We start from the raw sequence: 55,062 nt of genomic DNA, 5'->3' as shown, positions 1-55,062 counted from the left end.
CAGGAGGGGAGGTGGATGGGTCCAACAAACACAGGACTTTGAACAAGGAGACCGGTGTTTTGTTTTGTAAGTTACGTTAGTACATTGTGACCTGTTTTCTGTACTTATGTTACGTTGTTTCTGTACCTATTTTACTTAGTTTACATACTTATTTTAAGCCCAATCATGACGTTTTTCCAAAACCTAACTAAGTGGTTTTGTTGCCTAAACCTAACTGCGGACGTCACTGTAGTTTTGTTGCGTTGCATACAAATGAGACGCTAAAATGTGTCCTCATGACACGCGGAATGACCATGTAATGTCGCACTATTTATATGCCTTCCTGTGAGACCAGGTTGATATTCCATACCTCCAGGATGCACTTCCTTATCAAGCCCTTTTCTTTTTTTGGCTGGACTGCAGAGGGTCGGCCCTACAAACGCAAAAGTGCGTCACTGAGTCATGAAGTTGCACGATTGATTAATGAACCCGTCCAGCGTGATGCGTCCGGCTCACGAAACTTGGACCAAGCTGTGAAACTACGCGATCTAGTTCTAAAATGAAGCGAGATTCAGCAGTGGCATCGCCTACTTGGTGGATTGTTTAGACGGAATAACAGAAAGTTTACGATCAGGCTTCCGTGTTGTTTCCTGTTTGAAACGGCGAGCAGAAAACCAGGGACCAATCAGGTGCCTTCCACGATAGGGTACGTCACCACGTGAGCGACCAGCGCGTCCCCTAGTGTCTTCACCGGACCTGGTGGACATGTACCACTGGATTTAACATTATAGACATGACCACTGACTATTTGTATAACAATTCAGCCACAAATTCACAGACTGACCGTACACGGTGCAGACATATACTCAGTTTTGAGTCTTGTTTTGATAAATAAACATCTCCACCAAAGCCCAAATAATATGTTATGACATTCTTTGACTTGTGAAACAGCCTCTGGACATTCTGTGGTCCTCTTCATTGTCAATAGCCTGCAGTTTCAGCTGTCCCTCAGGCCCCATTGTTACTGATATAAGGCCAGGACACTCCAAACACATTGTGTGAGTGAGTGGGAATCTGACAGATGGAGGCTGGATAACCTACTTCAGTCGTTTCTATAGGGCTCAAGGAGCCTGCAGATTAAGCTTTCAGTCAGTCACATCCATATTTATAAGAGCCATATTTTAGATTTATCACGGCATCAGATGTCAAACATGTTTGATTGCATCTGAAACAGAATATAAAATCATGAATTCATGAATGAAAAACGTCTGTATTTGCCACCCATGCTTGGTTCGGATTCCTCCAGATGGGCATCAGGTTGCTCGGAGGAGTGCGGACGCCATGATTCTGATGTTCTTGTTTTTAAGACATTGACCTCCTGACCCCCACAGAAGGTCACCTCTGACATGCCATGGGGAGGGTTCATGCTGTGGGTCAAACTCTCACCTCCTTGGCTTTATTACCTCGGAGGGTTTAGGGAGGGGGCACTGACATGGCTGTCACAGCGAGGCCAATCATTCATCTGTGATCGGCGGGACTCCCATTTTGAGCACTGAAAATGAAAGCCCTGAGGATGGCAGCTGATGAATATAGACATGTTGGACATCGTAAAGTTGTTGCGTTCAAATGTAAATTAAGTAGTAGCAAGAAGAAGTGTGTATACATCACACATCCAACCAGGGGTACTTGTACTCCAGCTACTACAGATGCAGGGGGGTACAAACTAAGATTGTAGAGTAGCTCAACTAATTTGGCAAAACAGAAATTACGATTTTATAAAAAGAAAATGTATATACACATATGGAGTTGTAACACCGGAAAACATATTCATGTGTGTGAAAACTAGCTATAGCCTAGCAGGTGAGCAGAGAAGTCTAAACAGCTAAAATTAGTCGAAAAATGGTTCATAGTTAACTAAAAGTAACAGATAAATAGATGAAACAGTTAACTTAAAGTATTGGATAAATGGTTACCTAAAAGTGCCATACATGGTTGAAATAAAAGTAATGGATAAACCTTAGACTGTATATAAGAAGTGGGCGTAGTCACCGTGACGTTGTCCATTGGTTTGTGGACTGCCGTTTTGAAGCCTCGAGTTCGGCATTTTGGCCGCCGCCATCTAGCCTATGTCGTCTCTGCCACTCCAAGTAGAAAGCTAGTAGTACGAACTTGACCTAAACATTGAGAGCTCGACTGCATGAAAAACACAATTGTATAATGTTCACTTGTGTCATCACTAAGCGTCTTTGAGTCCCTGAAAAGCGTTATATAAGTTGAATTTATTATCACTAGTGTATAATATCCAGTTAACCCTCTGAGACCCGCAAGAGTCTCACCGAGTTTTACAGATATAACTAATCACATGAATTGAAAATGGAAAACCTAAAGAATACATTGGTACCAAATCACAGCATGGCTTTTTCTACGGTGTTCCTCAAGGTCTTGGTGTCTTAATGTGGTATTTTGGAGGGATTATTGATCATTTTCATCAATTCTCCAGTGGTAAAATAATTGTTAACTTTAGCAACAAATCTGTGTAACAAATGCTATCCCCAAAAATTGCTGCAACATTTTATGAGACAAAATAGAGCATGGGGATGACCATCATATACTTCAATCATAATGTTCTAAACACATACACTTTTACAATTGATTTTAATTATTAAATTAATTAATGTTTATTTCTGATTTATGACTAGAACAACTTGACACACAGTGCTGAGCTGCATCTCAAATTAATCTTCAGGTTCTCAGCTTTCAGATGATGTACACCACTTCTATGTGACATCTACTGTTGATCTGCTATCTGCATCTAAAGACCCCCTGTAATCCCTAAGAAATAAAAAAAAATGGTCTTTTGTGGGTCTCAGAGGGTTAAAAAGTTTAAAATTAAAATGAACACATGGAGGATGGTGTCGATACTTGAGTTAAATCTGATAGAGCTGCGGTCCAGTCAGACGAAAAAAGGTTCTCTCTTGACATGCACAAAAAAAGCTTGCATGTGTACACCCACACACCGGATAAAGATATTAACACAGAAGCAGTCAAACACATTGCCCACCCGTTTTAACAACCCCCAAGTTGAGACATGTCTGTGATTAAAATCTGCGTCCCTGTGTGTTTGTGTATATGGGAAAACCTGCTGTCCAGACAGCGGAAGAGAGCAGTCTGCTCCCTCATTACCCTTGAAGGAGGCTCATATGGCGAGTGGGTGATATTAAAGTGGAGGAGGTTTAAAAATGGCTCGGAGCCAGTGTGTGTGTGTGTACTCCGTCGTCTCTGACCGCTGAGAGTGCGGCGCGTTTGGGAGCATGCTGACCTGAAACTTGCCCGGTTTCAACAAACATCCGGCAAATTATATGATAACAAATCATATCTGATTACAGGACAAACCAGTTAAAAAAAGGAGGCTCATCACTTGAAATATTAACTCATTGAACCTCTTTTTATGTAAGCGTTAAATGTTGCTTTCCCCAGATTTAAAGCAGAAGTATTCCCCTCTGTGTGAGTTCAGTTGCGTCTAATGATGAACATTAGACCACTGTCTGATCCCCTCGTGTGATATTAATTTGACCTCTGGCCTGAGGTCAGTCATAAACACACTTTAATCTGTTGAGTAAATCACACAGACGTATCGGGGTCTCTGCTGTCGGCTCGGGTCCCATTACAGTGTCTCTATCCGGCTCCCTCGCTGCTCATAATTATGTTGTTAGCCTGCCATTAACCTAGATCAGTGATTATTAATTGAACGGGTCAGCACCGCAGACGGGGAAGCAATTGAAATAACCGCGGTCAAACTCAGTTCATGATTCCCCCTCGCCCGATGACAAAAGCTAGAGCAACCGGAAACGACTTTGTCCCTGTTCAGACCTGGTATTAACATGTATTAAATACGACTATTCTCTCCTGGCATTAAAATGCATCTCCACATGCGTCCTGAGTGACCACTTGTGATCCGATCTCACTTCCCCGCCCTATATGCTAATAAACACGCAGTAAACACTGTCTAATACAGCAGACGTTGTGACGTAATATTACATGAATGTCAGTAGTAATATCCTACATATTCGTGTATTCTGGTACATTGTATAAACATCAAAATATAAAGTTATTGTACCGGCGGTCCCCGGGGACCTTCGTGCTGCCTGCAACGCCGCCTTTGCCAGGCAACAGTTGGTACAGAGCTCCAGAGTACCGGGGATGAGAGAAAGCGAGCAGGTGGGCGGGTGTCAGCTCAGCGCAAAGCGCCAGATCAAAAACGTCGACACATCTCCGATAGTATGATAATAATGCACTTCCTGTCTGATAGTCTGTAGATTATGTATGTATATAATAAAATACAGTTGTACTGACAGAATAAAGTAGAGCACAGAGGCTGTTTCCATGCCGCGAGGCGTCTGTCTGTCTATTCACATGAGGAGCGCATAGACCCCGCGGATCCCAGCGGGACGTCAGATGAGTAGGCGGTCCTTAATGTGGCCCAGGACGCATTTGCGTACACACTGCTAAAAGAATGTGTCCATATGTGGCTCAGACCACCTCTGAATGGGGTCTGAAAGATCCGATCTCAATGCGTCTTGAGTGCATTCACACCTGTACTTAGAGCTGTCCAATGTGATCCGATCACTGAGGACGCATGTTAATACCAGGTCTGAACAGGGCCTTTGAGCGTTGATAAAACAGGTAGACATTACTCCTCTATATCTTTACATAGACAATAGATGTTTGCTGCTATATTAATGCTCTGAATGTCGTATAGAGAAGCTTTAAGAAAGCTTATCAGAATTAAGACATCAGAGCTGCAAGATGCTCAGGAAGGTGGAAAGCTGCTCCTAATGCATCCATTAGGTTAAGTGTGTTGATTCATTATAGATTTTGTTGAGCTCGGCCTTTTCCTCACAAAAAAGTCTGACACTTGTCCAAGTTAGAGAGCTCGTGATGCACTCACTGATTACACCGGGTGTCTAAATGGAGCATTTCATTGATCTTGATTGATTGAATTTTATTTGATAATTAAATAATGCACTATAACTCTGCTCAACATACACACAACAAAGAACACCTGATAAGGATATACACAATCAAAGGCGGAGTGGCTTGGCTTTAATATTTAAGCTCTCTTCATAATATAACTCATATTAATATTAATAATATTACTTGGGGTCCTCAGAGACTTTGTTTCCTGCATTCTGGTGACTTTTAAAGAATGAAAATAACAAAATAATAAATAATAAGTAGTAGTAAGCTGCGTCGAGAAAAGCCCAACTCGGGCGCTGCACGCTGTGATGTGCGGCGAGCGCAGCTCAAACTGCGTTGTGTCGGTCGTGAGCAGCTCTCTTCGGCCAGGAAACGACATAGGTGTAGCTCTACAGAGCGACTTTCTTGACTTGCAAAATTATCTTTTAAAGGGACTCTATGTAAGAATCAGAAATGTCTTGTTAACAGCGACTCCTGTGGCCGTTAAGTCAACGAAAGTCAGCGTCCTGTTGCTCGCACTCGCGCTTGTGCTCACTCTACATAGACGTGAACGAGCATCGCTCAAAACAGTGAGGCAACACACGTCAGCTAAAACCACAATATCACTCTATATTTCAGCTGCTTGGCAGTAATGTTAGCTGACCAGACAAAGGTCTCTCCATGAATCAATGCTGATCCTAGTGTTGGCTTTTCCTGCTTCAGCCTCCCGACCGCGGCCGGAGGGAACAGGGGAGACACTGGAGTTTTGGTCGGAGACGATAACGTTTCTCTCTGCGGAGCCCCGTCACTTCACAAGACACGGAAAACCTCTGTTGGTCTGGAGGAGCTGCAGCATTTATTTCTGCACAAACGTCCACTGTACATTCACTAGATATTCTCAGAGCTAAACTAACTCTTCTGCAGTGTGTAGTGAGCGCGTATGCACGTGAGGTGGAGCGAAACAGCGAGAACGCGCGCGGTGTGTGAGTGAAGGCAAGCAGGCAGATGAGCAGAGTACAGCAGAGACTCCGGCCCTGGAGACCGCGGCCAACACTGTTTAACAGACGGGCTTCACTAGATACTATAACTGAGGTTTTGGTGCGTCCGTGTAGTTTGTGTTGGAGTCTGAGTCTGAACAGCGTAGCCACATGCGAGCGCGCATGGGACACCGACCCGGATTGATTTATACGTGTAAGAAGTTACAAACAGTCCCTTTAAATTGACAAACATCATATGTGTGATTCATGGCGCAATTCAAACAGGATCAAAAAAACTATTTGTCTCTTGTCGTTGACTACCGTTCATATTTTTCCGAAATAAGGTCCCATGGTGGTCCACCAGAAGGGGCGGGACTTTGCCTCTCTTTAGCATCCAAACAAACACAAACTTGGCACTGGTAAATGGCGCTTATAATCAATATTTTTATTAAAACATGCATGCGCTGTAATCGGCCGTGTTGGGACGGCTGAAAAGAAACTAGTTAGCTACGCTTGGGTCTTTAACACGGTGGTCGAGTGGCTGCTCCAAGCCCAGCACGTCGTTGGTCGACGAGAGTCCGACTCTAGGTGCCATACATCTTCCCTGCCAAAATGTTTAAAATCATTAATTCACAATCATAATAATTTTTTATTAATAATTTTGTGCACCTTTCTAAAAGCTCTGTGGATGAATATTTTTTTGAATATTCTTCTACATAAAAATGTTTTCGATAAAGATACCTATAAATAAGGTCTCCATCAGTATGTACGCGCTGACTACCACAGTGTTTGTTTAATATAATGCATGTGTAAGCACACTACACTATGTATTATTCAGCAATTACAGTACATCGCTGGCACATGGAGCTCAGAAGTAATTATGTATATACAGTATAGTATGAGTGCATTTATAAAGCAGGATGGAAGTTTTGCATGAATAAATCCCATGGTGCATCGGTGCCGGCATCCCCTGTGACCTCACGTGATGAAGAAGCAGGAGATTTTAGCTGCATGCTAACGGAGGATTAAGGTATTATTAAGTTAAAAGACCTCGGTCTCTCTCTCCCTCTCCCTCTCTCTCTCTCTCCCTCTCTCTCTCTCTATCTCCCTCTCTCTCTCTCTCTCTCTCCCTCTCTCTCTCCACATGACCTTTTAATTATTGATTTTCAACTCGCTGGGCCTCATCTCTCCTCTCATCTCTCTCCTCACTGCCACTCCCCGTCTTTTTTATCTTTCTGCCTCTTTTTCCTCCAACACAAAATCACTCCCAACAGCTGCACACACACACACACACACACACACACACACACTATACATTTATGAACACGCACACACATCTTCTCGTCTTTTTTCCCCTTACTTGCTTATCCTTCCCGTTTCTCCCTGACTTGTCTCCATATTAAAATGCTGGCCGCTAGCTGCAGTGTCAGCATGGGGTGGGGGGGATAGGGAAGGTAATTCATACCCGGCTGTCACCCAGGCTGGAGGTGAGTGAGCACACCTCCTCCCTGAGGAGACGAACAGAAATGAGCCCAGAGGCATCAATAATCCAGCGCCTCTTCCTGCACTAACGACCGCCTCACATAGGCTCATTAAACACCGCACGCTACTCGTGCTTCCATATTTGTACAGTTGGGAGCCCAGATTGAGATGAATGGGAACGTCTCCCTTATAAAGAGCCCCCCTGCAATTATAGGTGTGAATGAATAATATCATTTGGTCAAGACTGCGTATTTCACCGTGGAGATAATGCAACAGCCCTCCTGATGAGATGCGGTTCCTGCTGTCAGTTTGTGAAAAAGCCCCCCAACGTGTTTACACCCACGAGAGGTGTTTGGGTATATTTTCCATAGAGCAGCAGCCCGGCCCTGTGGGATGCTACTGTAAATAGGCTGTCACTGGGGCTCTGTTAGGAAACCAATGAGCAACCACACACACACACACACACACACACACACAGACACACACACACACAGAAAAATACAGCTACACTCCCAGTGACAAGTGACCAAGTGACTCTCTCAAAAACCTCTTTAGGGACTCAGAAAAATAAACTATATTTTGGCTTGCCGGCTTAAGTTTTTTTTGTTTTTTTAAATTCTTAAAGTGTAAAATGTTTATATAAACCTCAAATCTGTAATTGTTTTTCAACCCTCAGAGGAGCTTGCAACTGTAATTAAAAACATCAAAATTGGAGTGAAAAGGTTTAACACCATTTCACAGTGACAACATGTTGATGCACAAAAGGAAATACATAACCAGACAATATCCGACATAACTTTGCAATCCATTCAGAGTGAAATACCAAATACGGAAGTGTGCATGTAGTGCGAGCCCAAACGCGAGCAACAGGACGCTGACTATCGTTGACTCAACGCTCACAGGTGTCCCTGTTAACAAGCAATTCCTGAGGCTCACATCTTGCCCCTTTAACCTCTAACCCCTGATTTAAGCCTTACAAAAATTAATTATAACCTTAACCCTAAAAAAAGAGGCGTTGAGAGAGGAGGTCGAGTACAATGCCCTCACTTTGGCAGATTCATATACAAACTAACAAGCGTTCATGCCTGCTGCCAGGCCGCCGCCAGGACACTGACACAGTTCAAAATAGTCATTTACGTACAACGACACCCCCCAAAATGGCTCCCAGCTCCTCTGCGTCGCCCTCAGGTTAATTCTGTCCAGGGTATTCTAGGAATCCGTCTCAGGATAAGATAATCCAGGGACAGCTGCTCTCTAATTTTAAGTGTAGGGCCCGTGGATACGGGTGTCATGGAGAGAGCTGGGAGCCGGTGCATGTTTAAAAAAAAAAAAGAAGCTGCATGTTGCACGTGCATGGGCAGAATCTCATTTCACATTATTCTCAGGGGGCGCCCCCAGAGGAGGTCAGGACCTGATCTCAGGGCGGAGGGTTGAACCGACAGTGAACTCATGATTCACTGCCAGAATTTCCATCCATTGTTGCCATGGCAACGGCACCTGCAGACAGATGAAAGCGCCCGCAGTGACACCTCAGAACCGCCTCCTCTTGTGTTTGTGAGAGCATGATTGAAGGGTGTGTGTATGTGTGTGTGTGTGTGTGTGTGTGTGTGTGTGAGAGAAAATTAGAAAATACATACAGGTTATACAGTATGTCAATAAAGAAATACTTGTATATAATCAGCTGGTAAAAACAGTCATCAGTCACTAATATCTGCATCATCATCATCTGATGATACCAGGTGCTGCTGGTTAGAGCTGCTGCTGTGTCATTCATCAATTACCCTGTTGCATAAGGATCCAGCGGGTTCATCATCAGCGTATTGATGCTCTGAAATGCTTTGGCAGTGCTGGCTCTCCTCCGTTCATGCCAATAAAGCTTTCGGGGATTGGTATTGGCATATGCATTTGCAGATTCTTACATGGAGCTCATAGAGGGCGTCACAATGAGCAGCTCCAGAGGTGTGCAGGCCCCCGTGTTCCCCGTGTCAGTCCTGTCTAAAGATGCTAACTTTGATATCCAGAGCATTAATATAGCAGCAAACAACTGTTTGCTATGTAAAGATATAGAGGAGTAATGTCTACCTGAGTAGAGAATGAAGTCTCCCTTTGTGTGTGTTGTAATCAGAGCTTCTCCGTGCTTTGTTGACATAGCCGGGCCGGTGTGCAAGATTAAGTGGTGTTTAAAAATAATCTAGTAGTGAGACAGGTCTCAAATCAACAAGAACATTTTGTAAAGGATTTACTGAGTGTTTTGAACAAGCATCGACACCGACCACCTACTTTACTCTTGTCCTCGCTGCAAGCATCCTGAGATCAGCATCTTTCAAAAGATACCGACACATGAATGTGATATAAAGAGAGATGAAGCGATCAAAATGTTTATTTTTATTTCCTGTTTAGTCGACAATGGGTCCTGAAAGGACACTCTTACGACACGGGTATATATCACCAGTTAATTCAAACACCAGTTAATCTTGCACACCGGCCGCTTTGTGCTTTCATATGATGGTTACAGCTGATAACGCCGTCCTGACTGACGGCATCATCGTGGAAGCGTAGCACCCATCCTTCGGTTCCCCCCTCAGGTAAACACTACTAGCTCTGTCAGCACTTTCGCCATTGTTTGCACTGTTAGCTAGCAGCCACCAGCTCACCATCATCATGTTGAGAGCCGTTGAGAGCCGATAAAAATGCACCCAATCCCGTATTTAGCACAAGAAATGGTAGTGTGCGTTTGCAGGAGGTTGACACACAACACTTGTGAAATGTTATTGATGCTATTTGACAGAGCGGCTGTAGTTTTTGGTGTTGTCCTTATTGGATTGCTTTAATTTATAGGCTAGATGTGTTCCTGTTATTTTGTCCATCCTCTGCATGTGTCGTAGGATAGAGAGGAGGCGGTAGCCATAGCTACAGACAGTCGCAGTGACAGCATCCCCACAGATTTCTCTCTCTCTTTATTAATGGATTTCTCTCGTTAATTACTCGCCATCTGGAAAGAAGAGCTTGTTTGTGGTCTCATGAGATACAAAAAAACAAAAACATCTCAATGTGATGTGGCATCTTAAGGTGTAATTTTCCTTTAATCTATTTGCTGGTGCTGCAGACACCAACATGGTAATGAGGCTGGAGGGAAATCCAGTCAGTGTTGATTCAGACATAATCATGATTTCAGTTTTGGCTAATTCCACTAATAACTCCTTCCTTCAGATGGGTTCGACCCCCCCGGGGCTGAACAAGGTTAGTAATACTCCCTCAGCAGTCAGCAGCGTCTGCACAGTGAGCCAATAGTGGGAGCAGGCATTAGGTTCCTATAGGCTACCAACAGACCGTAGTGGTGGTGTGATGGATGTCCACTCTGCCAACTCCCCGCCGAGAACGCTGAGTCATTCTACGCATTCCCAGCATTCAGCGGGATGCTGCGCCGGCTTCACTGCTCCCAATTATTTATCTGGGGTCAAAGTCCACAAATAGCTCAGCGAGTCACAGTGTGCTTTATCCTGCTTTCGATTTGATGCTTCATCGTGTGCGAGGCTCTTAAATCGACAGATCATCCCAACATGTTAGAATACTAGTCACACAAACACACTAAGATTTATCTGCCTCTGAAAACATATCTATCGGTTTACAGACTCCATCATGTGCTGAAAAGAAAACAGAGTAATAAATACAGCTTTGAACTTTAAGAGCTCGGAGTCTGTTTCATTAATCAATGCCAGGGCTGCTGCTGCTGCTGCTGCTGGCTGTGCATCTTCCCCTCCCCGACCTCCTCGGGGAGGAATTTTATCACATTCCTCCTGCGTCGGGTGAATTAAAATGAGAAAGGAAGTTTGGAGAATTTTATCAGGTGGCTTTAATCTCAACTCACTCACTGTCGCTCAAATAAAGCTGGAAGAAAAGAAGCTTTCAGTGATGGAAAAGGACACAACTTCCCTAAAAATGACACATCAGACAAAGACGCTGAATTATTATTGTGGATTCCTCTCGTTGCAGTTGGCTTCGGCACTTGTGTTATTGTTGTAGTTGGATCTTCTCTGTCTATAAGTATATTCTGCTCCCGCAGCAGCAACAGCAGTCACTCATGCTTATTTCAGTCGACATGATGCATACTTCAGGCCTGATGGCACAGCCAGAGTCTGTTTGTTATGACAGCCAGTTACAGGCCTGTCTAGTTACTGTTAGGCCTGAGCTGGAACGTGTGCATATATTAATAAATATTTATTACATTTATAACATTTGGTGAGCTTATATTTGCACAAAGAGTAGATTTGTGATGTCCAGAACACGCGGATAAGCCTTTTCAGCACCTATAGGAGCTTTAAAGGTGCTCAATACGACATCCAGAGCATTAATATAGCAGCAAATAACTATTTGCTATGTAAAGATATATAGAGGAGTAATGTCTACCTGAGCAGAGAAGGAAGTCACTCTCCCTCTCTGTGTGTTGTAATCAGAACGTTGCCTTTGTTTTTAACTGTTAGCACTGTTAGCTACGATCCGCTGGCTCAGCTGTCACCATGTTGAGAGCTGTGCGGAGGCAATGAAATGCTCCCAATGTCGCATTTAGCACCTTTAAGATGAAAAATATAACAATTACAAATTTTTAGGGCTGTCAAAGTTTAGCGCAAATTCGTTTTAACGCCATTAATTTCTTTAACGCATTAACGCAACTGATCTTTCATTCTGGCTTGTCGCGATGGAGGCTAAATAACGCTCCAAACGTACGCTAAATTTTGGCGAGGAAAAACTGTCATGACCATTTCCAAAGGGTTCCCTTGACCTCTGACCTCAAGATATGTGAATGTAAATGGGTTCTATGGGTACCCACGAGTCTCCCCTTTACAGACATGCCCACTTTATGATAATCACATGCAGTTTGGGGTAAGTCATAGTCAAGTCAGCACACTGACACACTGACAGCTGTTGTTGCCTGTTGGGCTGCAGTTTGCCATGTTATGATTTGAGCATATTCTTTTTATGCTAAATGCAGTACCTGTGAGGGTTTCTGGACAATATCTGTCATTGTTTTGTGTTGTTAATTGATTTCTAATAATAAATATATACATACATTTGCATAAAGCAGCATATTTGTCGACTCCCATGTTGATAAGAGGATTAAATACTTGACAAATCTTCCTTTAAGGTACATTCTGAACAGATAGAAAATGAGCGATTAATTATGAACAATCATGCGATTAATCGCTATTAAATATTTTAATCGATTGACAGCCCTAGAAATTTTCAAATATCTCAAGAGTCAAATGTTGGACACATGCAATATGTCTTCACCAACAAAAGACAGAAATGCTTTTGAATTCTTCCCACAATGCTCTCCTCTTCTTCATGTGTCATATGCAAAAACCAGAGATGACATCTCCATACATTTTGCCTACACACTGTATCACATACCTACAGGAAATGAGCCTCACACAGTGAATTGGAGTGGGAATCCTGGAGGTGGACAGGTATGTTGATCCTGAGAGTATATACTGTATTGTGGAAATAAGCTTCTGTCAAAGAAATATCACAGCTAGAAAGAGCTCGAGCAGATGGCTGGAGTCCGTATACGCCTTCAGGGGAGCAGCGTGCCATAACAGTCAGGAGGGAAACAGAGCGGAAGCTGTAAAAAAGCTTTGCTGCAACAAGTCTCTTATGGCCGGTGGTTGATGGGTTTGAAATGGGATGTTTTTAATCACAAAGTGAGATGTAACACAGGTGGTCCACAGGAGCTCACTGACCCCACAGCAGCTAAACCAACATATGGTCCACATTCAGAGCGACCAGGTGCAGGAGGAGGAATTGAAAAAGTGCTTCTCATAAGTAGGTTTCAATGCAACAAGTACCAAAACTTGGGTGGCAAAATGCAGCACTGTGTGGGCAGCATCAAAAGGAGTTTCAAACCCAGTGCATTGCCAAAATATGGAAAGTGTTTGTGGTTGAAACAGATAGAAATATTAGTGAGAATTCCTCCCTCTAAATATACAGTGAGAAGGCCATTTCTTCTTGTTGACCTCTTGACCTCCACTGACCTGCCAGGGTCAACCGGAACAATCTCACGCTGTGCAGCCAAACACTATTCACACTCACACAGCCTTAATTTGAATTCTAGTGGAGATCCCAGAGTTTCCAAAGACACCAAAACATGTCAGGTTGACTTTTGAGGAAATGTGTTCAAAATCACATTTAGAATATTTAAATTTGATGGAATGGTGCTGCCAAAAAAACAAAACAACACAACACATGAAAACCTGTATTGGTTTTAATGTGTCAGTGCAAACATATAACTTCAATTAAAAGCTGAACAAGTTGATACAGAATATAACCTACATGATAGAGTCTGACAGCGAGCAACCTTTAAAGGGACTGTTTGTAACTTCTTACACGCATAAATCAATCCGGGTCGATGTCCCAATGCACGCTCGCATGTGGCTACGCTGTTCAGACTCAGACTCCAACACAAACTACACGGAAGCACCAAAACCGCAAAGTTATATCTAGTGATGCCCGTCTGTTAAACAGTGTTGGCCGCGGTCGTAGTACGCGGGGGAGACCGCAGCTTTGGTCTCCAGGACCAGAGTCTCTGCTCCTTTGCCTGCTTTCACTCAACTCGCTCCACTCTCACGTGCATGCACACTGCAGAAGACTTCGTAGCTCTGAGAATATCTAGAGAGAGTTTGTAATAAGATAAAAACAAGACTGAAACACAAAGTGCAGCTGTGGTTGATGGGAATATCTATAGTTTTGCAGGTGTTAGTCATAAACCAAAGTGTTGGATTGAAAAATGTGTTTAATGTGTTTGCATTTAAGACACCCCATCGCTGTATAACTGAGGCCAACTGCCGAGCTTTGTCTTTAATTAGTGTGTGGTAGCCTACAGTGTTAATGAGCTAGCATGAGGCTATAAGCTAAACTATACAGGATCTGGGGCTATAATCACTCATCTGTCAATAGACTTCTGTATTTTCTTTATAAATTCCTGTATATAACTGTTATATTGTGCACAAGCAGAAGACAGTAACGATCAGAGACGGATACAAATAAACAGAACGGGCTGAGCGTCTGAGGGAGACGGCTTTAGATGCTGCCAGTTGAATGAACTGAGAGTAAATCTCATATATATACAGTCTAGTCATGAGGTTTAAGGGTGGTGTCTGTCTGCAGAGCTTTGTGTGTGTTGCTGTGAGTGATTGTGCAGCGCTGCATTACTCCACAGCATGTGTGCCCTTTCTCTCCCTCCCTCTTCTCTGGATCCCTGCCGGCTTTTTTGTTTAATAAATGTTGAGTCATAAGGTGGGAGGAAGAGTCACCTCCTTCGCTCCTGCAGCTGCCGCACGCTTTGAAGATGAAAGGTGGAGCTGATCACATTCATTTTGGGCTGGAAACTTTTATCCTTCCTCTCAAATTTATGGGGGGGGAGTTATATTTTTTAGCGCCGGGCCGGGTTAGGAGAGAGTCATGTGGCTTCAAACTTTCTTTCTAAAATAAAGGCCTCCCTTCCAATTATGTTGATTTTTAGAAATACTGAGGTCGGCAGTCCATCAGTAGATATCCTACCTGAAATAAAGTATGAAAATGTTTTAATTATTACAGTTATATTTAAATAATTTTTTCTGCAAACATGAGGAAAATCTTGTGAAAATCATGCATCTCTAAGACAGGGGTCAGCAACCTTTACTATCAAAAGAGCTATTTTAGGCAAAAAAAAAAAAAAATGTCTGGAGCCGCAAAACATTGAGCATTGTGATGAAGGTAACACAGCTTATAGTCTATCGTCTATAGTATACTGTATAAGTCTAATGCAGTGAGGGCCAAAGAGCAAATGTACTACAGAGTATTACGGTCACATTGAGGGAAATAAATAGGAGATTTCCACAATAAAGTCAGAATTTTATGAGAAAAAACTTTGTAATATTACGAGAATAAAGTCATAACTTAACATGAAAGAAAAAAAATAATACGTAAAATTACTACTTTATAATATTATTACTTTATTCTCATGATACTCCGACTTTTTTCTCATAAACCTTTGACTTTATTTTCATAATATTACGACTTTATTCTCGTCATATTATGACTTTATTCTCGAAATCTCAGGTTTATTTATTTTCCCTCAATGTGGCCCTAATACTCTGTTGTACCATCGTACATTAGACCTACAACAATGATAAATAAAAATGAAAATGATAACAAAAAACAGTTATTCATTTCCATTTTAAAAAATCCACAGGGAGCCACTGGAGAGGAGCTAAAGAGCCACAGGTTGCAGACCCCTGCACTAAGAAAAACGTTTTTCATTAGCTTAGAAAGACAGTCCTATTTTCAGCTTTTTGTCAATGCATTTACCACATAATGCAGTAGGTTTTAAATTTAGCCTAAGAAATAAAAGAGAAAAAAAAATTAAAAATCACCAAATTTGGAGATACATATTATTATTACTACTTAACTCCTTCTATAGAGCTATTCTCTTCTGAATTGGCAAATTTTTTCTGTCCCTAAATGATAAGTTTTTGACAATGAATCTCCAATAAGTGTATAATTTCCTTCCAGTCATGTTTACACGAGTGCTGCATGTTAAGCACATCGAAGAGACAAACTACCTGGTTCCATACGCTCTTGCAAACAGAAGGGAAAAAACCTGAATAAATGAGCGGAGAGAAAAATTTTGTTGGATTTTATAAATATGAATGATGCATAAACTGAGTGAGTTGGCTATATACAGACAAAACATTTAAATTAAAGCCTCGGAGATGAGAAAAAAAACACCCTTAATCAGGATAAAGTTTAAGGTTGGAGCTTTTTTCTTTTATTTTGGGTACAATTTGTGTTTTGTTTGGCATGACAATGAAATAAAAGTAACTTCTGGCAGCTCCTTTAAGACCCATCTGCAGAGGGATAGACTGGTTTATCTTCACTGAGACATCAGAGATCACGGAGGACTTACTGTACTGTTTGTTTTCTAACTGCTGTGCGACGTGCTGCTCTCATTATTCCTGTCAGATTGTATGTGTGAATTGTTTCAGATGGCTTAACAGCAGCTTACGTGCTCTTTTTGTGCATTCAGCTTTGGTCTTCACTTGTATTATATGATCGCTTTCTTTTTTGTTTGTTTGGGTTTCATTTAATCAACATTTCAGGGGAATTGGAGACTGTAAATTGCTTTTATTTAGACTCCATCCCTCATGACCCACAATTTAAAGTGGCTAAAAGCAATAAATGAATAAGTTATTTTCCTTCTATTTCAATTTTTTCAAATTGAATTTTATAGTATCACAATATCCTCAAACCACTCAGAATAATCAGAATAATCACTTCTCTGTAATTCATCCATATTATACCCAAATATATCTAAACTCCATCCATAATTATGGAATACCCTACCAAAAGGTATAAGACATGTAGGCTCTGTGAACATTTTTAAACAAATTTATTTAATCTATCTTATAATTAATGTCATTCTAATTTATATTAATTAATTTTATATTAATATACTATATTAATAATGTTTATTTTATAAAATATTTTTTAAATTTAATATTTTTCATTAATTCTCTCTCTCTTTTTTATTATTCTTAATGGTCTCTGTTCTTAATTTCACTTATATATTTTAGCATCTACTGTCCTTTTATTGCTTAATTTTTTTAAAGAGGGTGGGTGCTTCGCTTCGGCCGCGAGGTAGCCAGTGGGGCACGCTCACGTGTACGAACATGCACTGAAATGAACGCGCGGCTGGCCTGGCGACGTCAACAAAGGACTGAGAAGCTCTGATTACAACACACACAGAGGGAGGGAAACTTCATTCTCTGCTCAGGTAGACATTACTCCTCTGTATCTTTACATAGCAAACAGTAGTTTGCTGCTATATTAATGCTCTGGTTATCACATATAGAACCTTTAATTCAAGCATACACTGTTCTCTGTAAAGGAGCTTTTTATTGTCACCTTTCCAGCCGACATGAGTCAGTGTTTGATACTAAAAAGATATAATTTGGATGAAGAACCACTTAAAGTTTCATTCACACTGAGTACATGTTAAACAGCAAAACATGACTTCCCAAAACACTTATTAAAAGTGAACATAAGTCACCCTGTTCTTAAACAGCTGTCGCCAGTCAGCACTCAAAGCAACTACAGTATGCTCTCCAGGCACACACACACACACACACACACACACACACACACACACACTGTTGCATAACGTGATGTGATAGTGGTGGTGGTGGCAGCTATCAGCTGGCTGCTGCTGTGTGCCGAGCTCTGGGTCTGATCTGTCTGACATCAGATAAACACGACGTCCAGGCTCACGTGTACAGAGAGAGCGAGAGAGAGAGAGAGAGAGAGAGAGGGAGCTTATGTGGAGGGAAGGAGGGATGTGCTGCCATCACATGCTGCCCTTAAATCTACATGTCAGCCAGCAGAAGACAATGTAATGATGACCGGACACCATCGTTGCTCCATATGTCTTATACAACGGAGTATTGAGGTCACATTGAGGAAAGAAAATAAATCAGAGATTATGAGAATAAAGTCATAAATTTAAGAGAAAAAAGTCATAATATTACAAGAATAAAGTCACAAGTTTAAGAGAATAAAGTCATAATATTATGAGAATAAAGTCATATTACGACTTTTTTTCTCGTAATAGTATGACTTTATTCTCGAAATCTCTGATGTTTTTTTCCCTCAAAGTGGCCCTAATACTGCGTCGTAGTCTTAGACGTTTGAGTTAAAATAAAAATGTTAACAAGCTCAGCATATCTTTCAACATGTTGAAAAGCCTGTGTTTTGTGACAAGGAACACAATTTCAACTAAACGAAGCTTCGATACATAGTCGTCATAACATTACAAGGGTTAGTTTGAATACTAAGCAGCAGCAACTTGTTCTGGTGAGAAACAGAAGTTCTACTGTCAGTAAATGACAGCTACATTGTAAAGTGCTGCATGAAAATTGAAAAATGTGCCAACAGCTGGCGTGTTATTCCCAGAACGAGCTGCCTCTAAATTGCATGATTTTTTATGCATCTGTGAGAAGAAGGCATGGGAACGGTGAACAGATGTTCATCATTAGCACAGGAGAAACATGGAGGCCTGTGTCCCAACGTGATGACCAGACAGCAATTTAAACATCTGCCTCAACACCTGACAGGAAAATGCACACGAGGCTTTGGGTGGTTACTGGTAGTTAACGAGGTAAACGGTGTGTTTTTACATGACGAGCAGATTTACAGTATCATCACTGCTGTTACAGTCTTTGTGCAGCTGAAAGGACAAGAATATTGTTTTTTAACGTAACGTGCGAGAACTAACATGTTAATATGATAATTACATGACAGAAAAATTATTAAACCTCTTTTTTAAAAAAATTCAAAATATTGATTTAGCAACGCCCCTCAAGGTCCTCTTACTCGCTTAATCTGGAGCTTTTGACCTAAACAGCAAAATTTAAATTTGTAAGCTCAGAACAAGCAAGTAAGAGGGCCTTGAGCTGCAGAATAATGGAAAGTTTGAACTTTTACAGTTAAAGGTGCTAAATGAGAGATTGGGAGCATTTCTATTGCCTCCGTATGGCTCTCAACATGGCGACGGCTGAGCCGGCAGCTCGTAACGGTTAACGGTGCTAACAGTGAAAACTATAGCAACAGTGCTGACAGAGCTAACAGTGTTAACCTGAAGAGTGGGCGCTACACTTCCGTCTATTTGTGCACTTGCGGCCGGCCCGGCTATGTCAACAAAGCACGGAGAAGCTCTGATTACAACACACAGAGGGAGAGTGCCTTCATTCTCTGCTCAGGTAGACATTACTCTATATCTTTACTTAGACAATAGTTGTTTGCTGCTATATTAATGCTCTGGATGTCGAATAGTGCATAGGTTCTCAAACTTTTGAAACTTGAGGCCCACTTCTGATCAGACAAACTGAGCTATAAACGTGCTGTCAGCTGTAATGACCCACATAAAAATGTAGCTTAGCCTCACCCATCACTGCCTTTTACTGGAGCAGGGTTTGTCTCCAACATCACTTTTTCGCTTAAAAAAACACTCTAATTTGTGTCACTGCAGTGTTAGCTATATGTCTGTAAAGGGGAGACTTGTGGGTACCCATAGAACCCATTTACATTCACATATCTTGAGGTCAGAGGTCAACGGACCCCTTTGAAAATGGCCATTCCAATTTTTCCTCGCCAAAATTTAGTGTTAATTTGGAGCCTTATTTAGCGTTCTTCATGACAAGCTAGCATGACATGGTTGGTACCGATGGATTCCAATGTTTTCCTAGTTACATGTGATACCAGTATCTTCACTCTAGCTTTAAAACTGAGCCCGCTACAACCTCTGAAAGACAGAACAGTGTCGGTCGGATTTTGAAGGAGTTAACCTAACCATTTGGAAGTACCTCCACGGCCCACTAGGTGGCGCTCTGAGGCCCACCAGTGGTTGAGAATAGCTGGTATAGAGTACTGTTAAAAGACAAATAAGAGATATGTTCAAAGGCCCAGTAAAAGGCAAGTAAATGGACTTTTGAGTAGATTGTTTTGTCATCTGCGGCTCTGGAGGACTTAAGATTTCAGATTTGATCAAATATACAGACATGTCTTTGTATACGAACTGCATTTTTCACTTATCAGACTGAACAAAAGAATCATTTTCTTCTGCACGTACAGTCGATAAGAGGAACAAAGAAGCCATGATTTTACCCTCATTATGACTTCAATGAACACTTTCTCCCCCCACCAGCCCCCTCCAGGATGCCCAGCGTGAGGCCTTATCTGAAGACAAGCCGCCAGTCTGGGCCGTTTCTCATCTCCGAGCTTCAACTTAATTATGGAGGAAAAAGAAGGAAAACTTTTCACTGTTTAAAATATCTTTAATGGTTCAGTTGGTATAGGATTTTGGAAGCATTAAGTCAAGACATGGTCAGCAGCCATACAAAACGAAAACCAACTAATCAATGTCGACTGAGAGGAAAATAAAATACAAAAGCAACACAAAAAAAAAAAGGACAATTAGGCAACGTCAGGTCATCACAGTAAAAAGATACATCGATCGTAGTCGAACTCAACAGCATGCTGAAAATCAAAACCGGTAGTTCAATGATCATACACACACACACGCACACTCAAACACACATTCATCCACAACTTGAACGAAGGCTGCAGAACAACCCTGATAGGTAAAATGTACAGTAAGACGCCTTTTAGAGAGAGAGAGAGAGAAAACAATGCATAGACAAATAAAGAATGTTTTAAAACAAAAGTAAACATAAAAAAGACAAATGTCTTCGTCATAGGCGGACAGCGTGATAGATCTGTTGGCTGATTACATCGCAATGATTGCTGAGGACATTCAAATAGAAGTTATTGCCAACAACAAATAATGGATAATAACACTTTACCCATACAAAAAGAAAAAACGATTTTTTTTTTCTGAAACATTTCTTTAAACGTCAAGAATGTACAAACGATGGTCAATGTTGCCGAGGCGTCGAAGATCCTCGGCCGAATGAACATTATAAACCACGAGGCGGACATGCTTGGCTTCAAAACATTACGTTACAGTCATTTTAAAGTTATACAAGTTAACAAACTGTACTTAAAACACATTAAATATTGAGCATGTCACTAGAAAAACATGTCGGTTGTTAACAAATATCCATTTGAGCTATTCCAGTCCAGTCAATTAACACAGATACTTTTTGAAGGAATAAAAACGTGGTTACAAAGTTGTTTTTTTATCCATTAAACCAAACATAAAATCTCTGCCCTAAATATCAAAATGTATTTTTTTTTTGTTGAAAATATCCCATTGATAATAGTGCAAGAGATACAGTACAGTCAGAAACAGCACACAGCTCTTACGTTTGGCTTCGTACAGGTAGTTAGAAATTAGAGTTTGTGTGATTTTTAGTGTGAACAAAAGAGCCACTGCGGATGAAACTATCTACTGGTTCTCCATCTTTAACGATGCGTTCGAGGACGTCAATTCAGTAAACAATAAATTACAACTACAGCTCGTCTCTTATCAATTTAAATCATTATGTTAATGTTATCTTACAGATAAAAAAAACAAAACAAAAAATACAATTGGCACAATCGATTCATTATTGTATTTTCCCCAACTATCTGTACAATAAAAAAAAAAGGTTTTACATGTCACAAGAACCCAAAACCAGTGTTTGTTTGGGGGAGAATGTGTACACCTGTGTTTCGTGTGATTACATCTGCTAGTGTCTTTAATTCGTACACCTTCCCTCGAGAGGAAAAGCGTTGTTGCACTCTCAACAGCCTATTGTTCAAAATAAAGCAGCAGAAGAACAAGAGGGGCCTCATTTAGAAAACGCTGCGTAGATTTCGTCGAGGAGAAAACTGCAAAAATACCCTCGCGGTCGGGTCACCGGCCTCGCCGTCCTGCCCGGTTAACTCCCATAATTAAACATGACGTGATTAATGACAGGCCTGTTGTGAGTGTCAACACACACATCAATCAGCCTGTCACTCTAATATTTGGATGTGGACAAAAGAGATCTTGAGTCAGATTTAACCGTTTGGTGTTTGTTAGTATTTCTGGTTTGACCAATAACAGACAATCAGCGAGTCGCGGCAGCAGTGAGCGCTGCATCATCAGAAAGTCAAATTATTCTAATTAATAAAAAGTAGAGGTAAAGAAAAAGCCAGAGGTCAGAGGTCACCGGAGCTCACTGGACTTGATGAGCGTCTACAACTGACTTCCTGCTGCAAGGAGGTGATAAATAAACAGCCCAGAATTTGATATGAAATGAAATCAAAAGGAACAGTGTGGAACATTTAGGAGGATCTGTTGGCAGAAATGTAATATAATATTAATAACTATGTTTTCTTTTAGTTTATCACCACCTGAAAATAAAAAACTGTTGTGTTTTCGTTACCTTAGAATGAGCCGTTTATTGGTGCCTTCAAATTGCTTGTGTTTACAACGTGGGAAGTCAGGTACACAAGTGGTTAAGTCGTGAAGAGCGCCGCTGCTGAGCAACAGAAATATTAGCGTTACTGTCGGCGTCTCGAAGCCACAGAGGCCAACAATTTGGTAAGCTAGCAAGTGGGCAACATAATTCAATAAATGCATGACAGAGGAAAAAGATGGGGCCGTTGGGAATATCAACATTTTCCTCAGACATATTATAAAATTATGAAGAAAATAATATACGACTAAAATTACAATATATTCACTTATTATGCGCCGAAAAATTAACTTCCATGGCCTCCGCCATTTCTGACAACGTCAACAAACACGTCACAACTTCCACTTACGATGTCGTGAATACATTAAGAGAGGGAGGTTGGGGGCGGGGGTTTCGTTCATATGGACTCAAATCGTGAACACGGTAAACACGACCGCATTTGAAGGCACCAAAAATCGACATACGGAGCGGGCGCTGCCATGTTTCTACAGTAGCCCAGAACGGACAAACCGAAGACGCCTCCAGATCCGACGCACTGCACCTTTTAATTGTCTGAGAAGAGTTATAAATATCTTATTTGACTACTTTGCCTTCAGCATGCAGATTCTAGCAGATGTGTCGACGCTCTCCAGAATCATCTGCGTGGGAGATGGCCATCTTTCACGCCTCTTTTTATACACACCATGTGTTTATAAATGAGGCCCCTTGTGTGACAGAATACAAAAGCCTTTATAACACAACAGCTAAATCAAAAACAAATTTCAGCCCCATTAGGGTAAGCAGAAATAATTAAAAAATCTCTCCCCTAACATGATCAATCATCACACTCGCTGCTTGACCAAAACTATATTTCTCTTTGCTTCAATCAGCTGCTGACTGGTCACTTCCTCCGGTAGCCACAGCAGATATAACACGTAACACTGCCTAACGTCTCAACACAGACAAAATAATACAAAATAAACCCACCCACAAAAAAAAAAAGAAAACTACATTTGATATTCATCCACACAATCTGCGAGTGTTTTCACCGACTGCCTTGTTGCCGAGGCTTCAGCCCACAGTGAAGCACTGGAGTGCATCTCAGGTAATGGTGTGCCAGCTGGTACGAGGAGGAGTCGGGGATGGAAGAGGCTGGGAGGGGGGGGGGAGAGCGAGGCAGCCACCTCCTGGTGTCTCTTCCCCTCCTCTTCTGTCCCTCCCGGGCGCCCCCTCCTCTCCTGAGCTCATCAGTGTCGCGTTTGTGGAGTCGCTGTGGATCACGTGCGGGGCGGGACGGGGGGCGGGGAGGGATGCAGTGGGAGCGGGGCCCAGGGTCACTGTCTCCGATCCTCCGTCTCTGACCGTGAGAACGCCATCACCACGTCCTCTGCACCTGAGAAACCAACAGCAGAACGTCAGGCAAGTCCTCCAAACAAGTGCAAGTTGTATTTAAATAACACACAGACAGTGATATGAACCCAACAGGCTCTTCTGAAACAGAAAGCAACGTGACAAAAACATCAGAAATGGGCATAATTAGAAACCTAATATACTGTAACTATTGTAGATGTTGGGAAGGAAGGTTTTTAAATGGATAGATCGGGTGTTTTGAAGTGGGGTTGTATGACGTACTTATCCATAGTCAGTGTATTACCTACAGTAGATGACAGTCGGCAAGCAGTTACCACACAGAAGCAAAGCAATATACTGCTGTGGACGAGGTCGGAAAACCTCTTTTAGACACCTAAAAGAAAGGCCCACCTAATCAATATCAGTTTAAGTGTACGCTATATTTAGAATATTTTCACCGGTTTTCCTTGCAGTCAAACAGCCCAACGGGGAACTGAAGCCGTTGTATCCATCTCTGCTCTCGCCAAAGCCACCAGACTGGAAACCATGACTGTATAGCCGTCTCATGGCAAGAAAAAACGGCGAAAATATTCTAAATATAGCCTGCACTTAAACTGATATTCATTTTTTTTTTGGTGGGCCTTTCTTTTAGGTGGCTAAAATACATTTTGTTGCCCCCGTCCACAGCAGTACATTGCTTTGCTTCCATGCGCTAACTCCTGTCTGTTTCTCCAAACTGGGAGCGTGCCGACCGTCATCTACTGTAGGTAATACACTGACTATGGATAAGTACCTCATATAACCCCACTTCAAAACTAACTAGAACTATCACTTTAACTATTAGGACTTTTAAGAAATTTAAACATGCACTATCTGGCGCACTTTACACTCACTTTACACTATACATCCTATATACCACTTTATTGCTGACTGCACATATGTACATATTACATTTATTTATTTATTTATTTATTGTACATACTACATTTATTTATTGACGGACTGTACACACTATGTTCACCCATTCACTCTGTATCTTTTATATCTCTATTATTGTCTTTAGAATTTTTGTATACCTTTACCTCTCCTGTGATTCACTCTGTTTGCTGATGTTGCTGCTTTGACACCTGAATTTCCCTCCGGGGATTAATAAAGGTCCATCTTATCTTATCTTATCTTATCTTAAGGAGAATTAAGTGTTATTAGAGGCCAAAATCTGATTCATATAAACCAAACATCCGGAAATGACGAATGTGTGTGTTCTTATCGACTTTTAATTTCAATGTGTCAAAGAGGATAAATCAAGACATAAGGTGACTTTTTATTCACTAAATGTGTTTGGTGAGTTCATTAGTTTGAGATTGTGACAAATGACGTGTTAATATCTAGCACAGAAGACATATATTTACTTCTGTGACTAACTGGAAATGTCTCATCTCTTTGCTTTACATCGATACCAGGTGTGACCGGTAATGGGCGGTTGAACAAACACTCACATTGACAGAAACACACAGAAGAGATCTGCATTCAGACGTATCCGTAAGAGTCATCAGGTGATATGAAATGTGTCGCAAGTAATCAACTGGGATCAGCATTCGGTCCCGTACAACCAGGCTCAGGGACAGCTTCATCCCTCAGGCCATAAGACTGCTGAACTCCTGAGCTCATCACTTGTCACTTTACCATTATATACTTTACATACTATTTACTTCTCTATACATACTACATTCCTCTCTACACCTCTCTAGAAATATTTTTAGTACTCATTATTACATACTGCATTCCTGTTTACACCTTTGTGTACATACTGTGTATTACTTCTCTTCATGCATATACATATTACATATGCGTGTGCTTGTGTTTGGGGCGAGGGCCCAAGACAAAAATTGCACTGGGGCCAATCACAATTATGCTACGTTGCTGCCCTAGACAGTGTCTTTAGCCCACTAACGTTAGCTAACGCTAGCTAAGCAGTGTTCATTTAGCTGACGGTACTTGTTTCACCATGTCAGGTTAACGTTAGGCAGCTGAGAACTGCTCAGGATCTTCCTGAACTGCTCAGGATCTTCCTGAACTGCTAGACATCGTTGTCAAAAGTAACATTACATAGAAAGTAAAGGTAAAAGTAGAAAATTGTACACTTCTTATGACAGCTTGCATTCAAACATGCGTGCGTATTGTAGTGAGATGCCACTGCAGTAATGAAGACTTCTAGTATATTAAGCCAGATTTGTTTATAGCCACCTGTTGTGGAAAGCCGCCGCCTGCCATCACGGCGCCCTGACGGGAGATACTGTAACTAATGGAGTGACCCCCGCTGACAGCAGCATCCTGTTTGGCCATGATAACACTTAGATCTGAGGCTTCAATGCCATTCAATCTCCTCTGCTGTTGCAGCTCAGGCTGCGAGGCACAAGATCGTCGGCGAGTAAACAACACTAGATCCCGGCTGATGATATTAACCTCGCTAAGCTGTGGGGAAAAAGAATCAATGGGCCCACAGAAAAAGAGACTGGAATGATCTACAGCACACAGGGTCGGATTTCCTTCTTCTCCTTTTGTGCCTCTTTCACTTTTTACCAAGTTAATGAGGACAAACCGATAATTACTGCCTCGTATGGGTTGAGTCAACTAATGGGTCCTGCCAGCTATACAATGAGACTTTGTCAGCTGGCTTCTGTTTAACAAGGAATCACTCATTAGTCCGTTGCCAACTGCGATTCATCAAGTCATTTGGGCCTGCCTACACCTGCTGAGACTCTCTGATAAATGAATATACATTTTCCAATTCTGTTTAAGTAAGAATGAATAAAATACAAAAACAGTTTTCATATTAGGCCTCATTTTTTTGGCAAGGACTGAAGTTTCAATTTGAGCAATTCAGTGGAGTAGACCGTCTGAAAAGAGAGAGGGAAACGCTTCTGCCAGATGAAGCAGAATCCCTCTTGCACTGTCATGCTCGGCAGCCTGGTGAAATGCATTTGCTTCTTGGTAATGGTACAAAATTGATTGAGACTCCAAAGTACATACAGCAACATCTCGAGTCTACTCAAACCCCTTAATTAAAAACTCTTAAAGCTGACGGGGCAAATAGGTGCCACAGCGTACAAGCACTGAAATAAAAACATTTGACAAGCTACGATCACATAAATATCATCAACACCGAGTCCCACACCTTTTGGATTTCATACACCTCGTGCGTGTCTGCTATAACCAACCCTCTTCACCACAGCCCTCAAGTGCTTGTTAGATTTAATTATTGTGGAGATGTGAAAGTAGGCCAGGGAGGGACTGTGAGCTTCCACATGTATTTGGCACAAAGGGCGGACCCTCCTCATCAGACGGCGCAGGATTTTGTGTTTTGTTTGGGGAGGATGATGATTAGCATGTTTCTGTGCTGCATTCAGGTCATCCTGATCTCAGTAACATCCAGATTTTTGGGGGAGGTTGCCTTTTGATATGAAGTTTCTCTTGAAAGCTCATTGGCCAACCAAATGAGGTTACGGCAAAGAAAAAGCCGAAAGCAGCACCAGGAGAGGGAACTAGAGACAGACTGATGAAAAAATACTGGCACAGACCACAGACTGTATATAAGAAGTGGACGTAGTCACCGTGACGTCACTCATTGGTTTGTGGACTGCCGTTTTGAAGCCTCGAGTTTGGCATTTTGGTCGTCGTCATCTCGTTTTTTTTTTTTAACCAGAAGTGACACGAGAGGGTGGAGCTAAGTACAGATTGAAAACCGAGACGCGTCACCAGCAAAACCATTGTTTTCCTATGGTACTGCGTGGGTTTTAGACACAAAAGTTCAAATATTCTCAGCTTTTCGGCGCCAGACAAGGAGTCACACCGCTCATCAATGTCACACTTGACCCAGGCAGCCAATCAAATTAAGGAAGAGACAGACTTTACCACTTCCTGACAGTCTGAATCATGCTGTGGTTGTGTGAAGGAGTTCACCCTCGTGTAACGGACAGTTCAGAGGAAGGACATGTTGTCAGACGCTGTGCAACTTGAGCCCAATGACCAACAGAAATGCTCTCAAAATACATCCACAGAGCCGGCTGGGCTATATCTGTTTTTACTTTGCCTGAGAGTCATGTGCGGGCCTCGCCCTGCCACAAACACACACAAACAAGCTCTAGCCAACACAATGGAGACGTCAGGTCCCTCAAAGCTGTTGCCTAGCGACAGATAAAAATCAGACCGCATCAGTGGATGGCAGGCCGCTGCTGCCGATGAGCAAACGGCTTTGAGTTGGTTGGGATGCGGCTCCGTGTCCGGCCCGTCCCTCCACCGTGCACTGATCCCCTCCTCAGCCAGCCTGGTGGGGGCGAACAGAGCGGCTCCGGACGGTGGATTATATAAATAACAGCAGCACCAGGCATGTCATCCGATTTGTTCGCCATAAATACTGAGTGGAAGAAAATCCCCCTCAAATGGTATTTACAGGAAAAACAACATGGAGGTAAAAGTAGAACTGTTTCAATATAAAGTCAAAGAGTGTTTCAAATAAAAGAAATCTGTTTCCAGTGCTAAAACAATTATTCTGTAGGTTGAACGACTGAACCTGGTTCTGGTCAGAAATGTCTGAAAGACTATATTTGGGTTTTGTCCTGTTGGCCAGAAAAAAACAAGCAATTTGGGAGGAAGGGCACTTTTTAATATTTTCTGATATGTAATAGACAAAACAATAAATCGATTAATGGAAATAAACACCAGAGTAATGAATAAATAATCATTAGTTGCATCTAAGGCTGTGTAAAGCTCATGATACGGGGGTTACAATTCAATATATTGCAATATATTACGATACCTATTATATCTTCTCATGCACTGATTTGTTTAAACTGAACATCCAATCAGAGCGGTTTCTCTCACCGACGAGCCCCGCCGCCGATTCAACATGCTGAATCGGTCGAATAAACTCCAACATGGGCAGACTAGAGCCGACGATGCGGGACACACCGATGGTCCCAAACTGTCCGACGGCCGACTGTCGGCTTGTTTATGTGAGGGGCTTAACATCCAACATCATAGGCCTACTTTGAGAGGGCACATACACTGAGAGGGCGTATCTCTTAGCAAATGAAATAAAGTACTGACTGAGTTAATCTTTGTAAACTATTAATTAAAAATGAATAGTGTTTTTGAGACAACGTCTATTCACCTGAACTAATTCACAAGCAAACAGTCTTTCTTCACACTTCTGAGAGACTATAAATCAATATATGGTTGAGAAAAGGTAGCCTGAAATTAACTAAAAACACACACTGAAGCCTCTATGGATAAGAAAGCTGTGAAATTAACCCAACGGGAGTTTGTTTGAAGTTAAAGGCGCCGTGCTGCTTCACTCCAGTCCCTCCAGTCTGAATAAGCAGAGAGAAGCAGCAGCCATAATGATGATGACTCCAGTGTTGCAGTGATGAAGCAGCGAGTTATTAGTCGGAGCAGCAACATCATTTGAGGTCACGATCTGTGCAGGGTCAGCTGACATGGGATTCCCTCCACCCCCACATTGAAAATGACAGCAGGGGTGGGTTAAGAAGCACGACACACACAACAGGAGAGTGTGTGTGGTCCGGCTCAACATGTTGACATCAACACACACAGTGATCTGCTATTACAGAGTCACATCACTGAACAAGTCCCTTCACTTGTCTCTTTCTTTTTAACGCAGCATACATCTAATTTTATTTTCCTTTTACATTACTTTCTTACGACGGAGTATTAGGGCCATATTGAGGGGGGAAAAAATCTGATATTTTGAGAATAAAGTCATAATATTACGAGAAAAATGTTGGAATTTAATGAGAATTAAGTCATACTATTTCAAGAAAAAAAAGTCGTAATATGAGGATAAAGTCATAACTTTATGAGAAAAAAAGTCGTAGTATTGCGAGAATAAAGTCATAAGTTTACGAGACTCGTGGGTACCCATTGAACCCATTTTCATTCTCATGTCTTGAGGTCAGAGGTCAAGGGACCCCTCGCTAAAATTTAGCTTACATTGGAGCAACATTTACGACAAGCTAGTATGACATGGTTGGTACTAATGGATTCCTTAGATTTTGTATATGCGTTAAAGAAATGAATGGCGTTAATATGAATTTGCGTTGAAGAGTTATTATCGCGGTAACTTTGACAGCCCTAGTATTAACACATTTAGGATAGAGATGAGAGCGTATTTAAGGAGAAACGCCTCTGTGTTTCATGAGTTGAGTCAGGTAGACGTGGCATTTCATAAATCTGAGCCTCTGATTCATGCTGCGGTGACGAACGAGATAAAGAAAGAATTGATCTGCCCTGGCCCGAGTCACCAAACAAAGGCGGGACCTTATTCAGCTTTCACATGAAAAGGTGAGTTTACGTCATACCAGGATTGTAACACCGGAAAAAAGGATTGTGTATTGACGGTGCACGGCTGCAGTAACATTTGAAACAAGAGCAGAGACCAACAGACAGAGTGAGAGATTAGAATATCACACTCTGACTGTGTAATTAGCACTCCAGCTTGCCTCCAGGCCCCCTAATGACACCTGCTCCAATCTACCGAAGCAGCACGTTGCGGCAACACCGAAGCCCACAGGGAACCTTAGCTTTCCTGGGACAACGGACGTTGCTATGGCAACCCCATCCTCATCTATCCTCTTTTGTTGAGGTCCTCAGACGTCCTTCTGGGTAGGAGGAGGAGGAGTAAACTTTCCTTGTCAAATCAGACAAGATAACAAGTCCTGAGATGGCTGGCTTTATGTGTGGCTCTGACAAACTGTATTGTTTAAAGTGACATGATTTCAAGGCTTGAATACGAGAGTTAAAGGGGGAAGAAACAACTACTGTACTCCAGGGCTGCACGATATGAGGAAAATATGCAAATAACATTGTTGAATATCACGATAACTACATCACTTGCGATAAATAAGCAGATATTAAAGTGTACTCAGTTCCATACAAAGGCCCTTAAGGGTCACAGCGAGAATTTTTTGAGGACTACTTTTGCGTTCCCTCGCAATATGTTTTACGTTCCCTCGCAATATTTTGCGTTCCCTCACAATATGTCTGTCAGAAAATGGTGAAAAATGTTGATCAGCGTTTCCCAAAACCCAAAATGACGTCCTCAAATGTCTTGTTTTGTCCACAACTCAAAGATATTCAGTTTACTGTCATAGAGGAGGAAAGAAACCAGAAAATATTCACATTTAAGAGGCTGGAATGAGAGAATGTTGACTTAATCGATGGTCAAAATAGTTACCGATTAATTTAATCGTTGACAACTCAACTAATTGATTAATGGATGCAGTTCTTCATTTAGGCTATTAGCACTGGAGCCACCATTAGAGGTCAGATGGCTCCAGTCGAAGTGATTTTTCAACCACAACATCCCGCGGTGTGCAACAGAGGATGGTTTGAGCATGCTGATACAAGATGCTCCGATACCGGCGTCCAAGGGGTCTAGTGTCACGTATCAGACATGGCCTCATCGATCGAGTGGCGGCATGCTTAGAGGCCGTTGAGGGCACTACGCTGTTGTGGAGACGCACTCAGATATGGATTACTCTAAGTCAAGGCCAGGCTGTATTCAGGAAATGTTAAATAGAAGTGTAGGTGTGAGAGCAGACAAAAGCTAATGTGACAAATGGCTCACATCATCGCTGTTGTCAGCTTTAGCATATTCTGATAAGAAAACAAATCTGTAGGTGTTACAGTCTCCATCCAGAGATCTTGTCATCTGATTGGAAATGTTTCTCAAACCCTGAATAAATTATTCCCTCAAACTCTGCTCAGCTGTCAAATGTTATTCTGGTTCCTCCTTGTAAGAAACAAGAGGAAACCAACTCGGGGGTTGCCGCTTATATTTCTTTTAAGTCTACGGGTCACAAAATTTGCATTTCAGATAGTTTTAATTGGCTGATTACCATACATGCAAATACATAATTTTGTTTTGCAATTTTAATCAGGCCAAAGAGGAATTCTCTGCCAAAGGCTCCGCAGCTTTTTTCTCATTCAGCTTTTTTTTTAGCTGAAATACCTTGATGTAGCTGAATTTTGGTGGAGCGGAGGGCGAGCAAGAGTTCGTTTGCATGATATGTTTAAACGCTGTTGTTGTGATTGAAAATTAAGTGTGGACTCATTAAGTGAGGCCTGGGTTTTGGGGGGCTCTGTTTCAGTGCTCTTTTTTGGGGTCATACTGAATAATAACTCTGTGGTGCAGACAGTTTTTACATCATAATATGGGGAGTACAGTAGGGCTGCACAATATATCGTTATTTTATCGCCATTGCGATGTCAACTCGTACAATAAACACACCGCGGCAGACTGCGATATTGTACTCAGGGATTTTTTTGTGTTCCCTCGCAATATTTTGAGTCCCCTCGCAATATGTGTTATGTTCCCTCGCAGTACTTTTTTCTTCTTCCATTCCTTCTGAGCGATGTCTATTTCTATATGTGAGGTAACAAGTAACATATTGCAAGGGAACGCAAAACATATAGCAAGGGAACGCAAAAGTAGTCGTCAAAAAAACTCTTGCCGTGACCCCTAAAGGGTTACGTAATTCTGCCTTTCTCCTGATTTTAGTATTCTGCTAAAATACAACAAAATGCTTATTGAATAAAAAATTGTTGATGAACAAACTGTACATTAAACTGAAGACAAAAATGCACCAGTGAAAAAAAGAATGATAGTTACATTTAATTTTTTTTTCAACTTACTTTTAAGGCAATTTACGAACCGAGAGTTTTGTAAATACATTGGCGATCACGGAGAAATTAATGAAAAACAACGGTTGAATCGCATACGTAGACAGAGCTATGTATTTCACTTTAACGTTACAATCAGCTGATCGTTCGTGTCCCGTGTTCACAACTTTAAGTCTCATTTTCACGTTAAACTGCGACCGAAAAGTGATGCCACGGAGTCAGTATGTGACGAGTTGGGATGAGAACGTGTTTAGAACAGTGTGCGTTTTATTAGCAAACCAATATTCGGCTATTTCTATCATAAGCCTGTACAGGTGGGGGGAGATTAGCTTTTAAAAACAGCTCTGTCAAATGGTATCAAAAAGCAGGAAGTGGATTTGATGCCATCAGCTCAAAGTGGATAATATTATTCTTTGTCTTTCTCATACTTTTGCTCAAGCTAACCTGTGCAGAAAAAATAAAATGAATTGAAGCTACTCGACCGGACGGGTGTGAGGTCTGAAGGTGGAACTGCTGCGAGCAGATACATCAATGATACCAGATCAGACACAGACAAACAACCTTTGTGTGGAAATCTGCTGGCTGGTCACAGAAGGTGTTTGTCTGGCTGCTGCAGAGTGTGATGGGGTCAACTGGGACAGACAGTACTAATGCTGCATACAGACGGATGAGGGAAAAGGCCTTCTGTCATTATAATAAAGTGAGGAGGACACACTGAACCACATGAATACAACCTGATTTACAGTCATGTCCAGTACAATTAAAATTGAAATTCAATCAAATGTTGAACAGGTAGCAAATAAAATCTTACTTTGTAATATTTCACACTTTTTGTTTTCTGTAAAATTACATTTTAAGAGGCACAATGACAAGTTGCTAGGCAATAAAATGCTTTCTTTCATCTATTCCCCTCCCCCTATTACCAAGTCTAAATGAGATGATCAAATAGTGGACTTCACACCACCTCAAAGGATCCCGAATGTGCTGATGATACCTACAAACTGCTGTCCTTCAGCGCTGGATATTTAAAAGTGATTCACTCTAGTCTCCATCTATCTCCTAATCACGGTACTTTGGATAAGACGCAGACCACAAATAATTTATTGGCACACCGAGGAGGTGGCAGGCTGCCAAATCACACTAAATGTGCCTATTTTTGTGATGTATAATGCATACTCGGAGCACATTTCACCAGTCATGTTCATCCATAATTAATGAGGCTCTTCTTAGCAGTATTGACAGCACAGAGACACGGAGTCCTGCATCTACTAAAGGATGTGAAGACAGAGGCCGATGATATGAAGCACAAACTGACAGCTGGTCTGTAGGTGTTTAAAAATTAATTAGGGCTGCAACTAATGATTACTTTCATTGTTGATTAATGTGTTGATTATTTTCTTGATTAATGGATTAGTTGTTTGGTCTATAAAATGGTGAAAAATGTAGATCAGTGTTTCCCAAAGCCTAAGATGACGTCCTCAAATGTCTTGTTTTGTCCACAACTCAAAGATATTCAGTTTACTGTAATAGAGGAGTAAAGAAACCAGAAAATATTCACATTTAAGAAGCTGGAATCAGAGAACTTTCGCCTTTTCTTTCTTAAAAAATTACTCAATCGATTATCAAATTAGTTGGCGATTAATTTAATAGTTGACAACTAATCGATTGATCGTTGCAGCTCTAAAATGAATGACTTTAAATCAGCGCTGATCTCACTTTTGGTGCTGCACTTTTTAAAGACGTGATACCACCACCCCTTCCCGTCTGATGCAATGCTTAATGTTCCTGCTGCTTGATGAAGAAACACGCTGTAATAATGCAATCTACACTGCGTGCCCCATGATGCAACGATCCACATTAAAATTCTAATGATGCATCACATTTATTGCAGAAAGAGGCTGAATTTGACAAAATGTTACGACGCAGTTTTAATACCCCGCAGGTTAAAACAGCAGAGAAGGACAAAAAAAAGACAAAGTCACTGCGTCTCCTTTAATACCCTGTATAATCAAAATCATTCTCCAACACAGAGAATCACATATTTATCAATTCAAACACCGCTGATGTTTTTTCCGTGCAGAGAAAGGACACGGGCAAGGAGACATAACTCTTCACTGTAGGTAGAGTGTCGCAGACAATTTTCCTGACTTAAAGCTCCCTTAGGGACCAATGTAATAAGCGACAAAGCGAGGCCTGGTGCCCCAGCAGGTTTACCACAGGAAGACAGCGGGGCTCCTATCTATCAGCCCCGTGTTTGGTCTGAGCCTGTGGAGCAGCTGATAAGTCTACTAACAGAGAATATAACAAAACGAATAATAATCTGAAACAATTTGCTGCTGCTTTCTCAGGTAACTGCAGTGCCTCTCCACACATACACACACTGTTTTGTTTCATCCAGCACCCTCTTGTGGTTTGAAAAATGTAAAAACTGTGGAGACAGAGAAAGCTCAACAGCGCCCTCTGGTGCCCTGAAAAGGCATGACCATCAGGTCAAATTACAGGTCTTGTAACAACCATAATGAACAGTGATTTGCTTTATCATATAAACACGTCAATATCTGAACTATGTGAAGGCCACTGGTGAGGTGAAAGCAGCAATACACTGAGGGTGAGTCACTGGGTTCCAGTCAGCCTCGCTGTTTGCTGTGTGAGTAATCTCACGGTGCTGCTGGTGGGCTGCTGAGTCAGCCTCAGAGCACACACACAGTCAGGGAACCCGTTAGGCCTGCTGGGGTTAAGAGGAGCGACGTGTGTGGAGGGATTTTCCCTTGTATTTCTATCTGGGCAACACTGTGACACATGTGAAGGTGGTGAGCTGTTTCGTAAACGCCTTCAAACATCTAAAACTATATAACTACTGTCCTGTGTAGAAAAAGGTAACTAACACTTTGTAACACTTGATCAACTAGTCTGTAGTTGTTTAAACAGACAGAAAACATCCTTCATCAATGAATTAGGGCTGAAACTAATAATTATTGTCATTGTCGATTAATCTGTTGATTATTTTCTTGATTAATCGATTAGTTGTTTGGTCTATAAAATGTCCAAAAATGTTGTAAAATGTCGATCAGTGTTTCCCAAAGCCCAAGATGAAGGCCTCAAATGTCTTGTTTTGTCCAAAGATATTCAGTTTACTGTCATAGAGGAGTAAAGAAACCGGAAAATATACACATTTAAGTAGCTGGAATATTGTTTTGTTTTAGTTTTTTTACCTTGAATTGCGTATCGAGAATCGTGAAATTTCACTGGTATCGCTATCGTCTACAAAATTTCTGTTATCGTGGACATCTCTACTTATGAGTGAACCGTTCAAACCGAATTGAAATATGTTAGTTGTTATGTGCATCTTTTGTACATTTCCCCCTCATTGATCCAACATATGTCGTATCTAAAAAAGCTTGTAATCACACTTGACACTGAAATAAAATTCAGGACAAATGTAGAATGAAAAACAAATGAAAACTCCCAGCAACTATGATAACACTGGCTGGATTACGGCATTTTAAATGTGTGTGTGTGTGTGTGTGTGTGTGTGTGTATGTGCTTGCGTGCGTGCGTCAGACTTACCCTGGTCTATGTTGTGCTGTGGTAGCTGACTCATCTGACTGTGGACCACACCTGCGTAATTCCGGAGAAAAGCCTCTTCACTGGGCGTAAGCTGAAGAGGAGCACACAAAGTGACAATGTCAAGTTATCAAACAAGAAAACTAAATTTGATCTTGAGCATAGACTGTATATGAAGATGGACGACATGACGGCTCCCCAAAAGTGAAGCCAAAACATCTGGATTGCCCCCTCCATGTTAATGGATGGGACATGAGCCAAACTAAAAAGTCAAAGTATACTGTACGTCAAATAATGATTCCCAAATATGGTTTCTGACATTTTAGGTAGTTCTTATCATGCTGATAAGTTTGATTTTAATTAGTTATTTGATGCTATAAAAAGGGAATGAGACGTCATGATTGGAAGCTGTGCGTCTCTCTCGCTGACAAACTGCGTCCGTGCTCGGCTCGCGACTGGTTCGTGTGGGTGACCTTGATACAACCCGGCTCCGAAACCCGATCACTACTGCGCAGACTCTGGCTCCAAATGACATAAAAATCTCAAGATGGCAGCTCCTGTATCCAGGATATTTTGGCTTCACTTCTGTACAGTGGGAGGAAGTAGAAACGTGTCGTCCATCTTTAGACACAGTTTATGACCTTGAGGGAGAGCACGGGTATGCTTTTCTCATGCCGATTGCTTATATCAAATTTCAATCAACATAAATCGACGACGGAGTATTAAAAAATCGTAAATTTCGAGAATTAAGTCATAATATTATGAGAATAAAGTCATAACTTTACGAGAAAAAAAGTCATTTCCTCCTCCACAAAAGAGTCAATTTCCCCATCAGGTCTGTGTGGTTCTTTCTTCGGAATAAACGCAGTTTCTTGTACGATCTCTTCAAGGTCCTGATACTGATGATAATGTGGTGCTGATATACCAAAAGATGAAGTATTTGGTTATTTGTGAAACTTAAACTAAAGTATAACTTCAGAAGATGCTCCACGTTCCTCATTTTCACACAGCTGCTCTATTTCCCCTCTAAAATAACATGTAAAATTACTACTCTATAATATTATGACTTTATTCTCATAATACTACGACTTTTTTCTCGTAAACTTATGACTTTATTCTTGTAATATCAGATTAATTTTTTTATTTCTCAATGTGGCCCTAATACTCCGTCGTATAATTCTCCCACATGAGTTTTTACATGAAATAGTTAATAGAAATAATTGATTTATGTTTTCGCTCTCCTTTTGTGTTTTGGTAAACATCTCTGTCTGCAATCATTTCAGGGTCACAGGAATATTTGACAGTTTCTGCCCATTTAGAAAGTGAAAGATGTTTTTAAGACTGATCGGAGAAAATGTTATTCAACTGCAGTGATGGTAGAAAATGTTGTTGCTGTTGTATTCTACTGCAGTGAGAACAATCACACAATCGGTCTTTCAATCAGTGAAAGTAGAGCATCTCATCATGTTGTCTCTCAGTAACTAGTGTTTCAACTTTGTGGTTTGAAGCTTTGGGAAACAAACTTGTTTGTTGCCTGGAAACCGACATCTAATTGTAGAAAAAATCTATTATAGCAACAAACCTACAAAAATACTTCTGTTGGGAATGGATTCACATTTGACCTAGACAGACAATAGTGACTGGGCTATTCTCCCACCAGCGTTTAGCCGTGTAATTACAGTATCAGAACAGAAGGCATCTTAATTAAGATATTTTTGACTATCACATAACACTTGTGCAACAGCATCCAAAGAACTGCACACTCTCGAGCTTATGTCCACACAGATGGAGCACTTACAGCATCAAAGTAGCACACAAGAGGCAATGATGACCCATTTCATGCTCTCAATTCAGCCAGCAGCTGTAGATGTTTTTGTTGCATGAAATGACAGGCAGCACAAACTGATTTTATCAGTCGCAGCAATTACCCTTTTAGAAAATGCTTATTATTCAATAACAAATAACAATACTGTAGAATATATAATATGTAATAAATGAATGCCTTTAATTAAACCGGAAGACTTGTGTTGCAGCACTAAGTCGTCCATTAAAACACGTTTAATGAAATCTTACGTAGAGGTAAATATTAAACACCAAAGTATGGTTTACATTTTGTACTACCTTGTCATTTGCAAGTGCCTTCATCATTTCAAGTGTTTATTGTAAAAAGAAATGTTTTGCCCTTTCCCTGAGTCATGTCATGGAGACGAGCCAAGCCAGAGCCCTCACTGGCGTTGCCTATGTCGGAGCGTTCTCTGATGCAACCGATGGCGGGCTCAGGGCACCGCCAGAGAGGCGGTGTGTAATGTGCAGAGAAATCTGCCTAAAAACACCGCCGTTTAGGGAGAGAGGGCCCGCAAACGTGACTTTGAGGTACGTCTACACTCTTGCACACAGAGGAATGAGGGCAGGAGACGCTGAGCGCAGACAGACACGTGTGTGCACCTTCCACACGAAGGATAAAAACAGCACTTGGCCAAAGCTTTGTATATTCGCTGTTGATTACTACCGAAGCTCAAAAAATGGTATTCGGGACAACCCCGCTGCATATACACACATTTTTCACCTTTAAATCTGTTTATCTTTTAAAAAGAAAGGTTTGAAGGACGTTTACATAATATACTCGCTTCTGTAAGCTTGTAATCATTTTGAAGTACGAGCTTTAGCAGGTTTTTTTGTTCTCCAGAGGCTGCAAATTAGTTTGTCTCTGCTCAGTTCCTCCACGCTGTCACACTGCTCACTACCTGAACAGAAAACACATCTGCGGAGCTGCTATCTGCTCTGACTAATGCAGACATACAAAATTGGGCGCATATATTTGCTGAGTTAAGTAAGATTTGACAACAAGAAATGACAAACTGACTGCCATGTCAATTTGAATTTCACGTTTAGCATAGGCTTCAGTCTGCCTCTCCACCAGAATAGACACACTGGTGCCACACTACTCTACACTTAAGCATAAACAACTCAGATGGAGGTCTTTATTTATTTATTGTGAATCTATTTTGTGCATTTTTTTCATAACAGATCTATAAAGCTTCTCCTTTTGCTTCCATCTAGCCAACGACACAAATATTTTGACATGGTAATGATGGTTTCTGAGCACGACCTGGACAAAAGGCAGCGCTAAAACTCAATTAATGCTGTTTTTTTTTAATCTATAAAATGTGGACAAATACCCAAATTTAAAATGCCACATGACCATAGTTTGCGTTAAGTCAAGACACTGCACTTACATTTGATCCCATTTTCTTTAGCATGAGCAGGACCCGCACTTTCTGTTGGATGTACATGTCTTCAGGAGACTTCCCCGGGGCCTCCTCGCGGTTCATCCCCCCTGCTCCTGTGGCTCTGGACAAAAAAACAAAAATCCACGTTACACAAGACCTGCGAAAAAAAATTACAGCTACGCAAACACTCACAGTGTTATTAGAGGTTAAAAACACTTAAAACACCAGGTTGTTTCACCATCTAACAGGCCATAAATTGACACTGACTATTAAAATCTTTTGATTATGAACACCTGCAGACTTGAAAAGCGACAGCTAAATTGCAATTTTACTTGTTTTCTTCTGCTCCTTTTGAGTTTGTATTCTTCTGTATATAAAGCTTCTTAAAAAGAACATTTATTGGATAAGTCATATAATCCGTGGCAGTATTCTTTAGCAGATATTACAACATATAACTGCATTATCAGATGTTTTTCTAACCAGACTTCTCGGGCGTACAGCAGCACCAGGCTGGAACTAGAGGTCCTACTATTAGGGTAAATAACACAGACTGTAGTCTGTGTGATAAGCACTTCATTCATACAATATCATAACAAACAGTGGTGATATTAGAAGTCAGAGGCCTTGTCTCGGTGCAGTCATAGTGCAAGTTCACAGTGTGAATGTCTGTCATTAATATTGCATGGTAGTTTTCACACAGATCTCGCCCCTGCCTGCTCCTTCCATCTCATATTCTCCATCTAACTAATGACCTATTTTCTCTGTCAGTCTGCGTAGATGCAAAATATAGGCAAAGGGGTAGAAAAAGGGAGGGGGGGAAGAAGGCGATAAAAGGAGCTGCCAGAGCTAATGCGGATGACAGAAAAGGGATAGGTTCCGCTGTGATAGCACACACACATCAAGGTCGGCTGTTGTCGCATTAGATCTCCGTTATATCGCACCAACAAGACGAGGCACGCGGCGTGGCGTGATATCCAACCTAAATGTGCTAATTGAAATCGTGAAAAGAAGACAGAAAAGAAAAGAAATCTTTAAAAAGGATAAATCTGGTTTAATAAATCAGATTTAATGGAGAGAATATCAGTATGCAAGTCAGGATTTGTCCTCCCCTGAGAATCTTTCATAAAAAAGCCAGAGGGAGCCGCAGTGACTATGATAGTTCTGGCAATTTATTTTGGCCTCTTATCTATACAAAGGACCACTAATGCATGTTGACAGGCCGTTTGATGTGGGGTTATATTTAATTGAGGAGCTGGCTCGCCGTCCCCACTTCCCCGAGCCCGAAGGGGGGAGAAGGATGAATGGGGCACCGTCGGCCATTGGCTGGCGTTCGGGTGCCACTGTGAGCGTGTGGATTCATCCAGATTAGAGCAGCTGGAGACCAAGCTTCTGGCAATAGTCCTTATAATTATAGCAACCTTTGGTGGCTGTTTACTGCAAGCAAATAGCCCAACGCTTGACTTTGTCTTCCTGTCTGTTTTCAGCCACAGGACACTGAGGAGGACATTAGTTATTCACTTCCGCCTGAGCGTCAGCCGTGGTTTAATTGGGAGAGTCTCAAAGCAAGACAGCCATGAAAAGATGGAGACTCGCTGGTGTCAGTACACCTTCAGGGAGGATGTTGGTGGCGAGGGTGAAGGGGGGTGGCAGTGTGTCTTCTTATCAGCAGCAGCGACTCGTTTGATCGCGTCTCCGAGGCTCCTCGCGCAGGACAAATGGACGAGCTAAGACTGCAGGCAGAGGGACCCACCAGTGAGACGACATACAGAGTGAAGCATGATGTAGAAACTAAGGAGCGCCCGTCGGCGTGCATCAGAAGCTCGCTGGGAATAAAACGGTCATTGCGTACGAGTGGAGAGAGTGACTGAAGAGAGCAGGATTACTCTAATTTAGGGATATCATGAGAACCGATACTTCGGTACCAAGTCGATGCCAAAATTCTGAAAACGTGATGTACTCGTTTTTCTACAGTGCCGCAGGTACCGTCCATGGATGTATAAAGAGAACTGGATACAGCGTTGGAGGCGGGCCCCGTTCACTCCCCTTTACAGACATGCCCACTTTATGATAATCACATGGAGTTTGGGGCAAGTCATAGTCAAGTCAGCACACTGACAGCTGTTGTTGCCTGTTGGGCTGCAGTTTGCCATGTAATGATTTGAGCATATTTTTTTATGCTTAATGCAGTACCTGTGAGGGTTTCTGGACAATATCTGTCATTGTTTAGTGTTAGTAACTGATTTCCAATAATAAATATATACATAGATTTGAATAAAGCAGCATATTTGCCCACTCCCATGTTGATAGAGTAACATGGGAGCTGCAACTAACAATTTTTTTCATTGTTGATTAATCTGTTGATTATTTTCTCGATTATTCGATTAGTTGTTTAGTCTAAAAAAATGTCAGAAATCTGTGTTTCCCAAAGCCCAAGATGGCGTCCTCAAATGTCTTGTTTTATCCACAACTCAAAGATATTCAGTTTACTGTCAAAGAAACCAGAAAATATTCACATTTAAGAAGCTGGAATAAGAAAAAAACTGAAAGTTTTGACATTTTTTCTTAAAAATAATTACTGAAACCGATTTATCAAAATAGTTGGGGATTAAATTAGTAGTTGAAAACTAGTTGATTTATCATTGCAGCTCTAGTTTAATCTTCTTAAAATGTGAGGATTTACTCCTTTTCATCGTTTTAAATTTAATATTTGTAAAGCAAACAATTTGAATCTCACCTTAGGCTCTGGGAAATCTATATAATTTCATTTTTCAGTATTGTGTATGCTCATAGAAAATGAAAGGATTAATTATAAAAAAAAGAATCAACAATAGTTCAGAATGAAAATAATTAGTTGCAGAATTCACATTGACAAATATTTCAAGATACAGGCCTCTGATAATACACCTGCCTATGAGGATAAGCAGTATGACATTTTTGGCTTTAAAATGATGTTGAAGTGAACTTGATCGTGACCCGGCGTGTTTAAAACGTTGTAATCCAGCAGTGATACCCAGGAAGCCATTATTTAGAGGTTAAGTCGGTGGCAGCGAGGCATTGTACGCCAGGCAGCCGAGTACCATCTGGCGCATTGATGGAATTATAAACATGGTTGGAAAGCTAGTTTGTTCGGCAGGATTGCACGGATGAAACTACCCGTTACATAATTATGCACAGTGTTAATCACTGTTGTGTGCATGTTGTCGTCCAGTTCACTGAGTACCAGAACTGTAATGATTCCAGTTCTGTAGCTGCCCAAAATAGTCATCTGCAAATGAGTCTTTCTGCTCCTTCCAGCCTGAGGAAGAATAGGTGAAATCCACAAAAGAATGGCATCCTTTCCTCTTTTTTTTAACGTGACTCACTTGTCAAGACAATACTGACTGATCAACCTCATTTACATTTCCACGTTGTTTCTACCTCCTAGAGAGATTCTCCCTATGGGATTTTGCACACTTCGTTTGTTCTTCTTATAGCAGATACATCGCTGTGAAAGTGGGATAAGATAAAATGTGTTGTTTTCAAGCTGGTAAAAATACAAATTGCAACCCTCAAAACAGTCAGCAGCCTGGGCAGAGATGCTACTAAATATGGCCAGTTTTCAAACTTCAAACGCAAAAACATCAGAGGATCAGAAATGCCTCAGTCATGAAAGCAGTAGGCCTATTTATACAGATGATGAATGTGGAATATATCGGCCCTTTTGTGCAGCGGCAGACGTGAAAATGTTCAAGTTGACAAGTCTCAAAATATGCCTGAATATTAATGGATGTTTGTTGCACCTTGTCTTCTAGAAAGATAAGACAACACCTTTTGGCAATGTCACGACACCAGAAATGTAGTAGTCATAACTAGGGCTGTCAATCAATTCAAATATTTAATTGTGATTAATCACAATTATTCCCACATTTTTTATTTGTTCAAAATGTACCTTAAAGAGAGATTTGTCAAGTATTTAATTGTCTATCAACATGGGAGTGGGCAAATATGCTGCTTTATGCAAATGTATGTATATATTTATTATTGGAAATCAATTAAGATTAATCAACAATGAAAATAATCGTTAGTTGCAGCCCTAATGAATATAAACAATAGTGAAAATTGAATTATATAGATTTCCCAGAGCACTAACGTAAGATTCAAATTGTTTGCTTTATCCAAAACCTAAAGATTTTCATAAAACACTGAAAAACGCTCCCTGCAGGTTGCCAAATCATTTAAAATGATGAAAAGGAGTAAATCCTCACATTTGAGAAGCTGAGACCAGCATATATTTGGGATTTTGGCGTAATAAAATGATTTAAACAACTAATTAATGCTTCATTTTCTATAGTAATCAAATAATCTTTTCAACACTTAGACAAACTGCTATTTTGCCAAAATGACCTGGTAAAAACAATCTCTCCAAACATCCACCTTTCTATTATACAAAAAGCAATACATTCATTGTAAAAGATGGACATGATGTCTCTGTAATATGTCTTAATATTTCTGCAAGCTGTGTTCTGATTAAACTCTTCTGGGAAGACAAACTCTTCCGTTTATAGAGAACAACTTCTGAATTACATGTTTGCCACTTGGTCAAACCATCTAAACCACCGTTTAGCTGATATTGGTATGATATCTGTATGATCCGACACATCCATTAAATAATTTTTTACAAGACTGCTCAACAAAAAAGAAGAAAAAACAATTTATAAAATGATTGATTTGATCAGGATGCAGTGACAAACAGGAAAATTACAAATGACACAATTGTGCTAAAACCTATAAATAGTGTTCTGGAAAAAGAAACCTTCCTATGTTTAGTCTACTCGGGTCATTCTAGCATTATTCTGATGTTCATGCTCTTCTGTGTTAACATGTCTTAAATCATTTCAAGGACCACAATAAGGATCCTGTCAGTCCTTTGTGTGTGCCTGATGTTCGGTTCTCGAGGTGGGCTGGCTCAACACTAATCCCTCGAGGGATGCTCAGCCAGCCTCAGACGCATGCAGCTAATATTCCAGACGTAATCAAAGGCTTTCTTTAAAGCTGATCTAGGCCTAATCCCAGCCCCCCTCTCTCTCTCTCTCTCTCTCTGCCCGTGTTGTTGGGCTCTTGTCAGTGTTGTGATGCTGGTTTGAGCTGAGACATCGAGCCCCTTTAGGCAGCCAAGCTAAAACCACAGCATCGCTGATACTCAACTGAGAAATCTAACAGAAAAAAGCAACACGAGGACTAGCTTCAGATTTCCAATCTGTACATGAGGTAGTGGTGGGACACACAATCGATATGAAAATTAATAGATTGTTTAGGGGTGGGGGGAAAAACAATTGATACAGCATAGTATCAATATTTTATTATATAAACTATCAACCTCTTAATAATCACGGCATGGCCGCTATTCTGTCTTTCAGGTTGTAGCGGGCTCAGTCTTAAAGCTAGAGAGAAGATACTGGTATCATATGAAAACCTAAGGAATCGATTGGTACCAACCGTGTCATGTTAGCTTGTCAGGAAGAATGCTAAATAATGCACCAAAGTTACGCTAAATTTTAGTGAGAAAAACTGGCATGGCCATTTTCAAAAGGGTCCCTTGACCTCTGACCTCAAGATATGTGAATGAAACCTCTGAGATGAACAGAGTGAAAACTGTATCTTATTAGATAAAACTAGGGCTGTCAATCGATTAAAATAGTTAATCGCGATTAATCGAGATTAAAGTACTGCAGTGTCTTACTACGACGGAGTATTAGAGCCACATTGAGGAAAAAAAATAAATCGGAGATTTCGAGAAAAAAGTGATAATATTACGAGAAAAAAGTGATAATATTACAAGAATAAATTCATAATACTACGAGAATAAATTCATATTACAAGAATTAAGTCATAATATTACGAGAACAAATTCATAATATTACGAGAATAAAGTCATAATATTACGAGAATAAATTCATAATATCATGGGAATAAAGTCATAATATTACGAGAATAAAGTCATAATATTACTAAAATAAAGTCATAGGTTTACAAGAAAATACGTCGTAATATTATGAGAATATTTGAGAGGGGAAATAGAGCATCTACGCGTCTGTGTGAAAATGAGGAACGTGGAGCATCTTGTGAAGTTATACTTTAGTTTAGGTTTCACAAATAACCAAATACTTCATCTTTTGGCACATCAGCACCACATCATCATCATCAGTATCAGGACCTTGAAAAGATTGTGCAAGAAACTGCGTTTATTCCGAAGAAAGAACCACAGGAACCTGATGGGGAAACTGCCCCATGACTTTATTCTCGTAATATTCCCACTTTTTTTCTTTAAATAGTATGACTTTATTCTCATTAAATTATGACTTTTTTCTCGTAATATTATGACTTTACTATTTTTTTCCCCCTCAATGTTGGCTTATACTCCGTCGTATCTTACAGTATCTACTGCACACATGACAAATTACACATTCAGTAATGCTGCTTAAAAGATAGAGAGCAGCCTATTCATGGCCTCTGCATTCCAGATTTCTTCTGTACACTTGTGTATCAGTGTCCATTAGTGTCTGTGAGAAACAACAACAGGGAGAAGACTATTTCAACACTGTGACCGGGCCACACGGTGCAGCGGGGATCTGCTGCCAGAGATTACAGTATGCAATGTGATAGGCCCTCACATTTGCCGAGGGTCATGAAGGGCAGAGGCTGCCAAAGCACACCGGCCCAGTCACACATGGCCCGGTCCACTTGTCGGGCTTGTTATTGGCTCTGGGATCAGCTGTGCACATAACGCACAATGTCTTATTGTTTAAGAAATTCCTCCTGCGAGCAGAAAAACAAGACACAAACCTCTAAGTTGACGGGACAAACTGAGTTTAGTCTTAAACGAACGCCGTTGACAAACTGGCCTTACACGCTAAACGCCTGAACTCTATAAGACCCCGAGAGGTCAACAGGCTCCAGCAAAAACCGAGGAGGAAATATAACTAAGAATTCAATCATGAGCTGCGCCAACATCCCAAGCAAATGTGTGAGAAACTTCAGTAGGCTAGAAGCCTGGTGTGGCTGCCAGCTGAGCTGCCAACAACCTGGCCTGGTTCTACAGAGCAGCTGTGTCACTGCAGGTAGCTACACACACTCTCTCACTCACACTTCTACTGATGGCTAAACATGTCACGAAACCTATTAAAACAACTACTGAAATTAGGACAGAATAATATTCTCATTCAACAAAATAAACATCAATTGGATTGTTTATCTTTAAGTAATCTTGTCACACCGTTTAATAGTACAGAGAAAATTGGGCTGCACCAAATGATTACTTTGGTTCAGTTCAGTTTTAGAGCTAAGTGAGAAGATACAGATATCATATGAAACTAGAGAACCTAAAGAATCCATTGATACCAACCATGTCATGCTAGCTTCCTCACAAAGGAGGCTAAATGATGCTCCAAAGTAGGGCTAAATTTTGGCGAAGAAAAACTGGCATAGCCATTTTCAAAGGGGGCTATTAAATTAATCGGCAACTATTTTGATAATCAATTAATCGGTTTGAGAAATTTTTTAAGGAAAAATATCAATATTCTCAGATGTTTTTCTGATTCCAGCTTGTTAAATAAGAAAATGTTCTGGACAGTAAACTGAATATATTTGAGTTGTGGACAAAACAAGACATTTGAGGACGTCATCATGGGCTTTGAGGAAACACTGATCGACATTTTTCATCATTTTATAGACCAAACAACTAATCGATTAATCGAGAAAATAATCAACAGATTAATCGGCAATGAAAATAATCATTAGTTGCAGCCCTATGACAATTTATTTCTGTCAGTTAATCGATTGAATGGATGTTGCGGCACAAGAATATATATATATCTATATGACAATTTTGATAGTGATGTCAGTCCTATTGGCCAGCTTCTACCCATCCAAACCTGCAGCAGACACAACGAAACCCGTCTGACCAGCCGGACACCCAGCAGATTGACTCCCTGTGGGTGTCGGAGCAGCGTGGGGGTCCTGAAACAGCGTGAGCCAGACGGGCCAGACACTGCCGACCAGAAAGGCTCTGGCTCGGACCTGCTGGGTGTCTGCATGCTGCCTTTGTGTGTGAAGCCATCTCCTCACATGTACAGTGCCCACAACAATGGCTACAGTATTTGGGGACAATGGTGATGAACTGGATTGTGAAAACATGATTGATAAGTAGGTCATGTCTTGTTGTCAACACGTGAGGCATGAACTCAAACAATCCTGCTCAACTGTACAGGCTTAGTTCATAGCTGGGTTTCTGGGTGTGCTTAACTGTCCTTTGAGTATTTCTGTGCCACATTAAGTTAACACCAGGACCTACAGAGAGGGAGTTACAGTAGGCAGGACATGACATTAGACAAATGTATACCTTATGTTAGGGATGTCACGGTGAGGACATTTTCCCACCGGTTAATAAACTTGTGACAACACCGGTGTTACCGATTACACTGGACATTTTACAAGAAAAGATTAAGCTCAATATCTGTAGAGGTGGCTGTGTGTCTGGCGTCTCGGTTGAGCTTTCGCTGCAAGGCCGCAGGTTTCCATGCGTCCTCCTCGCGGCGATTGCCTCATCAACGTTATGGTTCCCGTATAGCATTGGATTTAAATCTGAAATATTGCCAAATAGCTAGTACATAGTTGGACAACAGACGCTACAAACTGAAAGTGAAAGTGTCTGCTCCGTACGGGGTCTCAGCTCAGAGTAGCAGGAGTCAGATTTCACACACGGGACGAGAGAGAGAGTTGACAGACAAGATGATGGCAGAGGATTTGGTGTCGAAGCGAAAAGCAAAAGTGCCTATTTGGCAATATTTCAGATTTAAACCCAATGCTATAAGGGAACCACAACGTTAATGAGGCAATCGCCGTGAGGAGGACGGAGCGGTAACAGACGGTGTGTGCTGCGGGGCAGCGTCGGGTGGAAACCTGCAGCCCTGCAGCAAAAGCTCCACCGGAGAGGCCAGATACACCGCCATCCGACGGTAAAAATCGAAGTAAGCGCGTTACACATATTGACCATGTTCTTTTTTTGTAAAGTGTCTGGTGTAATCGGTAACACCGGTGCTGTCACAAGATGGAAAATTTCCTCACAGTCACATCCCTACACAACATCACTGATACGCGAAAATTAACTAAATGGGTTTTATTTCTATTTAAAAAAAAAAGCAAACCACAGTGGGGGCAGTGAGCAGGTAACGTAATCGGTGTATGCCTGAACACCGTGTAACACCGGTAATACCGACTACCACTGCAAGCCAACCTTATGTTACTGGAAAAATGTTCCTAGATAATAAAAAACATTTTCCCCATTATTTAGCTTCTTCAAACCCTACAAATAATAACTTATACATTTGTAATGCTACAGTTCAATTAAGAACTTCTATGAAATTTCTTCAGCAAAAGCATTTTACAAAATCTAGGCAACCTGATCATGCAAATGATCCCACGAAACTATATTCGACACAGCCGAGTTTTTCAACAGCATCCTATACAAGATAATTAAATCAGGCCTATGATCTCAGAACATCTTTAGCTCAGTCCTCGGGGTCCCTCCAAGGAATTGAAACAGAAGCTGCTGCCTTAAGCTGGTCCCTTGGGGGGGTGTGGCTGCAAGATTTCAAAAGCGCCAACGTCAAGGCAGGGAATAAAAATCTTAAAGTTATAGGATCTACGTGCTTGGGTCCTTGGAACAACACAATGCATTGCAAGTGCACAGGAAACCGGAAAGATGGCTACACTCTCGAGATTGTAGGCATGCACCAATACCAATACTGGTATCTGGATTGGGCAGATACTGATTCAAATAGCTGGATTGGATATCAGCAACAATGGGGCCAATCTATTTAGTTAAATTCTATGTTTATACACTATATACATTATATACTTAAATTGTAATTCCTCTTTAAGTTTTGACCAATTTGTTGCTGCATTAAAAAAGGTTTACACTTGAATTGTAATTCCTGTTAGTTTTGAAGATTTTTTACCAAGTTACTGGTGTACAATTTATGAATTTAATAATAAATAATTCAATAAATGTATATCTATGTATTTATTGGTCACATTTTATTTTACAAAGTTAAGAAAGCAATGTTTAAGTCCAGCCTGATGTTGCCTTACACATAACAGAATGAGCCCAGTCACTTCCACACAGTGAGGCATACAGCTTATTAATCAAACACTAGTATCGGATCGGTACCAGCCGATACACAAAGCCCAGGTATCGGTATCGGGACTGAAAAAGGTAGATCGGTGCATACAAGTTTGAATCTTTAAAACAGTCATAAGGACTTGGTGGTCATCTGGAGGCCTCTGTCATTTGGACTGGGTGTGCACGGCATGAATAAGAGGCTCTGGTATCATCATGTGTGCGTGCCAAACACGGAGCGAGAGGTTGTGAGATGAACCAGGCAGCTGATGAGGTCCCATCGGGGGCTCAAGCAGCCGCGGAAGAGCACCTGCCATCAATGTGAGGAGGCGAGGGGTCCTAATCTCTCTCCCCAGTTAGGGGAATGTGCAAACTAAGGCAGGCTTGACATACTGTGGTCCATGACCCACTCCGCTAGTTGCCAGGAGGATTCAGAGCCGCTCGCTTGTGGCCAAGCCCTGATACCCAGCGGCTGCAGCCCTCATCAATGCCCCGCTGCCGGCAGGGTGCCAGCTTCACCACTCAAAGGGCTGTCAGCTATCTGACATGTGGAGGGGGGGAAAGCAGACACTGTAAATGGCAGCGTGGCACAATGCATCAATGGGTGGCATGATCCAAAAATAGAAAAAAAACCCAATGAAGGAGTTGTGTGAAAAGAAAACTTGAACATGAAATTGTACAGTAGCTTTTGTGGCTGGAGCAGCATTTTAAATGCTCTCTAAGCCTCGGCTGACTGGTAGGTGTTTGGTGAGTGGGATAAACGGGTCTGTCATTTGTATTTAATGCTACATGTAGGCATGTGTCATGTACATGTAGTCTGCTAAATCTGTTATGATTAGCAAAGTTAACGCGATGATAATGCAAATTTGTTTGGATGTCACTAATTTCTTTAACGCAGCTTGCGATCGGAGGTCATAGCGGGCTCAGTTTTAAAGCTAGAGTGAAGATACTGGCATGATATGAAACAAGAAAACCTAAAGAATCCATCGGTACCAACCATGTCATACTGGCGTGTCGCTAAATAACGCTCCAAACTTGCAATAAATTTTGCCGAGGAAAAACAGTCATGGCCATGTTCAAAGGGGTCCCTTGAAAAAACATCCTTACTGACGACGACGTGTTTGGTTCTCTAGTTAGCGTGCTACGCTTGTTGTAGTCGTCGTTCTTCTTCTCTTCTTCTTCATTGGCAGATGGCAAACCAACTTTAAGGTACATATTGCGACCTACTGTATCAGAGTTTGTAGATGCTGCGCTTGTTAAGTCAATAAAAGCAATTTGGCAATAATAATAATACAGTCGGGCTGTGAAAGTTAACGAGATGGTAACGCATCAGCACAAATTTGTTTTAGTGTCACTAATTTCTTTAACGCATTAACGCAACGTGCGATTTTTAGGTTGTAGCGGCGTATTGAAGATACTGGCATCATATGAAACTAGAAAAACCTAAGGAATCCATTGATACCAACCATATCATACTAGCTTGTCGAGAAGGAGGTTAAATAACGCTCCAAACTTGCAATACATTTTGGCGAGGAGAAACTGGCATGGCCATTTTCAAAGGGGTCCCTTGACCTCTGACCTCAAGATATGTGAATGAAGATGTCGCAGGTACCGTCCATGGATGTATAAAGGATACAGCGTTGGAGGCGGGGCCCCGTTCACTCCCCTTTACAGACATGCCCACTTTATGATAATCACATGCAGTTTGGGGCAAGTCATAGTCAAGTCAGCAAATTGACACATTGACAGATGTTTGTTATAATTTGAGCATATTTTTTATGCTAAACGCAGTACCTGTGAGGGTTTCTGGACAATATTTGTCATTGTTTTGTGTTCTTAATTGATTTCTAATAATAAATATATACATATATTTGCATAAAGCAGCATATTTGTCCACTCCCATGTTGATGAGAGTATTAAATACTTGACAAATCTCCCTTTAAGGTACATTTTTAACAGATAACTATGGACAATCGTGATAAATATTTTAACTGATTGACAGCCCTAGTTATGACGCAAACGTACAATGTTTAAATAACCGTTGGTTCAACCGGTAACGTTACCAGCAACGGTTGAACCATCGGTTGAACGATGGTCTGCATCACATTAGCAGAGATTTTATGAGTTTTTAGTAACGTTAGTTTCCCTAAAAGTCAAAGTCTGACTCAAAAATAACCCAATAAATTAAAATATCTGAACGCAAGACTGAAATAAAATGAACCTTTAGTGTTTTAAGAGTTAGAAACACACCATGACTGTGACTGATAAGAGTATTAAATACTTGACAAATCTCCCTTTAAGGTACATTTTGAACAATTAACTATGGACAACCATCTGATTAATCGCGATTAACTATTTTAATTGATTGACAGCCCTACTAAAAAGATATATGCAGAGGTGTAAGTATAAATGAAGTACCTATAGAGAAGTAATATATATATATATACACACACAGAGGTGTAACAGTATAAAATAGTATGGAAAGTATATAAAGGTAAAGTGAATGATGCTAACGTACAATGTTTAAATAACCGTTGGTAACGTTACTAGTGACGGTTGAACCAACGGTTGAACCAACGGTTGAACGAGGGTCTGCATCACGTTAGCTGAGATTTTATGAGTTTTTAGTAACGTTAGTTTGCCTCAAAGTCAAACTCTGACTTAATAATAACCCAAAAAACTAAAATATGTGAACGCCAGACTGAAATAAAATGAACCTTTAGTGTTTTAAGAGATAGAAACACACCATGACTGAGTGTTATCAAGCTGCTGCGGGACTGTTGTAACTGTAGCAGCAGCTCTCTCTCTGCTAGCAGGCAGCAAAACGCATTATTCGACATGAATCTTTACCAATATCCGTGGTGGATAATATATATATAGACAGTTCACTTAATGGCGTTCATTTGACCCTCACAATCATTCAGTCTCAACTAAACCTGCGCTACCTTTTAGGCAAAAGCAGCCAATGCTAACCAGCCCGAGCTAGCTCTGTTAGCATGCCCGAGACAAAAGCCTGAATGAAGTTGCTGTGAGAACACATCCAGGTACCGCTGCTCTCTCTGCTCTCTCTGCAGGAAGGAGAAGTGTTGAACGCCGGGAATCAAACTCATTATATCGGCTCTATAACCTCCCTGACTATGTGTGCTCCTGTTTAAAGAAGACGAGACATAACGAGCTTACCCCTCCTGGTCCAGCTTTTCTTTTCTTCTCTGCTGTGTGTTTGAATGGTGTGTTGTTGTAGGAGGGCGTCCTGTTCCGGGGTCACATCCCTCCAGTCGGCGGAGCTGAGGAGAACTACTGCTGCTGCTGCTGCTGCTGCTGCTGGCTCTCTCAACGCAGAGAGAGAGACTCCTGCTGGATGTTCAGTACCGCTAACCGGCCACAGGGGCCGCTACCGGGCCACACACAGCTCTCTACACCAGGGCTCTATTATCAGGAGATATTACAATACATACTGACTGCATGGATCCTCTAAGCACCAGTGGTGGAAGAAGTACTTAGATATTTTAGTTGAGTAAAAGTAGAAATACCTCGTTCAAAATCTTACAATCTCACATTACGAGTACTCACATTCACTTTACCTTTATTTACCTGTATATACTTTACATACTGTTTTCACACCTCTGTGTGTGTATATATATATATATATATATATATATATATATATATTGTAGCTTCTCTATATGTACTACATTCCTGCTTACACCTCTGTATATGTCAATCGATTAAAATATTTATTTTATATAAATATTATTTTTCTGATCAAAATGTACCTTAAAGGGAGATTTGTCAAGTATTTAATACTTTTATCAACATGGGAGTATATATATCGGGCCCGATAAATTATCTATTATTATATTATATTATTCTGTATCATACTGATAATTAAATTATAGCTGATAAATAGGGCTGTCAATTAAAATGTTTTATTGTGATTAATCGCACATTTTTTATCTTTTCAAAATGTACCTTAAAGGGAGATTTGTCAAGTATTTAATACTCTTATCAACATGGGAGTGGGCACATATGCTGCTTTATTCAAATATATGTATATATTTATTATTAGAAATCAACTAACAACACAAAACAATGACAAATATTGTCCAGAAACCCTCACAGGTACTGCATTTAGTATAAAAAAATATGCTCAAATCATAACATGGCAAACTGCAGCCCAACAGGCAACAACAGCTGTCAGTGTGTCAGTGTGTCAGTGTGCTGACTTGACTATGACTTGACCCCAAACTGCATGTGATTATCATAAAATGGGCATGTCTGTAAAGGGGAGACTCGTGGGTACCCATGGAACCCATTTTCATTCACATATCATGAGGTCAGAGGTCAAGGGACCCCTTTGAAAATGGCCATGCCAGTTTTTCCTCCCCAAAATTTTGCGTAAGTTTGGAGCGTTATTTAACCTCCTTTGCGACAAGCTAGCATGACATGGTTGGTACCAATGGATTCATTAGGTTTTTCTAGTTTCATATGATGCCAGTATCTTACTCTAAATTTAAAACTCAGCCTGCTACAACCTTCGAAATATCGATTGCGTTAAATACGTTAAAGAAATTAGTGGCGTTAAAACAAATTTGCGACCTGGCAGCCATGTTGAGATCAGTTGAGGAAATACCAAGCACCGCCCAACAGCCGTAGCAAACTTTCTCATTTTACAGCTAAACAGTACACTACAAGCTGTTTCTGAAAACATTTGAGCAGAGAAATAGGCATTAATGTAACAGAATATTGATTCATATTTGATCAGCGCTGCCTTGTTTGACTGTTTGATCGGAGTTCGCCAGTGATTGACAGCTGCTTCCGTTGAATGAACAGCCAATAGGAACGCTCTCTCTCTCTGAAATGACCTGTGATTGGCCAAAGTCTTCCGTCATGGGCTAGATTTTTTAAAGCCTGAAAAAAGCCAGAAATCTAGTTATCTCTCAGAACCCTTGAATTACAATATGCTGAAAGGTTATTATGGAATTTTTGCTCAATGATGTTGCAAACTGTTTATTGAGTGAATGTTTCCCTCCCGACAGCAAGTGAAGCACATGTAAAAACAGGATGCAGGTCCACATTGGACCTATGCTGACAGGATGGTACCAGCTTTAGCTGCACACATGTAAATAAGGCCTGAACGTTAAAATATTTGTACCATTTTGACAGAATTCATGAATTACAATCAATTCAAAAGGCAACAACAGTCTATTTTACAATTTGCAAAAAGTAGCTCATAAACTCTCCTCCTGGCTTAAAGCAGCAGTGTTTAGCTGAGCCCACACTGAGGGACATTGGTGACCCACATTTAAAGCCTCTTCCACGGTGAATATTTCAGTAGCTTGAGGAAATTAAAACATCTCGTTGTGCAATCTACAGCTGCTCTTCTGTAAAAATTCGTCATTGTACAAACGGTAGCGATCATTTGGGCCGATGAAAAGCATCTTCATCTTCTCTGCGTGACTGACATCGAGATACACAGCATGTAAAGTATTCAGAACGCACCATGACATTAAATCGTACAGCAAAAGACAATAGAGGTGTTTGTGACAGCACAAGCATGACATCTCTTTCATGGCACCTGGCACACCAGTTCAAAAATAAAAATGGAAATCACAGTGCATAACTTAAATATCAGAAAATAATACAAACACAAACACACACACACACATAGCATCATCTGAGATAGAACACAAGATTTACACTTTAAAAAAGGGCACATTTTGAGAAACACAACCACAAGTCTATGGTTAATACAAGAC

At 41.0% G+C, this 55,062-nt stretch overlaps 1 protein-coding gene and 1 long non-coding RNA gene across 2 annotated transcripts; one reads left to right on the top strand and one right to left on the bottom strand.

The window, feature by feature from the left end:
* The first annotated feature begins 3,871 nt into the window (after nucleotides 1-3,871).
* Nucleotides 3,872-19,596, top strand: LOC119490134. The gene is made up of 3 exons (XR_005207337.1): nucleotides 3,872-4,048; nucleotides 7,400-7,403; nucleotides 19,586-19,596. It is a non-coding gene; the product is annotated as an uncharacterized LOC119490134 (long non-coding RNA).
* Nucleotides 19,597-20,236: 640 nt separating this feature from the next.
* ctnnbip1 (catenin, beta interacting protein 1) lies at nucleotides 20,237-52,688 on the bottom strand. Its single transcript, XM_037772545.1, has 4 exons — nucleotides 52,487-52,688; nucleotides 39,157-39,271; nucleotides 35,924-36,014; nucleotides 20,237-23,699 (listed from the first exon to the last, which is right to left on the bottom strand). The coding sequence occupies exons 2-4, from the start codon at nucleotides 39,250-39,252 to the stop codon at nucleotides 23,641-23,643; spliced, it is 246 nt and encodes an 81-aa protein (XP_037628473.1). The 5' UTR covers nucleotides 39,253-39,271; nucleotides 52,487-52,688; the 3' UTR covers nucleotides 20,237-23,640.
* Nucleotides 52,689-55,062: the final 2,374 nt, after the last annotated feature.

Source organism: Sebastes umbrosus, chromosome 6 (genome assembly GCF_015220745.1).
Source record: "Sebastes umbrosus isolate fSebUmb1 chromosome 6, fSebUmb1.pri, whole genome shotgun sequence".
Lineage (NCBI taxonomy): Eukaryota > Metazoa > Chordata > Actinopteri > Perciformes > Sebastidae > Sebastes > Sebastes umbrosus.
Note: the sequence above shows the minus strand (reverse complement) of the source record. Positions and strands in the feature narration are given on the sequence as shown.

Excerpts from the sequence above, each read along its gene's own strand:
- ctnnbip1 (XM_037772545.1), bottom strand. The coding sequence starts at position 39,252 with ATGAACCGCGAGGAGGCCCCGGGGAAGTCTCCTGAAGACATGTACATC. Across the intron at positions 36,015-39,156 it reads TAAAGAAAATGGGATCAAAT|CTTACGCCCAGTGAAGAGGC; the intron begins GTAAGTGCAGTG and ends GCTCCTCTTCAG. Across the intron at positions 23,700-35,923 it reads ACAGCACAACATAGACCAGG|GTGCAGAGGACGTGGTGATG; the intron begins GTAAGTCTGACG and ends TTGGTTTCTCAG.